At 44.9% G+C, this 66,338-nt stretch overlaps 3 protein-coding genes across 6 annotated transcripts; 1 reads left to right on the top strand and 2 right to left on the bottom strand.

Annotated features, from left to right (window-relative positions):
* Positions 1–6,449: 6,449 nt before the first annotated feature.
* CHD1L (chromodomain helicase DNA binding protein 1 like) lies at positions 6,450–29,265 on the bottom strand. 2 transcript variants are annotated; one of them, XM_059493827.1, is made up of 23 exons: positions 29,125–29,265; positions 27,419–27,531; positions 26,578–26,684; positions 25,193–25,307; positions 24,809–24,840; positions 22,678–22,759; positions 21,265–21,427; positions 20,701–20,856; positions 19,535–19,627; positions 18,998–19,093; positions 17,608–17,682; positions 16,401–16,511; positions 14,710–14,824; positions 14,140–14,293; positions 12,879–13,044; positions 11,409–11,554; positions 10,877–11,040; positions 10,059–10,267; positions 8,946–9,044; positions 8,192–8,262; positions 7,825–7,939; positions 7,495–7,603; positions 6,450–6,788 (listed from the first exon to the last, which is right to left on the bottom strand). In XM_059493827.1, the coding sequence occupies exons 1-23, from the start codon at positions 29,219–29,221 to the stop codon at positions 6,713–6,715; spliced, it is 2,664 nt and encodes an 887-aa protein (XP_059349810.1). In that variant the 5' UTR covers positions 29,222–29,265; the 3' UTR covers positions 6,450–6,712. The 2 variants fall into 2 exon arrangements, with proteins under 2 accessions (XP_059349810.1, XP_059349811.1); XM_059493828.1 differs by lacking the exons at positions 24,809–24,840; positions 26,578–26,684; positions 27,419–27,531; positions 29,125–29,265 and having other exon boundaries at positions 25,193–25,256.
* Positions 29,266–29,334: 69 nt separating this feature from the next.
* LOC132087379 (uncharacterized) lies at positions 29,335–46,037 on the top strand. The gene is made up of 20 exons (XM_059493522.1): positions 29,335–29,492; positions 29,575–29,631; positions 31,182–31,219; positions 32,462–32,602; positions 33,986–34,048; positions 35,205–35,325; positions 35,722–35,814; positions 36,818–36,978; positions 38,026–38,111; positions 38,325–38,408; positions 39,238–39,300; positions 39,448–39,525; positions 39,619–39,707; positions 40,403–40,439; positions 41,653–41,801; positions 42,020–42,082; positions 42,397–42,472; positions 42,850–42,934; positions 43,097–43,184; positions 43,695–46,037. The coding sequence occupies exons 1-20, from the start codon at positions 29,340–29,342 to the stop codon at positions 43,803–43,805; spliced, it is 1,836 nt and encodes a 611-aa protein (XP_059349505.1). The 5' UTR covers positions 29,335–29,339; the 3' UTR covers positions 43,806–46,037.
* A 288-nt stretch (positions 46,038–46,325) lies between these two features.
* On the bottom strand, positions 46,326–64,804 carry TMEM39A (transmembrane protein 39A). Of its 3 annotated transcripts, none has more exons than XM_059493525.1 (10): positions 64,587–64,794; positions 62,457–62,546; positions 54,362–54,555; positions 52,618–52,840; positions 51,177–51,260; positions 49,650–49,792; positions 48,854–49,196; positions 47,855–48,042; positions 47,240–47,360; positions 46,326–46,683 (listed from the first exon to the last, which is right to left on the bottom strand). In XM_059493525.1, exons 3-10 carry the CDS (start codon positions 54,472–54,474, stop codon positions 46,450–46,452), a joined length of 1,449 nt encoding a protein of 482 aa, XP_059349508.1. In that variant the 5' UTR covers positions 54,475–54,555; positions 62,457–62,546; positions 64,587–64,794; the 3' UTR covers positions 46,326–46,449. The 3 variants fall into 3 exon arrangements, with proteins under 3 accessions (XP_059349508.1, XP_059349507.1, XP_059349506.1); XM_059493524.1 differs by lacking the exon at positions 64,587–64,794 and adding an exon at positions 63,826–63,928; XM_059493523.1 differs by lacking the exon at positions 62,457–62,546 and having other exon boundaries at positions 64,587–64,804.
* Positions 64,805–66,338: the final 1,534 nt, after the last annotated feature.

Genomic DNA, 66,338 nt, shown 5'->3' with positions numbered 1-66,338 from the left:
CCTATGCTGTCACCTTCTCCTCCAAGAAAAAGATCGGTCCCTTGGAGCTATCCCATCCCAGACTACCGTGTCCCTGGGTTTCCTCTAAGGCTGAGTGTATTCCCAGGCACTCTAATGCCTCTCTTTGGGGATGGCTCGGTCTGTTCCTCCACCCAAAGCCTGCAGCCGCAGCGCCCTTTGCCCCTGGTCACCAGAGGACTGCCATGAGGAAGGGCCTCCTGCCGCCCAGGGAGAAGGGCCTGCTTTGCCTGAAGCCTGCCTAGGGCACCAAATTCCTGGCACCACTTGCTCCGGGCAGGTGGGAAGGAAACAGGAGAGTCCTGTGTTAGCACAAGTAATTTTTTTCTACATGTAAATGTTGCTCCTATTTCATTTTACTTTTGGGTTTTTTACCCTTTAAAAATATTTAAGTTTCCAGGACACAGAACAAGCTAAGAACTGGAAATGTATGAAGAAAATCTAGACCTCCTAGATTCCAGTCCTGCATTTTGAACTGCTCAGGTATGACCCAGGCAACAAATGGAACAAATGCAGTAGAAACTGAAGTTATTCTTACTAGAGAATGTATGTTTTGCCTTATTGTGGCTTCTGTAGATGGCATCTATTATTTTTTCCCTCCACTTTGCCTTCCCTCCCTTTTCCCAAAATAATGCCACAGTTTTATTTGTTATGCTTGCCCCCTACTCAAACACCCATAGCCCACAGAATGACTTCACAATGAAATAGTCAACCAGGAATGACAAGAAACCTTTCCATACCACTCTGATTTGGTAGTTACATTACCTCCTATTTTGCATGGCATACCTGCCTACCCAACCCTGTGACTGACTGGAAGAGTCTGATATCCACTGATAGGCTCCATCTTGTATTATGCATCAACATGTGTCTGAACTTGCCCAAGGCCTGAGTACTCTGCTGCATTCCAGGGACTGTCTCTGCCCTGAAAAGCATCTGACACCCTGCTGAAAGCCTGCCACAGTCTCACTGCCTGCTGAGGGCTCTCCACGGCTCATGGGCTTGCTCATTTTGTCACATTTCACTCTGCTCAGAGGTGGGTGAAACATGACAAAAGACAACAGGCTTGAGCTTAAGCAGGACACCCATCTGGGCAGGGGGGAAACTCAATCCAAGGAGCAAGCTTTTACCTGTGCCATGTGGGGGAGATACTGCCCTGCCTGAAAGGCTACGGAAACTCAGGGGAAAACATCAACAAGGGAAAGAGACCTTTACCAAAGGTCTTTAACTAGACATCTTTAAAAGCAACAAAGAAACTGTGCTAAATCTATTTCTTTTCCTACCATGTTGCCCCAGCAGCTGCTCAAGAAGGTTTAGAGGATTTCTCAATGCTTGTTTCATGGTTTAGAGCAGCAGGACTTGTTGGAGTACCCCACAGAAAGGAGACTGCTAAGAGAAATAAGCTAGGGGTATACACAAACCTCAGTGAGAACCAGCACCCATGCCCTGCCCAGACCTGGTGCAGATACCTCTTGGACCCAGCAGTGAAGCCCCTCACTCCTAACAAGGTCAAGGTGTTACACAGAAGACTGGCAAAGGAGGAATACACTGAAGATGGGCTCAGGGGCAGATTCTGAGATATTGTTACATGTTTATCTCTCATCATCTGTTTAAACCTCTGAGACACGAGGAAATGTTTCGTCTGAGTCAAGCTACCTGTGTAGAAGGGTCATAGTTCAGAAATGTGTGAAGTGCTCTGCTCCTGTACACTACTGAATAGGTAAATTTAGAGTTGATTAGGATTTTCTTTAAGGTACCTGAATGAGTCTTATAGATTCACAGGAGAATTGTTTCAGTTGCAGTGGACCTCTGGAGGTCCAGTCTTTCCAGTCAGAACAGGGTCAGCTAGAGCAGGTTGCTCAGGGCTGTGCCAGGCAGGGTTTTGAACATCTCCAAAGACAAAGAGTCCACAAGCTCCCTGGGCAACCTGTTCCAGTGTTTAACACATGAATAGTAAAAATTGGGTTTTTCTCACATTTAAATGTAATTTCATGCATCTCAGTTGGCACCTGTTCCCTCCTTTCCTTTCACTAGGTCCCACTGAGAAGAGTCTGGCTCCACTTTTTTATTCCCTTCCAACTGATATTTATACATATTGATACACATTTACACACATCAACTACATTCTGAAGCCTCTTCTCAAAACTAAGAAATCCCAGCTCCTGGTGTGTCAGATGTGCCAATCCCTGAATCACGTTAGTGGACTCCAGAATGTCCATGTCAAACAAAGTTGGTCTCTGGTCCAGAGCGTGCTTGTAATGCAAAACACTTACAGTGTTCCGTTCTCCTCTGATTGGATCTTTTCCTGTTGCTGCTGGAACAGTGGCCAGGAGATATTTTAGGAAGGATTTGTAAGTGGTCAAGTATATGGTTTGGCCCTGCTTTATGGCATGATCCTCAGATGCACACACAGATAGGTGAGGAGCTAGGGCACACATATGAAGCCAGGCCTAAATTGTTTCATGAAGTGGCACACAAGAAAGGGAGATGATTTCAGATTCTTCATCTGTTTCCACAGCAGACTTGAGATCATTTTATGAGATCATAAATACCTTTGATTTGCTCCAAATTTGTCTCTCTTCTATGGAAAAAAAAAGCAATCCTTATAATGTGAATGTCAACGCTGCAACCTCAAATTCACTGGAAGCAGCAAAGAAATGATGCCCTGTACTTATTTCAGCAAGTTAAATAATTATTTTCTGCTTAAGCCACCAAAACCAAAGCCTTTTTCAGATTTTACAAAAAGCAACTTCTCTCTTTCCTAAACTCTCTGTTGATTTGCTTTTTTCAACAGCAACATGATTAGCATTCTCATTTCATACAGCTCCTTGAGGGGGTTGTTTCTATCCTTAGCTTTGAAGAAACACACAGAAAAATGTTACAAGTGCAAGCAGGAACATTCTCTTCCTGTCTGAAACGTGAGGATCCAGACAGTTCCTGTCTTCATCACATTTTCTGAAGGTTCTACGTGCCTTCCCACCAATGCAGTACCATCTGACCAGGGCCAAGATGGGTTAATGGTGTGGTACAACATGAAATACACATACTTGCAGGACATTCAAAATGATATAGACATCTGCATTCTAGAGAAGACACTCATATGTAATTCTATTAATCCATCTACTGCATTCCTCAGGCTTGGACTTTTCACTGTGAAAAGAATGAGTTGGACAAAAAAACAGAGAGATGAGGCACTTTCTAAAATGGGGATATTATCCATTCTTATGGCAAATCCTTTAGGGTTTTGAATCATTCTGTCTTACACTTTGATTTGCTGATCACAGTGCATCAGCAACCTGCTATTCACTGAAATCATCTGGATAAAGGTCTACATTCTCTCTTCCAGGATCATATACTGTAAAGCAATGGGAGTTTTCACACAACTTGACATGTATGTTACATTTTTAAGTCATCTCTCAGCTCAAAAGTTTGCTTTTCTTTTTCCTCCAGGACCTTGGTTTCACTTAATTTTAAATTAATCACTCTCCTTATTCTTATATTTTTCTATTTTTGTGGGTCAGATTCTGCTCTGTTTGGTGATACACACAAACACCATTTTTGTTAAGATACTGAGGTTGGATTCAGTGTAGATTTCTTCCATCACCTTGGAAACCAGTCGTCTTCTTTCCTCAAAATCCAGGCTCCACCTTCCCCAACACACAATGACATATCCAGATAATTTTTGTCTCTGACAAAATTCAGTGACAAAATCACGTGTCTACATTTGTCCATAAAACCTGATTGGTTTCTGTGCTTGGTATTGCTTTTACTACTTCCTGAATAGAAGGGAAAGATCATTCTCAAGTTACAGGCCACTAAAGAGAAAATTTGTGTGCATAATGCCCTGAGAATCAGAGGCAATGCTTTGTCAAGAAACACAAGCGTGAGCTGAGCCAGCACAAGTATAAACGTCATTCTGAATTCAGCCTGCTTTTATATAGCATCAGCTGGAGCCTCCAACACGGGGTCCAAAGTTTTTTCCTGAGAGTGGATGTCACTTCAGAGGTCCTGTCTGATGAAACTGCTTGTACAGCCAATCTGAGCTGTGCAAGATCGTGCTCTCAGCTGCTGACCTCACTCCAGCAGCTCACATCCAAAGTTTAACTAAACGTGCAATGGCAGAAATGCACAAGATCCCACTTTTCAGCTCTTCTGCTGCAAAAAATCTTGTTTGGAAGAACAGAGAGAGAGAGGCCAGAGGGACATGACTACAAAAGAACTCCCTCCTTCCCTTTTGGAGTGGTTGCTCTTTAGAAAGGGAAAATGCATAGTACTGCACAGCTGAAGAAGCAGCATGACACATTTATTTTGTATAGCAATTTGTATAAAAGCTGCTAAGCCCTTTATGGAATTATCTGAAATACATTATTTCTGCCCAAATAAAGAGAAATGGTGGTGGGTAGCAACACTAGAAAAACTTCCCTTTACTGAGATTCTGCAAAACCCAATTCAGGATTCAATTGAAATCTCACTTCCATTTCAAAGCAGACAGGTAGATCTTTTCTTTGGGTTCAGTAGATTTAAAGAATACTTAAGAACATTGTTAAAAAAAAAAAGAAAGCAAAAAACCCACAACAAAGTCCCCACACTCCAGAAGCATTTCCTAAGTATATTTAAAGGGAACAAAATGAGGTAATTTCATCTGTACAGTTGAAAAGGACAAGAGAGGACAAGAACCTGATTTATTTACTTGCCCCTGAGTTAGAGGGCTAGAATCTGTTACATACCATGCCTTTTCCTGTGTGTTACAGGTACCCCTCAGCTCCCTGTGGGCCTTAAGGGCTAAGGGACATTAACAGCCAGCCCTCCTCTCCCCTGTAACTCCAGTCAGTCATAGCAGGGTGAGGGGCAGCATGAGGCCTCAAAAAGGAATGGCTGGCCATAGTGGGGGCAGATGCACTCATTCAGTCTGCTCTGGGGGACACAGCCACAGGACAAATCCTCTCTTCATGTGCAACTGCTGGCCAGAGAACCCATAAGTGTGCGTGAAGCTGAGGAACAAGACTGCACACACTGGACTACTTGGAACTAAAGCTTTTAACAAAGGGCAGTAAATATGCAGGAAAAAGAAGAGGTGGAGGAACAGAGCCTTGAGTCTGCAGACTGAAGTGATGTGTTCAGTCAAGCTGCCAAAGAAAAAAGCGTAATTGGTGTTTTAATTCTGGGAAAGAGGGAGTGTTTTTTCCAGGCTGGAGAAGCACTGTGAGCTGCTGCAGCTGATTAACAGTGCCACCAGCCGGCCTGCTGGAAGAGGGCCAGTTTGAGAGACTGGGGAAAACAAGGTACATCCACCCACCACCTCTCACCCCTCCAAACCCTCACAGTCGGACTCTGATCCTGCAGGCACTCTGCCAAATGCAGAGGGGGCTGTTCCTGGGAACAGCTGCAAGAAAGGTCTTACCCAGAGAGGTGCTGTGCAGCATTGGCTGCCCTCAGCTCCAGCAGGGTCAGAGGAGGTAATGAATCCCATGGGCTTGTTTGGTACAGCCAAGAGTGAAGGACAGAGTATCCAGCTCAGGAGGGCTTCTCCTCGTGTGAAGCACACCAGGCAGCATGATGAACCATGGCACGCCTGGAATTATTAAACAAGCAGATAGTGCCACAGGGGCAGTGTAAACACAGCCAGTGAGATGTATGTTGGGCCATGAGATATTTAGGGACAACCTTTCCACTGTTTGTGGGGTGATTTCCTATTGGAAGATGAGCTTCAAATTCAATTAAGTTTGGCACCTCAAAGTCTCCCTGGTCACAGCACTTATTAGGAGAGCTACTAATTGCCTCGTTGTACAAAAACACCCTAAAAATATGTTGGCTAATAATAGTGTCAACAGTGTGAAAAACAGGAAAGTTCTCCTGCAGTAGAGCAAAGCCAACATCAAAAACTTTGCCCCAAAAGTGCAAAGCCAACATCAAAAACTTTACCCTAAAAAGTGAATCAAAGGGTCATGGAACCTTTCACACAGTTTTTTAGAAAGCAGTAAGGAACCGGTTTTGCCCTACAGCTGCCACAAAAAGCTGTGTAATGAAATAAGAGTTGTGGGAGAAGGAAAGGTATCATTTATAGCCAGTCTCAAATTTTGGCAGCCTTGCACACCTTTGCCAAGGATACTGGTCAGCATTTTGTTAGACTATAACCACATGATTAGGTAGCTCAATTTTATATTTGAACATATACAAGTGAAATGGATTTCTGAGAAATGAGAAAAGTATAAACAATTTATCCTGTGTGGTTATCATACAGTTGATAGGTTCCTTTCTGCTGAGCTCTGTGTGGATGTGAGACTGAATGCCAGGTAACCACTAAAAAGCTGATTGAAAAGAGGTAGAGTGAGATAAGGTATGAAATATGAGAGGGAGTGAGGGGGCAGGGAAATACAGCTAAACAATACTGTATTCCAAGCCCTAACAATAACTTAATGTAAGGGATAACAATGGACCATCAGTTAAAAGTTTAATTTTCCATCTCTGAAAGAGGTCTGGGATTGAGCCAAGATCCTTCCTCTTTGGACTCTGAAGCCAGGGAGAATCTCATTCCACTCCAGAGCCACTGACAACATGCAAATGTTGGGGCCAGTCACAGCAGAGAGGTACAGGTGTGAATAATGGCTGTGCAACCCATGTTTCTGACATGAATGCACATGGACTGCCTGAGTGATGGTCACTTTTTGTGCATGTTCTTGGTGAAATTAGTCCATCTTCATGGCTTTGAGACTGTTGTTGAAGATGAATATGGCTGTGAAGCAGAAGAACCTTTATTCCTAGAGAAGTAGTATCTAATAGAATGTCAAGGAAATGCTGTCAAGTGTCAACAAGTACCAGACAACGTGTCCACTAACAGATTTACCAAGGAAAAGAGCCAGAATACTCTGAATACTTTTGTCTTTGTTTCAGGTTTTTGGTTTCATGGAATTGCTGACAGTGTTTGTATAGCAAATGCACATCTTCCAAAAGAAGTGACAAAACAGAGCCTCCTTGTAAACCTGCTTCCTTTCCTGGAAGGTGAAAGCCTTCCTAAGCCTGTCCTAACACACCAATTTTCATCACATTCAGCCAAGGAAGCAGGCTATCACCTGTTTGGTGATATAAAAAACATTGTAATGTTTTTTTATATTCTCACTTTTTCTGCTTTCTGAGTCACTTCTATTAATCTGAAATTCCAGTCATGTCCCCCCACAGATGTGGCATATACAGGTAAGTCCATGCTGTCAACAGAAGACTAGCACCTGGTTCTAACAAATCCTGACAGGCACGCTGAATCACACTCATCTGTCATTATCACCCAAAATGCTAAGGCTTTGAGTACCTGGATGCTGTCAGAAATACTGGATACTGACAGCAAAGTGAGAGAAACCAGTTTTTTTAGCTGGACTGTGGCATCTGTGCCTCGCCTCACTTCCTTGCCTTGCATTTACCAAGATATTTACAGGATCCTTTCAGTACTAGCTGGTGAACAGAACGAGACACGCTCCAAAAGGATACACAAGAGTGGGCACACCCCGAGCTGCCAGGTGCTTTCGGATGAGCCGCTCGGTGCCGTACCAGTTGAAGCCTTTGGTTGCATACCCAATCCGTGGGAGATGCACTGTTGCTGAGGAGGGAACAGAGACAATAAAGAGAAGAAATACTTCTGAGCAGCCTATCTGCAATGGAGATCTCACTTCACTTCAGAAAAAAACAGCAGAGAGGAGGAAATTGGTCATCATCTTTAGGTGCAACCACACGTACAGATTTGAGAGGTGGAAACTGGTCATCATCTTTAGGTGCAACTACACATGTACAGATTTGCTGTTCTATTGCACAGACACTTACCATTCCTTTTCTTGGCTGCTAAATAAATCTTCTTCAGGCCCTTTTCCAAAGCTGACAGCTTAATGCCAGACAAGTTGTTGGACCGATCTCGGTGCTGAGCTACAATCAAGGCCAGCTAAGGAGAAAACACAATTAACTTGAAATACAATCTATATACAGTACTAAGAGACACAGTGACAGTGCTGGAAAACTGCATTACTAACTTTTACCTTTCATAAATGAAGAACTCATTATGTCTAATATTTAACTGCAACTTAGCCATATTCAGTAATCAGTGCCATTATTGTGAAAAAGACATAAGGTTCATTTCACACAGCTTCAAAAACATATGGATAGAGCAAAACAGGAAAGAGCTTCTCCTTCTCACCAAATCTTGTCCTTTTTTCCTGGATTTTTTATCATCAATAGGGAATAGCAGGGTTCCTCCTAACTCCAGGTCTGTCCAGAGAAAAGAACAGGACAATAAAAAATCAGTCCTGAAGAGTAAACAAGCAGTCAATGAAGCAGTGATTTCACTGTCACATTCTGTATTATTCTCTGCAGACAAACATTTTCCCCCAAGCCACACAATCACACACACATCCCAATTAAAGACAACAAATGGAAAGAGAGACACTGAAATGAGAAGAAAGCATCTTGCAGGAAATTAGAAAGATCAACAGCTCCATCTTATAGCAAGATGTTAATTCCTAACCAGCTGCAGGTATCTCAAAACTGCTAATATATGCTCAGAAAAAGATTAGTGCTTGGAGGGAAGCAAAGGCTCAGGTGAATGGTGCCTGAGGTGGCTTTCATCCTTCTTGAAAGCACTTTGACAGAAGATGCAGTGCTCTGTCTTATTTAGTGAAAAACACTCTGTGAATAATGTACAAGTTTTCCCCATTTTTTATGACTTGCAGGATGGATTGGAATGATCAGCCCCTACACAGAGTTCTCACACTCCAAACAAGCCACGTCATAGCACCTGCTGAAGTACTGCTTTGAGAGCTAGCGATGCACATGTCCAGAGAAAGAGTAAAACACATGAATATTGAAGTATCCAGGCACTTCACTCCTGCAGTGTCACTGGGGTTTTACCTCGTTCAAGTGTCTTGGCCTCAGGTCATATTTTAATCTCTTACCTTTCATCTTTCCTGCCATCTCATATATTTTCCTGGGCTGATCAGAACGAGCCTCTAGAGCAGTGAATAAACCACCCCTTCCCCAGCGGCCGGAGTCATCTAGAATGGAATAACAAGTTAGACTCCTTTCAGAAATGAGGTTGAGACCACCCCTGCAGGAAAGGCACCTGCTCTGTACACAAGCAATGAATGATTATCAAAACCAGATATGGGAACTACATACAAACTTAAGTCAACCACTATTCAAGGGACTATCCTAAAGGATAAACCTCAGCCCTGGAGAAAAACAAACTTATCATAGTTTCCTGAAAAATTCCTTACTCTTGCTGAAATGAGCACTAGCCATAGCACTGAGCATATAAACCTGACAGTATCCTCACATACATACATATAGGTACACAGAGCATGCATGTGGTATGTCCCCACATTGGTGCTTAGGGCTTCCCACACCAGGTACTTGATATTAGCAGTTTTTTCACTAATACTTGGCATTTGCACTTCAAAAATGACCTTTCATGCATAGTGTAACATAAGCCAAAGCAGATGTTGATGTTTTGCTGTGGCCCTGGAGAGAGAGCAGCTCCAACACTGCTTCAGGAGGAACTCCTTTTAATGTCTTTAATGCCTTAAAAGAGGGCCTTAACTTAGGAGACTAGCCTAGAGCCTCTGTACTGTCAGTGTTGAGAGACAACCACCAAGAAACTCTGACCTCAGCATCTGGAAGTGTCTGTCTCTCTCTGCTGACTGGAAAAAGAAGATGAATTTCAGCATCTCAGTTTGATTCCTACAGCTTCCACAGGATAAACAAAAGGCCCTGCTATCAACTGTCACTATTTAGCCACAGATATAAAATTTCAAGCCTTACAGGGGTTGAAATTTTGAAGAGGTTTACCCATAAATCCAGAGCAAGCATGCGAAAACCCTTGCACATCTTGCTAGGACTTATGTGGGTTATACATGCTGGAATAAAAGCTGTATTGCCTCTGCACCAGTTGAGATTAAGTCAGACTCAAATTCAAATTATTTCATAATTAGAAACTGTGGAACAATTAGGGACAATTCAGCTCCTTGTTCACCCCACCCAACAATACTCCTGTTGTTCATAAGTCCCACCTAGGCAATGGACAATGATGGCATCTTCCTCTCCTGCTTGGGGGTGGGTTACATCTCCCATGACATATTTAATACGGTTCTGGTCTCCATCTTTGTAATCTAAATCCACATTCTGCCCCAACTCATCCTCCACAAACTCCTCCTCTGAGCCACTTTCCTCTGAAGGAAGGCAGGTAGATGTGTAATGATTGGCCTCCCACCAGGCCATCCTGAAACCAAGAGAAGAAAGAAGATGTTCAATGAAAATCAAAGATGGGGGCACACAGCTTGGTTTAAATCATTGCAGTGAAACACAGGAGACCTAGACCTGCATTCCCTCTGCTCCCTTCCCATTTTAGGCCAGAACAATGGTTACCAAAGTTCTTCTTTATAATATTAGGAGCCACATGCCAATGTGATAAGCCAATTGCAGGCATGGAAAAAGTGAGCACATAGCAAAGGGCAAGGAGCTGTTTGGAGTGGTGAAAAGGAAGAACACCTGGGAAACAAGAAGGAGAAAGTTAAGATGTGCCAGAGAGTCACAGATGTCAGAGCAATCTGTAGGGGCCAACTGTGACATTCAGAAAGCTTCTCCCAAACACTCCTTGATTGTACAATCAGACATGGGGCTCTTGTTCAGGACATCCTCTATGAATTAAAGTAATGTCAGGCAGGGTATTCAAGAGGAAAGAACCCTGCTAGGGACTCAAGCCATTTTTCCACCTTCACATCCCCATGTTATGCAGTTTAAGCATATTATTTCCATCAATCAGACACATTCCAAGAGTACAGTACAACAGACATCAATTTACAAGTGGCAGATGCAATACAAACCATACTTTTTCTTGTGCTCTGCCTCTGCTTTTGCTGCCTTCTTTTCCTCCATGAGCCTTGCTCTCTTTGCTGCTGCTTCTTGGCGCTTCTTCCTCCGAGCCTCCAGCTCCTCTTCACTCAGCAAGTGCTTCCTCCTGGCTGACTGCTCCCGAAGGCCTGTGAGAAGGGCCTGGAGAAAGAAAGAGGTATCACAGAAACAAACTGCTCATCTGAAAGCCATGCCTGATGCCCTCCTTAACCTACATTCCTTTCCCATTTGTTTACTTGCCCACAAGTCTTAATCATCAGAATTCAATTATCACATAATATGTGGTTTTGTGACCCGAGTTTATAGAAGTGCCCTCAACAGCATATCTCAGATCTGTTAGCAGAACTGCTGAATTGTCAAGCCCTGATTCCAGAGCCAACTTTAGTACACTGACATCCAAATCTTTTAACATGCCTTCTGCAAGCTGTAGGTAAAGAGAGAAAACTGCCAAGTTTCATTTTCCACAAGTAAATGAAAGAGCATCATGTTCCTTGTCACATCTGCCTTACGTTTGCTTTGTTCCGGAGAGCTCTCCCTTCCTTACTGGTCTCTTCAATCAATGCTTTCTGAAGATCCAAAAGCTGATCAAATGCTTTTTTGTCTTCTTTGCTGGGCTCTTTTGAATAATCTTTGCCTTCATACACGTACATGTGATCTTTAAAAAATAATTAAAAAGTGTGAAAAGGAACTGAAACCTACTAACACCCAAAATGAACTGTGAGATCAAAAACAAATCTGGCTCTTCTGTGACATTTTTCTACCCTTAGCAGAGAAAGATCTTCACTCTCACAACTTTTTGGTATGACCAGAGTCAGTATCATGTATAAACAGGAGAATCAAGATTTGCTTCCTCTGACAAAAGCTTTTAATTTAAGATAATTTAACATGTTTAGACTGGCAAGGAAGCTTTCTTCCTATTTCATTTAATTAATTATTTTAAATTGTGGTTCCATCGCTGTTCTCTTTGGTCATTCCATCTCTGCCAGTAGAGAATTCATTCAGCTCTGCTATGTAGTTACAGGCAGCTCTTGAAAAGGGAAAGCAAATTTTTTGCTTTTGACTTCCCAAATGAAATGAAAGCACAGAACTCTGGCAGCCCAGGGTTGCTGCTCACCACCTGAGTTATTTTCCCTATACTTATTACACAGTGTGGTACCACTGCCCCTCTTTTAAGTCACCACCAGAAAATACCACTCTTTGCTAACTCTCAGCAAATAATTACTCATTGCCAGGAATTGCTCCTGGGTGGACAATAACTGTCCTGCAGAGCCACATTTCAGCTTCAGTCACAAATTTATATTTAAGTGCTGCTCTGTACCCAGACAAAAATTCAGTCTTTCTTGGGGAAAGAAGGCACTGGAAGAGGGAAATATCCTTAGAATTTATTTTCAGGTAGTACAGGGCTGCTTAATGAAAAATTAACCACAACTGGGTGACATTTGGGCTGGAAAGTAGAGTTTTGAAGACAGAGTAGGTTTGTTTCAGTTCTATAGACACCATGACTCTGTGTTTCTTATCTCACCTTTTAGATTTTCATAGCCAATAATCCTTTATTTGGAGATAAAAAACTAAACACCTGCTACACAGCCTTTCCTTAACTTACTATAACATCTCCAAAACTATAGATCTATATTAATGGTTCTCTGTGGGAAAAGCAGTAGCTACAATATTAATATTTCCCCATTTCTCAGGAATTTCTATCTGAGGTATTAAAATATCAGAAGGAATTCAACTCTCAGCCACCAAAACTGGGCAAGTATTGTTAACATTATCTTACAAACAGGCAAATAAGAACAGAAAAAAAGAACAAAAATACCCATAAAGACTCGGAAGTAAAGTTTGTGGATAGGCCACAAACAAAATCCAAGTAACTTCGTTACAACTCTGCTTTTCTACTTATTGCCTGAAAAATGCATCCCTGCGTGGGAAGCCTTCTTTACTAGCACTCAAGTGACACAGCTATTAGATTCTTAACTTACTCTCTGTATTTTCCTCTTCATTCTGTTCCTTTTGTGGCAGCACAGTGTCCATTATCCACTGCCCTCCTTTTGTCTCTCCAAGGATGCTTTCTAGCTCCACATCCTGTACAGTACTTCCCTCAGAGGAGAGCAATTTATCCAGGCCAAATTTCAAGATTTCACTCAGCTTTAACAAAGAGAAGGGGAAGTTCAGCATTATTATCCTCTAATTCCATGTCAATCCCATGTCTCAAGCTTCTCAGGCTTAAAAGCAAAGGATGTATGAGTGGTGGAACCTAAGCTTTAAGGCTGCCTGTCAAAATACTTATTTTTTAATATGCCCCATTCTCCCAGCACCTGCCAGGACAAGCCCCAACAACATATCTCCAATAATCATAACTCATCCAGACTTGAGCAGTCGTTTTTCTTCAGGGCTAAATGACAAAATAGCACTGTACTGACTGCATTCAAGCAGCTTTCTTCATAGCCAGAAAGGCCAGGCTTACTTTTGCCCTCAACTCGTTTAAAACAAAAGCCTAAATACCATAAAAATCCAAGGGGAGAAAAATAACAGCATGGAATTTCCTATGGGCTCAGTTCCACTTCTCCCACAGAAACTTTAATTGCTGGATACACACAAATGGGGCAGGAAGGGCAGGCAGAGGGGGAAAGGATACACTAAATCCAAACCTCTCCTAGGTTTAGCTGCATGCAGGGGATATGCTCCCTTAAATGTCACTTCGCTTGATGTTTTGAAGCCAAGTTCTCAACACAAACCTCAGCTTTCAGGTCAGAATTATAAATCATGCCCTGACTCCTGAGACACTGTATTTGCCAAGAGGCCAAAAGAAGGTTGACTGAGTTTCAGACTAACAACCAAAAGCTGACTAGGTTGTCACCTGACCTCTTATCAGCTCTGTTTGTGAGAGAAAGGCAGTAGAGACAGATCAGTTCAAGAAACAATGAGCCCAGCTTCCACTTTTGTAATTTCCACTAATTATAATTAAAAAGCAAGTAAGACAAAGAAAGGTTCTGTCTTCCCCTCTTCTCCAAGAGAACACACCCTTTTTCCACAATGAATGCACTTCAAAATTGCAAAAACTGTCTTCAAACATCAGATGCTGTCTGGACCTGGGATGTCATTTTGGTTCCTACATACAAAAGCTGTCATGTCAATGCACAACTCTTTGTAGAAATTCAAATCCAGCGTAAACACAGAAACATTCTTGCACATTTCTAAGGTGGTTACTGGAGTCAAATTGAGGATACAATTCTGGTTTACCTGCAACTCTGCTGTTGCCTGAGACTTGGGTGCTCCTAGAGCAAACTGTCCCCCTTCAACAATGGCATTGGTCAGCCGGAGCTTCGAGGCAGCTCTTCGGTAGATGATTTCTTCAACTGTATCTCGCCCAATCAAACGAATAATTTTTACAGGCCTTGAAAAGTTTAGGAAAATTCTTATTACTTACTTTGTTTCAGGGTGCACTAAGGTATTTACTACCCCCTCACCCACTCCTTTGGTAGATAAAGAAGGCAAGAACAAAATGAGTAAAACTAATCAGCAGAAAAGTGATGCTGATTCAATTCTGCTTGACACAGGAGAAAGGCGCACTGCGAAAGTGCAGACAAACCTCCACCCTCCATCTCCTACTCCAAATTTACAAAGTTCCCACCCTGCATACATGACAAGGACAAGACTGTATGAGGCTGCAGTTGGAAAATGAAGACACAAAATCCTCTCTGCTCCCCTTTGATCTTCAATCTATCCTCATACTTTAACCTATGGAAAGGGAAAGTAATACTGAGAGGCCAAGAGAGTTAGCAACCAACCACAAGTAGTGACATTTCTCACCTGTGCTGCCCAATCCGGTGAGCTCTTGCTATTGCTTGCAAGTCATTTTGTGGGTTAAAATCACTATCAGTAAAAATAACTGTATCTGCTGCTGTCAGATTCATGCCAACTCCACCTACAAACAAAAGAAGAAGGTCACCAACAGAAAATAAAGGAGGAGCTGGAGAATTTATGCTGTGCAAAGTTCTGTCAGATCTGATCAACTGTATCTAATCCAATCCATCTCTCAAACTCAAATCTAAGTCTCATAAGGATCTAGACAGATGGGTAAGCCTTCCATTTCCAGCTTCCAGGTTTCTGCACCAGTCCAAAAAAGAAGCTGTACAATGCAACGTAATCAAAAAACATAGGGTGTGAGTGAACCAATGCAAAAGGGACTGATTGTCAAGACTGATGAACATGGACATAATTCTTCTGCTGGCAGGCAGGTTATCCCTGCAAGGATGGGCTTCCCTGAAACCCCTAAGGAACTGTCCGAGTCATGACTTGGCTGCAGCACAGAACCAGCTGTAAATACAGCACTGAAACAGTGGAAAAGACCAAGCCAAACTATACAATAATCAGAGACCAGGCGTTTATGAGACCTAAAGGTTTTGAGGTTAGAACTTGGGCTCTCATGAAATAAAAAAAAAATTTAAAACCCAGTTAATTTTACATTTTACAATAACTCTACTGTGACCACATTGTGTAGTTAACAGGGGACAGTCTGCTGCCTTACATTTCCCCCAGCTCATGACAAGACACGTTCCCTGTAATCAGAATATCCCTGCAAGTGGAGACAGTCATGCACCTGAAAATCCGTGTCCATAATGTAACAACAATGGCAATACTGTTAGCACACCTGCTCCCAGATGAATTCAAGATGCTTTGGCCAGACATAGCAGTGTGCAGTAAAAAACAACCCTAAGTGTGGCTGGCATGGGAGGGAGAGCTCAGGCACTGTGTTGACAGACACACAGACTCCTGACACACATCCAGCATTAGGGTCTTCCCTTCACTGCGTGCTCTCCTCTGTGCCCTGTGGTGTAGGCTCATCAATGCAAGTTTAACCAGAAGCCCAAAGGCAGAGCTGGTTCCAGTTTGATGTTTGAGACCAAGCAGTGTGGATTCTTCCTCTGGAGACAAGCAGAAGCCTGGCTCTGTGCTTGTTTGAACAGAAAGACAGGGAGGTTTGAAACTGTAGAAGACACAGACCTGCCCAGGGAGCAAAGAGGGGAAGCAGCACAGATGGCAGTCCCATGGAGTTCTCTGCAGCCTTGGGACACTAAAAGACTCTCGTTTCAGTCTGTCTGCCAGCTAAAGAGCACGTCCATGTTCAGCAAACTTGAGAAGCAATTCCACCAGCTTACTTAAAGGAAGTCTGTTCCTGCCTAAAGATGATGCTTGCAGAAATAAAATGGTAGTGAGATTCCTTAAGCTCAAACTGGCACAGAGACAGGCATTATGGAACTTGGAATAAAATAAACTCAAGAGGCTGCAATATGAAAAGGATCTTGGCATCAACTGCCAAAAGGAAAGCACAGAAAACAGATGTCCTAGATGAAAGACCCAAGTTCAGGATGTGTCCTGTCTCCTTCAAAAATCCCCCACACAAGCAGGCTCTGGGGGATTCAGAATTTCCTGAAACCTTACCAGAGGGAATAAAGTAAGAGTGCAGAAGCAAGATGGTTTGTTTGTCTCTCCTTACTTACCTGCTCTGGTGCTCAGCAGGAAGATAAAGATGGGCTGTTGACCAAAGTTCTTGATGGCAAGGTGTCTCTCCTCACCCCTAACAGAGCCATCCAGCCGCTCATAGCTGTAGCCTTTCCAAACAAACAGCATGAATGTTTCTGAAACTTTGCCTTTGCTCTTACCCTCTTATCTCATTCTTTATTGTCTCATTGCTGTCCTGAATATTTTTGTGTCATATCCTCCTGGCTTGGTTCTCATTTAATTGCCTTCAATTCCTTCATTTTTTCCCAGTTAAACCTCGTATAAACTGAGGTAATGACCCTGATTTCCAGATTGACTGTTGGTAAAGAGTAATTTAGCTGACTCCGAAGCAGAGACTCCTAACATTTAATTTACTGCTTGGAAACACAACAGGAAAATTCAGAGCCCAAGTAAAAGAACATTAGCACACAGTCCCATTTCAGACTATGCTGTGCTGGCTGTTGGCCCTACAAAGCAGGCCAAGAACCATCAGATCTTCCTTATCCAAACTCCCACGGCCTTCAGTGTGCTTTGCTGTGAGCATGCAGTATGGGATATGGCACAACATTTGGCTTTATCCTACATTATTAGTCGTCCAAAACCATAAACACCAAACAAAAGCCTCTTTCATGGGAAATCCTAAGTAGGCATGGAGCCACGTGGATTGAAACAAAAGGAAACGTCCCAAGAACACATTGCTAACCTTGCCAAAAATGGTCTGATCTAACCTGCCCTCAGACATGTTGGGGCCCCACTGTCAACAACTGTTTTAATCAAAAATTAATTTCCTGGTATAACTGTGGCTCAGTTTGTGTTTTGTGCTGGACAAAGTGAATCCAGAGCAAGCCTATTGCCTTTACTGCAATTACTTCAGGACACAGGTACACAACTGAACACAGGCATATAATGAAACATAGCTACCCTGCCATTTGTCAGCTCCACTTCATCAAGGCACAAAAGCGACTTCGAGGAACACATAACTGCCAGCTCATTTCAGGAAGCTGGTAACAGCAAAGAGCTGAACTCAAGACCCTCCAACTCACAGAGCTGCTGCAGGAATATGGTCCCTATCTTATAAGAACCTATCTTATAAAGCTTCATCACATTTCTTTCCCCATCCCAGGCGGATCAACCAAAATCACAGGAACAATATCTGGCAGAGATCATTAGGATAAGCCCTCTCCTATCAGAGTGTGCAGAACATACCTCTATAGTCCATGTAGTCCTGCAGGATATCAAGGAGTTGAGTCATCTGAGAAAAGAGCAACACACGGTGGCCTCTGCAAGAAGAACATGAAACCCTGTGATCCTCAAGCACACTGTGACAGCATTTCACAGCCTGCTGGGGGTCACAATGGCTTAACCAGTCATTATTAGTCCCCGTTACAAAGCAAGGCCTCCCAGAATCATAGCCTGTTCCCTTATCACACATTTTCAGCTGCACATCTAAATGCAATCAGTTAAGCTCCATCTGCCATCATCATTTGCCCTGTCCAGAGTGTGGAGTCAGAGAAGTAACAGGGCTCTGGCATAGCTCTGCTGCTGGCTGGATACAGGCTGGTGAGGAGCCTGTCTAAAAGGACCCCAGCTTCAGCCTATGATGAGGTTTTCTTCACCACATGACTGCTCTCAAATCACACACTGCAATGCATATCTGAAATTCTGAGAAAATGTAATATCAGCATCTCTGTAACAGCAGAACATCTCCTTCTCCAGCAAATAACCTTCAAAGATCAAGCTCTACCTACAAAGGTGTGTTAAGAAATCAACTCCCCTCCCTCCCAGCCCTAGGCCTCAGACAGTGCTGTATTTAAATCAGACTTCACCCTAGAGCAGAACACAGACATTTTCAAGTGCAGAATTTGCACAGGGCTGGTCCTGCAGCAAACACATTCAGTGGAGAGGTTGCCACTCACAACGTGCTCCACAGCAGGAAAAAGATAACGAAGCCACATCAGAACTTCACAAGGGCTGTTGAAGCTCTGTACTTTGGTCTTTGAATTCCAGGTTCTGAACTCACCAGAGCACAACACAAGGGATTGTGAACATCAATGCCAAAACTTCTGAAGTTTCAGTTTATCCTTGGGTTTTTCTTTTTCCCATTTGCCATGGATTGTGCCTCCCAGGCTAACACAGATACGCTAGCACAAAGGAACTCAACTGAGGCATAGGAAACTCACAATCAAAGCAGATATGCTGAATACCAAGTCACATGGTTATTGTCCCAGGTTCTCAAATATGGCAAATATGAGAGCATGTGAGAGAATTAGTCAAGTGCTTTGAGAAATGCTGGTGAAAATGCACCTGAAAATCTGTGTCCATAATATAACAACAATAGCAATGCTGTTAGTACACCTGCTCCCAGCTGAATACAAGATGGTTTAGCCAGACATAGCAGTGTGCAGTAATCCTCAAGGTTCCTCTACCATCTCCAATACAGCTTGTTTTACTTCTTTCAGGTAGTGAGTAACGTGGAATAAATAAGTCAGTGCTTGTGTGGTGAAAAACAACTGCTCAGTCTATGGCTAAATAATGTAGCTTGCTTTCCCAGTTAATTTTTTCTCCCTATGTCAACCCCATCCCCACAACACATATCCAGCATACAAGAATGAAAGGAGTTTATCCAACAAACACATCTTGCCACTGGCTTCAACAATATGGTCTCCAATCTCAAAGGGTTCTGGCTCAACACCTGGAACAGAAAGGAGTTTCAAAAGCACAGTTAATACCACAGAAATAACAAGTCTGTGGTAAGCCTCAGTGTGTCTGCACTGTCGCTTTTGCTGAGCGGAGCCACACAATGCTTGCTTGAGAAGTGATGGTCTTTCTCTATCTCCAAATGACACCCTCAGTAGTTCACTAAGCATTGTGATTTCTTTGTTTAGATGACAGAAGACATAGAAATAGAAAGCTGCAGTCAGAAACTCAGACTTCACACAGTCTCTTACTTTATTTGTCATTATTGATGAACTGTCATGTGTTGGAACTGGTCACAAACTCACAGCTGCTACTGATTCAAGTACAAGAGTGTTTATTACTTGCTTCTTCTAAGCATTACACTAATAATAGAAAACCACTGTATAAATCAAGAAAGTGATTTTTTCTGTTCCAAAAGAGAACAGTGCTTTCCTACCATTGAAGAGGTATGGGTGGGCAACACACTTCCGAAGCTGAACTAAGACATTCTGGAGTGTAACCTTCCTTCCCGTTTCATTTTCAAACGCATCTGGAACACAGAGCAGAGAAAAAAACAGAGCAGGGAAGCCCATGCTCCATTAATGGCTGTGGCTGGGAATGTCTTGCTACTAAGCACTGCTCTGAAGTGCTTCAGCACTGAAGTATTTCTCTCTGTGAATCACATCTGGATTTGTATTTCCCATCTCAAGACTAATACATCTGTTTTCATGGGTCAAAAAAAATTTCCGTGACTTTTTGGACAAGCTTTTAGAAATAAGACCCTGGTAAGCACTACTTTGCCTTGTCAGACTCACTGAACTTTCTGGACTCCCTGGAAAAGGTCACTGTAATTTTTCTGAGTGAAATCATCGAAATAAGCAAAGAAATTTGGTGCAGTTCATTTGCATTTTCGGAAAAAAAAATATACAGCACAGTCAAGATCTCCTGGGCAATGAGATCTCCTTGTTGCATTTTTGCGAGGAACAAAAAAAATGTATGCACATATGCTGACTAGAATAGAAGATGGAAGTTTCAGATTTCCAGGTGATGTTCATGCAAAGTGCTAGAATGCCTTAGAAGAACAAAGCATCTGCAACTCCCCAGTTTTAATTTCCCTAGAACAAATAAGCACTCACAAGCCACATGATGGTAGTAGTTGCATTGTCTACATAACCCTGCAGTTTCCTATAAAATTCCTATCTGCATCCAGTAGGTTGAAATTTGCTTTATGGCATCTGTGCTACTATTAGAAAATTTGTAGAGAACCACAGATCCAAAATTTCTTGTACCACCCTTTTGTTTGAATACAAAAACATGAAATAGGAGCAGGCTTACCTTGTGATAAGTATCTTTAATTACTTTAATTACTTTGAGACTGCCCAAAGCAGAGCCTCAAGCTGACCCTTCCTAGCTCACAATACCTGAGCAACAGATCAACACATATGTCTCTTATTTTGCCACAAGCTAAAATCAAAAATTAAGCAACCCAAATTTGGCATATTTATTCTGTACACACTCTGCAGACCAAAGTAACTTCTACTTGTTTACAACAGAGCATGCATGTACAATAGGAATTAGTTTTGCTTTTAAAAATAATTAATAGACTTCAAAATGCCCAGTTACCTAGATCTTTTGTCAAAATGGCCTTGTAGTACTTCTTCTGCAGAACTGACATTCCATGGTACAGAACCACTTCCACCTTCTTTGGCAGCTCTGCAGCCACCTCAGATTTGACTCTCCGAAGTAGAAATGGCTGCAGAAGACTGTGCAATTCTTTGGCTATGCAGAGGCAGGGAAAAATAAAACAAACAAAAAACTATTAAAAAAAAAAAAAAAACCAACAAAACCAGAGGAGAATACTGTGTTAAAGGTGAGGACTTTATACAATACCTTTCGAAGTACACTTTCAAAATAAATGTAAAAGGAATCTCACATCTCTCACATCTATTGGTGAAACCATTCAAGCCACATTTTACAAACAGAGAAACCAAACATAGCTGCATGCCTGCAACACTTGGGAGCTACATTAAGAAAGCTCTTGCCTTAAAAGTAGCCATTAGTTTTTGTGGCCTTGTTTTAAAGCTTGTCACCATTAAAAGAAAGCAAATAAAGAGGACACAACGTGGTTGTTTCCTAGTCAAGATAAAAGCTGGTTCTGACTGAAACACAATGTTGCTTATTACTGACCTGGCTCATTCTCCTTTTCAATAACTTGGTAATACTCAACAAACTCTTTCACTTTTTCCTGGGGAAAGATGTCAGGTTCAATAAGGCTGAGTAAGGAGTACAGTTCCTGGAGGCTGTTCTGGACTGGAGTGCCTGTGAGTAGCAGGCTGAAGCCTACTGAGAACTGAAAAAAACCAGCAATAATACAAAGTTACTAGGAAAAACTATCTGTAATGAAAAGTTAGTTAATATACAAGTCCACCTACACCACTCTTAGGCTTAACTTAGAAGATGAGTGGCAGCACAGAACTGCTCACAGAATGCTGCAGATTTGCCAAAACCATCCAAACATGAGGTATGGTGTGACAGTCAAACAGCTCCAAACTGACTGGGCTGGCACCAGTGCAAGGAATTCAGTGTAAGCAAAATAAGAATAAAGTACAAAACCAACTCCATTAAAATGCTCAGGTCCATACAGTCTGCAGTCTAATACCACACACTAGATGTTAGATAAGGAGGGATAACTGGAAAATGCAGTTGGAATAGGACAGTGAAATGAAACTGCGTCAGACTAAGTTCCATTTCTGTTTGCTTAGTAACTCTGACAAACACAGGAACATTATCAGGTCCATGCTGCTCACAGTAATCCCCACAAAGAGACTTGAGAAATGTGTTTACCTTTGGAAAGATACAAATTTCTCTCAAGTTTGGTAACAGAAAATAGGTTAGGAGGAGAGATGAGGTGAATCATGTCTATTTTTTTGTGATTATAACCAAAGCTCCTGAATTATAGAGACATCATGGACAATGTGTTCAGAATATGTAAGACTTTCAGGAATTCAATAAAACCCCCTATTTTCCAAGGTGTATTGTAGTACACTGTTGCTGATGCCAGCACACACCAAACGCTGATGTTTCACTGCCATGACAGGAAGTGCAGCCTTCACTCAGGCATTTGGGCTGCTCTGGCCAGTGCTTTGGAAGCTGGAGCAATTCTCCTAATTCCTGTAAACAAGGGTGGCTCCATTAAATGGGACAGTGGAAGTCAGTAGTTCAAGACTTGAGGTTTCATGAGCTAGGTAAGGGCTCCTTCACCCTCCCAGAGCTGGAGATGGCCTCTTGTTGCTTAGGTCAGCCAGACATCTACTCCTGCAGCAGCACAGCTGTGGCTCAGCACCATGTCTGGCTGCTTTACTTTTCCAAGTCTTTCCAACTGCTCCAACATGGCAAGCCCAAACATGAAGCAGAATGAGAGGGCAGCTCCAAATACTGCCCACTGCCATGCAAAGCCAACAAGGCCTTCATCTCTCTGCCACTAAAAATGGGAATCCTTTCACCAGCTCTGATGGAAACAAGGGATGATTCACATTGATTCACAGAGAATCTGAAAAGGGAAAAGTCTTAAGACACTAGAAGAAAGATGAGTTACTTTACCTCAGAAAGTGTCTTGTAAAGCAGAGAATTTTGATTTTTCAGTCTGTGAGCTTCATCTACAACCAAGGCAGCCCAGTTAAAGCTGAACAAGCAAAAAAGAGCATCTTCAGTTAGGGGCTGACAATTCATTCTTGTAAGTACAAAAAGACTGAAGTAAGTGGTGGCTCTGCTTGGCTCAACTTGAGGTGGGTCTCACCCCATGAACAACAAGCAAACACCAAAAGTGGGGTGCAATTCACAGGTACTGTTTTTGAAGAGCCAACAGAGGTTTTTAACTACAGTCTGGGTGAGTTTTTTTCAGAAATCAAGACTAACAAAATTCACTCGAATTTCTTGATTCTCTCTCCACCCCTGTTACTATCAGGAAAATGACATGAATACAGGTTTGTTGAACATTCAAAGAGGTCTCTGATTCAGAAAAAGAGACATGAAACTAGGCCCTAGCACCTGTGCAAAAACACAGCAACGATCATGAGGCAGTGATGTAAGAGTGATCCCAAGGCTTTTGCAAATCACCCAAGAGAGGAGCTTCAACTTATTCTGTGTTCATATAGCTGCATGCAGAGTGTCCTCTAGCAGGCTGCAGAATCACTGGTGATCCAGTAGATCCACTAGGCTTACTTGAAACTCCACATCTTCTCAACCCTCAGTGTTTGTGCCTCCCTATCACTAGGGTTACAACTTCCACGTCAGAGTCATTTCCAGGGGAGGGAAAGCATGAACCTCCATCTTTTCTCACCCACACACTTCTCTTCCCCGTGGAATACAACATTTGAAATCACAGTGACCTACATTCTTCCTAAATAGCCTTTTTATTTGTCTTGATTTCCCTCTCTGCTGTATCAGAGAGGTTCTCCATTGCCAGAACAATCAAGTGTCATTACTCTTATTCAATGAGCTCAGGAGCTGAATTGCCAAAGGACTCTGCACTGTGCAGCACTGCAGAAGCTCATGTGCAGAGCAGTCTGATCCCTCATTTATTCCATTACTGCATGGCTCTTGCTCAACTCATTTGTGCTGTTACACTGCTTGGAAGGAGTAGTGGTGGGGACACATCTGATAACTCTGACCCTCCCTTACAAAGTGCTCCAAATGCTCCCACACAGAGCAAGGTACAAATGATTAGCAACCACTTTTTTTTCAGAAGGAAGACTAAAGGGCAAAACCTTAAATTTGAGTGACATGGCTTTGAGGTTGTTAGCTTTAGAAGTAGGAAATTACTCTGGAGCTGACATTTCTGTGATACTAGGGCTGGCTACTTGCTCTCCCTGCATGCTACACTTTAAAACAAATAGAATAATATGCAGCAATGCAGAGCATGATATGAAACTGTAATGACAATACAGTCATGGCTACCTTTCATTAGACCTGGTTTCTACCATAATGTGCAGCAGTCTGCTACTTGCAGCAGTGGCCAAGGACAGGTGCTTTGCTGAAAGACAGGAGAGTGCCCATTGTGGGCCTGGCTGACACAAAACTGTGCCAGCAGGGGCCACTGGATTTGTGCTTCTATAAAGATACTGAGCCATTCATTATGTATAGCTGCCCCCAGCATTTGTCATGAAACCACTGCAAGGCACTGGCACTACTGCTAAGAAAAAAGGAAAATTCCTCCTCATTTCAAGTGTAGATGCCTGTGGAATTCTGCATGACTGTGACAGTACCTCCTACAGGCTGAATTTCAGCAGAATAATCAGTCTTTGTAGAAGGCATAACATTTCATAAGCCCTCCACAGTTGTGACTGGAGGTAATAAACTTCAGGATATGATAGCACATTATCACTGTTATTTAATGCAGGTCAGTTTCAGTGAATTTTGCAACTAATACCTTTATAACCTGAAGCTCTTGAGGATGTCCTCTGCTGGACTGATATTTAATGTACTGCTCTAAGTCACTATGTGTCATATTGCTTTGAGTTAACTGGCTTGAAAACTGTCCTTGGGGAAAGTTCACATATATTTTAGCTGACATTAAAGACTGAAAGTTGGAAAAGGCAAAGTTCTAATCACAAGCCAAGAACATCCCTGTCTCTTGTGAAACAACACAGAATCTTGCACATAAAAATATCCACTTAAGAAATCGTTGACAGATATCCAGACTTAAATTTGAAGAAATTAAAACCACACTCACAACTTGAGAAATGCTGCATCTTTCAGGCAAATCTGCAATGAAATAAAATGAACTGTGATTTACAATTTAAGTAAATACATCAGTTAAGAAAGAGAGCACTTTTCTGTCTGCTTGCAAACTATGGTGAAATGGAGCAGAGTGGAATGAAGGCACTTACTACCTGAGGAAAAAAAATGACAGCTACATGACACCTTCAGCATGTCATGGTTTAACACCACACACCCTCTCACTCACAGTCCACCAGGGAGAGGGGGGAAGAGAACTAGAAGGGTAAAAGTGAGAGCACTTGTGGGCTGACAAGGCATGAACTGGGAGGTACAGAGGAATCAAAAAGGCAAGGAAAACTTGTGCCCCCCCCTTTGAAGTGACAAAGACATCATGTACCTCGTATGTAGTCAGGAGTGCATGGAAGTGAGAGCCTCCTTTCACATTCTCCTGCAGTTTGGGTCGCTCTTCCTTGCTGCCTACATATGTTATGAAAGAAAGACCTGGAGCAAACCTGTTGTTAAGAGAAAGAGCAGAAACAGTGAGCCAAGCTAAGTCTTTTCATGTGCTTATGACCCTGGACCTCATTACCAAATACAGCCACTGCACAGATGATGAGAATTCCTATCCAAACATCCTACACTCCTGTGAGATGTGTCTGGCTCTCAGCTTTTGAATCTCACTCCTTCATAATTTTCACATCAGGCTGGCACCTCAGCTGTTGGCTCTGGTTTGGACAAGTCCTAAATAAACCAGCATTCCTTTAGATGGAAGAGTCCAAGGCAGATGACTGAAAACCAGTCTCATGACCTAGCTGCTCTTCTGAACTGAAAAAAGTTCATAAGAAGCAGGTGAATGAATACAGTTAGCCCAGATGAGGCCAAAAAATTGGCCTGAATCATACTAAAATAAAGACAAAAATGTCTGCAGCAAAGAGGTCAAAGTCAGGGTCTCAAAAATATATTCTCTCAGTCAAAGAGCAGATAAAACCAGTTCCAATTGTTGGGACCATAAAATTCCTCCTCATGTTTTTCCACCACTATTATTTACCTTATATTCCTTCTGGAAAGCTGCACTGCTGATCTATGAAGGAATGCACTTTCCCCCAACTATTCCAACCCAAAATCTATCCAAATCAGGCCAGCTCACTTCAGAATGTAACCTGGATGACTTCAGATGCTGAGAGACAGCATCAGCCAACGGCCACACAGACAGACTTCTGTTGTAACCTTTAACTTCTAGCCTTTCCTCTTCAAAGGAGTCTGTGGGCTAGAGACCACAGATGTACATATTTCAGGCACAGCAGCCTGTCACCCTGATACACATCAGCACTGTCACCCCAGTGAGGATGGGCTGCATGCACAGGTGGGATGTATTTTATGTGCACATGTGAGCATGCCCTCCAGCCTGGGTCTTACCTTTTACTATGAAGATTCCTGGCTGTCTTCAGCAGATTTTGCCTAAGAGAGGCTGAGCAGGGAGGGTTACAAATCAATAAAAAGGAGCTAGTGGAGGCATTTCGACTGAAAGTCAGTCAATAATATAGGATGGATGGATTAATGTATACCACAGCATGTAAAGACTATGCATTAACTGCATAGGCTGCATTGATTTGTTGGTTTAGTAGCAGCTTCCCTTTTTACTTTCTATCCCTTTGAAAGGATAAAAAGAAAGTGTTGGAGTGAGCACATTTGAAAACAATCTTTGCAATCTTGCAACTTGCAAACTTTGCAATTTCAAGTCTGAGCAATAATGTAGTAAGCCAGACAACTGTTGAAACTTACCTCTCCAGCTCTTCCTTCCAGTTGCTCAGAACTGACAGAGGACAAAGTATCAGAAATCTCTCTTTGTTGGATAACTTTTTTGTCAAATAAAGAAGTAGAGAAATGGTCTAAAAGGCAAGAAAAATATTTGTTTATAACAAGGGAAGGGTTCAACCCAATAGCCTGATCCTACATAAGCTGTCTCCTTGTTGAGCTTTGCAGCTAGCTTCCATAGGTTATCACAAATCAGAGTTAACAGAAGATCAAGTGGGATATAGACAAAAAGGCTTAGATCTTAAAACATGACCTCAATATATGAAGCCCCTTTCTTGCACAGTCACAAACTAGGTCTACCATGCATCACTTTCTAAAACTATTTGTAATTTAAGACCTATTGAATAAAATCAGCTGATCCAAAGCACAAACAGTCATTTTCCAACAAAACTTAAACCCACTGAAATACTTGAAAAAACATCCAACAAACCTCTGAAAAAATTAGATGTATAAATTTTAATTCATGCGTGGATAAACACAAAAATCCCTGGGTGCAAGGGCATCAAAAGGACATTATTTTCCCTGTACTGGCTGTATATTGTGCCTTCAACTCTGCACACTATGAATTATGCATTAAGGTGTTTGGATAAAATGGCCACTCATCTTTTTACAAAACCCTGAAACCTATTTAGAGTTACAGAGGACTTAACTCAGGACTTGAGTGACAAAAAAGACAATGAGCTCTCACTTGACTAAGGAATTCTGAAGGGGTGGGGGAGAATAATTAGGGTACTTTTTCGTTCTGCAGAAACACTAGGCTGAAAACCCAAAAATTTAAGCAAAGATTATTTTCCAGAAGAAGACACACCTGACAAGTCTTCCCAAGGCCCATCTCATCACCCAGAATACAGCCATGCTGGACTTCATAGCATTGCACGAGCCAGTTTACACCTTCCAGTTGATAGGGACGAAGTTTAATGCCTGGGAATAAAAATGATTTGTTACACTTACAGTCACCCAATGCACTCCATACACACACTAGAAACAGGTCCTGCCCAGAACAGGCCTTCCCAAACATCTGCCTTACAGGAAAAGCACAGCAGCCTTTAGCAGAAGCTGGTTTACCCTCCCAGACAGCAAAGACCCCAGTGTTATAGCAATTAAATTAAAGCATATTCAGAAACTTACACAAAAATGCCCCGAGTCATTGCAACAGACTGTACAAGGAACCTGATCTAATAATTAGGCTGGTACTTTGAATTCCTAAAAGATAGCTTGATTTTCAGCCTGAATCACTTTTTAAAATATGTAAGTACTAGAGCCAGGGACATGCTTTAGGCTACCAGAAATGTTTGTCACAATCTATTATTGTATAATAATAATTTCTCAACAAGATGTTTTCTAGATTTTCTGTACTTAAAGCTAAGGCAGACCTCCACTATAAGCCACTGTGACTACTACCACCATTGCACTCCTTATTATGGGGCACAATATGTCAAAATGAATACAAAACAAGTCACACAGGAGTTGGCAAGACCTTTCCTTGTGCTTGGACTCAAGTGCTCTGTATTGTGGCATTGCTGCTCTCTTCTCTCAGGGAAAATGTGCACACTGAGTGCATGAAGTAACTCACCAGCCCACAGAATACAAACCCAAACCAGCCCACAGACTGAGGTGAGGATTTCCAGCAGGCTAAGGAAAACGTGCGGGCAGGATGGATTGCCCTGGCACTCCCCTTTAACATCACCCTCCAGGCAGTGGAAAGCACTTTAACTCGGGCCCATTTCGAGGCCACTGAACAGGCCAACCCTTGTTCGTGTTGTCCCGAAGCACAGAGCTGCCTGAGGCTGTGCGGAGGCACCGCGGGGGTTAAAGCCGAGCTCAGCCCTGGCCCAAACACCCACCTACCCACAGAGCCAAGGCCAGGGACTGCGGCATCCGGGGAAGGCTCACACAGAACGGAGAGCATGACAGCAATGCCATCTCTGCAGCAGCTGCAGCTCACTTTGACCACTTTATTTGCACTTTTATTTATTTCCGGCCTGAGGGCTGTTGGTACAGAGCTCAGACAACTACAGCTGAGAGAACTGGGGTTGTCCAGGCGGGAAAAGTGTGACCGGGTGACCTAACTGAGGCCTTTCAGTACCCGAAGGGAACTTACAGGAAAGACGAGGCAAGACTATTTAAAGGAGCCTGCAGCGACAGGACAAGAGGGAATGTGTTCAAGTTAAAAGAGAGTATATTTAGATTAGATATTAGGGAAAAAATCTTTACTGTGAGGATGGTGAGCCACTGGAACAGGTCGCCCAGGGAAGTTGTGTATGTCCCATCCCTCGAGGTGTTCAAGGCCAAGTCGGATGGGGCTTTGGGCAAACTGGTCTAGAGGGAGGCGTGCCTGCCCATGGCAGGGGGGTTGGAACTGGATAATCTTCAAAGTCCCCTTCCAACGCAAGCCATTCTATGAGGTGGGCAGCGCCAGGCAGCGCGGGGCCCCTCCGCCGCCTCCCGCCATCTCGGACAGCACCCACAGCCCTGAGGCTCCCTGCCGACCCTTTCCCCGGGCTCCCCGCTGACCTGTCAGCCCCCACTGCTGCACGTCCGCCTCCTGCACGCCCGGACCCCCGTCTCGGGCGCCGCCGGCGCGGCGGAGCGCTTGGAAGAAGCGGGACATGGCGGGAGGCCAATCACCCCCGCCGCCGCTCCGTTCCCGCTGCCTGAGGCCGCTGCGGGCGGGGCCAGCCCCAGCACCGCCCCGGCAGCGGGAGGGCTCGCCGGGAGGGAGTACCGCGATGGCGCCGCTGCTGCTGCTGCTCCTGCCGCTGCTGTCCGCGGCCGCCGCCGCCTACCTGTGCTGCGGGCGGCGGCACACGGGCAGCGCGGCCGCCGTGATGCACCGCCGGGGGCCGCGCCCGGCCGGGCCAGCAGGCCCGCCCCGGGACATCGTGAGCGCCGAGCCGGGCGGGGGGCGGCGGGCGCGGGGCGGCGGGGCCGGCGCTCACCTCACTTCTCGCCTTCTCTCCGCAGTGGGCTCCGAGGCTGTGCGGCGCCGGGCTGCGCCTCTTCGTCCATGTGGCTAACACGGTGAGTGCGGGCCGGCAGACGGGGCAGTGAAACCCGGGGCTGCGCGGGGAAAACCGGGCGGGGGGTCCGGAGGGAGCGGGGCTCGGCGGGGAGGTTGTGGCTCTCTGCGAGCTCTGGGGTTCTCCCGGCCCCACAGGTGTGATGCCGCGGGCACTGAGAGCGCCGGCCTCTGGCTGAGGGGGTCCTGTCTGTCTTCGGGTGTGGGAGCCCAAAGCTGACGTCAAACTCGAAATAGAACTGCCAGCAGCTTTCCTTGGGCGTTAAAGGGCTCGGGTCCCTCAGCAGCCCTGTGAGGGGGGTTCCAGCAGGGTGCTGAGGCAGCTGTGCCGCCGGGGCTCCCCTCGGCTGGGCTCTGGCGTGTTGGAGCCTGCGGGCCGATCCCGTTGTGGCACTGGGACCGCTCGGTGTCGGGGTACAGAGGGACAAAAGCCTCCATCCCCTGCACTGCCACCTCGCACCTGCTTCTGCTGGAGCAGCTGGGCCTGATTGCTGCTGCTGCTGTTGCCTGGCCTTTCCTTTTGAGCGAAGTAGGCACAAAAGTTTCTTTTCAGCCGTGTCGCCTGTTACAAAGCTTGGTGTCCGGCTGGGCCTGGAGTGAAACAGCTTGATGGGCTGTGTTTATTTGTGAGAATTCCTTAGGAGTGGCTTTCTGTCAAGATGTAACAACCAGAGTACTTTGTTATCTTTTGCTTTGTGGCTACTTCTGGTGCGTGGCGAAGGGCTTCTTTCCTTTCCGATACCTCCCTTGGAAGGGCGATGTGAGATTCTCAATCTCCTACGGGATTGTGCTGTGTTAGATTTGATGTAGATTAGAAGCCGTGTGTTTTGAAAACGGTGCTGTAATTCTTATGCAATGTGTGAGGTAACATGCTGCTTTGTGGGGCTGGCGGTGTGAGCCTTGCCTCAGACTTGTACTGTATTTGTACATCTCACAACGTATTTCTGAAGTCCATTGTTAAGGTATTAAGACAGGCCAGAACAAGGCTGGTCTCATTGGGACTGTTGATGCTGCTTCTCTGGGAGCCAGGGTATTGAAAGACTATTTTCTGCTGTCTGCTACCACACAGTCTCTAAATTTCTCACACTTTTCCAAGTTGACTGATGTTACTGTGGGAGCTGGTTGAGAGATGGGCAAGGTCCTAGTAGTGTATAAAATAATAAGCTCGTGCCTTATCCAGTGTTTGCATAATCTGTGGAACATGAAGGAAATAACAGATGGGAGCTATATAGATGCTTCTTAACAGTGTTGCAGCTGCAGATAGATGCAGGCTTTCTATGTGAGTCGGGGAAAGACAAAGGCAGAAGAATCAGAAGAATACTCTTTTTATAATTATATAAATATGAAATGTGGGGGGAAAGCATTTCAGGCCATTTTTGTGGTGTAAAGTACAAGTGTTTGTGCTGTTTCTTTACTGCATAGCATTGTATGCTCTCTAGGGTGCTCTGAGCCTGCAGCAATCGTGAGCATATTCAGCATTCCTTGTCTAGTGAAAGAAGGTGTTCAGGTCAAAGTTGCTGCAAACCAACATTTTTGCTTGCTTTTTTCCTAGGCTTTTGGGCAGATCTGCTTACTGCCGTTCTTAATGAGGTAAGCATGGGGACTTTTCTCCTGCTCTGGGTTTCTTTCTATTTCTTGTTTTAGGTTTAAGGTACTTGCATTGCACACTGCTTGTATTTATAAAAAGAAAGCTGCATAATTTGATTGGAGAATAAGATTACTTCATAGATGTTTGCTAGATTATTTTCTTTAACTACTGTCATTTAAGTGGCTCTCTACAAGAAGAAATTAACCTTTTTCACACTCATTCAGGTGCATAGAAACTGTATTCGCCAGCTTTTCTTTCTGCTTTTTGTTTGCCTTTATGTCTCTTTGTCTTTGCTCTTTTGTTAAAGGACAATCTTTTTTTCAAAGCTGGTGGCTGTGCAAATATGCTGTTCTTATCACTGATAGGGTTTAAAGAATAGTAGCAGTGGGGAAGTGAGGCCAGACATAAAGTTCAGAGGTTTTGGTAAGTTCTTTTTAATGACGTTCTCTATTTTAGGTCAGCCTTTCTTCTTTCTCTCACACGTGTTTTTGTTCAGAAACTGATTTCAGGTATACATTGCACGAGGAGTAAGAGGGCACTTGGGTAAGAGGTTCAGGAACCTCTTCGTGCTTTTTTCATATAGTTTGCCCATCATTTAAAGGGCCATCTGTGCAGATCCCAGGACACTGAGAACTGTGTCACCCCTGAATTTGACTTGGGATGTGGGCTTTTTGAGCAAATCAAACCCAGGCAAGTGTCACTGCTGTTAAACTGCAGATCATTCCTGGATATCTGTGACAGGGTTTTGATCTCCTTGCTTTGTGTGGTCCAAGCTATGGATTTATGCTGCAATCCCCATTGTATTTGATTGCAAACAAACTATGTTCAAGCAGGTCATGGAAAAGTCTGAAGAGGTGCTTGTTTTAACAGGATTAGTGGTTGACTGTATGGCTTACACTACATTCTCCTTTTATTTTCCTCTCCACTCCTGTCTTGTTTGGTCTGTGAATGAGAGGTCTAATTAAAGTGAATCAAGAACTTCCACCATTTCTTTCCCAGCTCGAGTTTACAGAGGCTGGCCTTATTTCAAGGGGTAGGAGGCTTTGTTAGGCAGAATAGATTTGATGCTGCCTTTAGGAAATATGTGAATATGTAAGAGAGATTAGCTTGTAACTGTTGCAACTCCCTGCTGTGAAAGCAGACTGCTAAGACAAAATGTTCTTGGGTAAAGGTTCCTTCTAACAGTCTGAAAAATTAGTCATAGTTGAGGTTGAAAACTCCAGCAGTGACTCTCTCTTGTTCAGAATGAACAACTTCTCGCTTATGCGTTCCCTTGACATTCACGAAGATCCCACGTTTATCCCGGAGGTTGCTGCGGGGGTTACAGAAGACAAGTCTGAGGCTGAAAGCCCTTCAGATGTTATCAAGCAGCTGACAGATGCAAGGTCAGTATGTGATGTGTAAGAGAGAAGTGGAAGAATACACGTGCTGGCACTGTTATGTTAGTGGGAAGCTGTCCATTGTCAGCAATTTAGATTGAATTCTTGTTTCCATGCCCAGCCACTTGACAAAACAAATAGTGCTGTCAGTCATCTTGCCTTTTGTAATTTACAAATCACCAGTAATTACAAGCAATGTGAAAGGGAAAAGTCTGCCTATTGGGGAGAGACCAAATTCTGCCCTTACCAAGGCTCTGGTTGCACTATTAGAGCAGGTACACTTAGTGTTTGGCTAGTCAGTAAATAGATTCCTCTAATGACTTTACAGGAGTGCTGTTTCTAGCCTGCATGGAATCTCAAAGAGAACACCAGGTTTGCTTGGAGGAGAGGAGGAACACAGGTTCTAAAGAAAATGGTGCACAAGAAATTTGCTTTGTTAGTGATGAGAAATGGTCTACTGCTTATGTGCTAGAGCCATTGATTTGGTGTTGAAGCAGTTTGCTTGTGTGTATCCTTGTGTGAGCTGCATGGTGCCTTTTCCCACTCCTACACAAACACCCAGATGTGCTGCTGGCTGTCTCTGGATTGAACTTTTGACAGAGGTCCTGGGAGTAGATTCACAAGTATATTCTATCTAGGCTATAATGTTGCAGTGGTGAGTAGCAAATGTAAATCTGGAATACATTTTGAACGGTTTAATAACTGCTGTATTCAGTGGGAATATGAAGAAACCAGAACATACTTAATAGTATGTGCAAGCGACCCCAACATCTGGGAAATGATTGGCATCTGACTCCAAGGCTTCAGAATGCTGAAAACTTGCTTTATTAAAACTATTACATTACATGACATCTATATTAAAGATATACTATATCATACTTCTAACTGCTACTGAAAAACTTGTAACTGTCTCCAGACAGACAGTCCACACAGCTTGGACCTGATAGGCTAATTAACATAAACAATTCCACCAGAATCCAATTACCAAATTCCTTCAGGTAAACAGCCTTCCCAACACATTCCACATGTGCAAAATACCAGGAGCAGCAAGCAGAGATAAGAATTGTTTTTTCTTCCTCTGAGGCTCCTCGCTGCAATTCCCAGGAAATATCCTTGGGAAGTTGTGCCTGCTTGCTCTCTATAAGAGAGCTGCAGCTACACCTGCACCAGGCAGAGCTGGTCCCTGTGGCATCTGTAGTGTGCCTGTTGTCTGGCTTGTGTGCAAGGAGTCTGACAGAGTGTGAGCTACAATCCAGGGGCTGGCAATCCACATGGTTTGCTGTGAGTGATGCCCAAATCTGCATCGGACAGTGATGCTGAAATGTACAGGTCTGAACAAACCTGGCTGTGGTAACTCACAGTTGCACCTTTTAACCCTTTCTTTTGCAGGTCTGATTCTGCTAGGAGCGGGTTTAGCTTCAAAGGGATCAAAGACTATCTGGAATGCTACCGGTAGGTGAAGTTATGGTCTGGAAACAACCTGTCCCACATGTTCCTCTGCTGTGGGCTGCCACTGTTCCACAGGCTCTCAGGCATCTCTTTGTTAGCATTGTCCTTGAAGTGCCATTGTCTATCACCACCTCCTGATGTTCTTTCCCTGTAGTAGAATAACAAAGGAAAGTCAGCTGGGAGAGCTGGCACAACTTTACAAGCCCCGCAAGGATATTTAAATGCCATTTGCTTTGGCTTATTGTCAGTCTTGTCCGAGAGAGATTTCTACATATCTTGTTTTCTCAAACATGAGTGAGAAGTAGATGAAGGTTGATCTGGATTATGCAAGTTGTGCATACTGTGGGTCTCTGATGAATCCCTTGGTTCCCCAGCTCTTTGTGCTTCTCTGAGCATGACACCTGCTTTCACCCAGTAGACATGTCCAGCTTGGAAAGAGCTGAAAACACCCTCCTGACTCTGGGGCTCCATGAGCTGTTGGCTGCCTGGTAATCCTCGTTGCCTCTGGGTCATATGCCAGAAGTGGAGCCCTTGAAAAAATATTCTTGCACCCTAGAACTTATTTCTCAAGGGCCACCTCTGCCTGCAGGCTGTGGCATTGGAGCAAAGGGCTGATACTGCAGTCTGGTGTTACAGGTGCATCTTGGCCACAAGGCTTTTGTGTCAGCCAGAGATGGTGTGGTTGTGGTGTCACATAGCCTTTGCCAGGAGGGAGGGAAGGTCTGTTAAAGGTGGTTTATGACAGTACTGCTGGCAGCCCCTTCTCTTTAATGAGAGGCCTGCATAAAGGGGTGTGACCTGTTGGTCTTAGCTCAACATACTGGGAGTTTCATAGCTTCCAAGCTTTCAGGAGCTTGAGGACTCTTAAGTATACCTGTCAGCTGTTTCTCTCTGTTTATCTGTCTGGTGGTTCAGGAGCATTTGGGTAACTCTCCTAGCTTTTGCCTCTCTTCTAAAGAGCATTCAGTGTAGGCAAATTCTCCCCTTATGGAAAAGAATTTCCTGTCTTGATGGTGTCAACAGTGTTCAGATCATCACCACACAGAGATTCTTACCTGATTCTTGCTTAAAGCTGTGACAGCTGCCATCTTGCTGCATGGGAGACGAATCCTGTGAGGGAAAGTCTTGTAACAAAGTTCCAACTTCTCCTGCCCTGTAGGAGTGGGAAGCTGACACCAACCCAGGTGGCCAAGAACATCATTGCCATGTTGGAGGACTGTGACAAATCCACGCCACCGCTCAGAGCCATAGTGCAATGGGACCAGGAGCAAATAATGCTGGTAATGTCTCCTTCTGGTAGGAAAGGGGCCTCTGCCACCCCAAACATCCATTAGAAGGGTCAATATGCACAGAAAAATAGGTACATTTTTCCTTACTCTCTGTGTAGAGGACTACAAACAGGTTTGCTTTCCTTCCTGTCAAGAGAGGTAGCATTAAAGCAATCTGTTTCCTGCTTGATGACTGTTTCTAATAGGACTTCTGTGCTTATGTGGCATCCATTAGTGTAGATGGTTCCAAGTTGTAGTTTCCCACCAGCATATGGTGGAAGTAGGAAACTTTGATAGACTGGCCAAGAAAGCCATTTTTTATATCCATTCCAATACTGATGATGACCTTCAGCTCAGCTAAATATATATATAGCATATGCTTTCTGTTTTTTCTTTTTCTCTGTGCAGATGGCTGAGGCCTCCACTACTCGTTACAGGAATAAGTGTACCCTGTCTTGTCTGGATGGCATCCCAGTGTGCCTGAAAGAAGAGTTCAAAGTGGTGAGTTTCCTTGTCTAGCTGCCAGCTCATCCTGCAGGTGGTTAACCTGGACAGCTCACTGTGACAAGGTTCTGAGACCAGCTTCTCAGCAGAAGCCTGAGAATATGTTTGTAATGAGGAGTTGTATGTGGGTTTGTAGTGAGTAGGAATAACAAGTTTTGCAAGGTGAAAAGAGATCTTGCATACAGCAGACATGCTCCATATCTTGTACTGATCTTTTTAATCCACAGGGAGTAGAGGGTGGGTGTGGGAAACAGTCTTATGATGAAATGAGAATGTATAAAAGCATCTGTACAGTGGGTGTAACTGTCTGTATTTCTCAGGCACTCATTCTGCTCTACTGGCAAAACATCTCTCTCACCTTAAAATACGTGTGCCAGAAATACACAAGTTCCTTTGAAAATTCCTACTGACAAAGATTTTTACCTGTGGCCTAACAAGAGCTAACAGTAAATACTTGTGGCAATGCCATCAGGCTGTTGTAGGCTCTGTAGAGACCTACCCCTGTGGTGGGAGTCCTGTTTATGTACAGATTCTTCTGTTGCTGCCTCAAACTAGAGTACTTAGCATATCCTGAAAATAGCCCATCTGTTATTTTGGCATTCAGCTAATCTTGATGCCAGACTTCAGAGCATGCAGATCTGAAATGTTGTAGCTCTGTCCATTGACAGATGGAACACAGAGCTGTGTGCCATGGGGCCAAGGGGATCTTCAGCCTCTGGGCATAGCAGCTGCATTGCTGCAAGGAGGCAGCTTTTGATCATCTACATGTTTCTGCTCTTCTGTATCATGGTGTGAAAAGGACATCTCTGCATGGGAGAAGGACCAAATATTGAAGGGTTAAGTCCTGACATACACCAACACAGGACAAGTTGAAGAGTGGTGCTCCCTATCTCTTGCTTACCTCCTTGTCCTAATGTCTGGGATCTGTTGTGATGTTGAAGCGTGCATGTGCTCCTTTGCCAGGGCTTTGGAATGAATAATTGAGTGTCTTCTTGCTAAGGTACCTTACCATCACCGAGTGGGAACAGTGTATCTTGGGACACAGCCAGAAACAGAAGATGCTACAGTGGCCAGGAAGCTGCGAGAGGCTGGGGCTATCATTATTGGGGTCTCAAACATGCATGAACTAGGGACTGGAACAACTGGATGCAACCCTAATAGGTAAAAATCCCTGTCTTCTCTCTTCTCCCATTGTAGAAATACCTATGACTGTCCAGAACTCACAGGGAAGGCTACAAAAATAAGCATGACCGAACCCTGAGGGTATGAAAACCCAGTACTGTACATTTGAGGCTTAGAGTAGCTGTGGAAGCCTGAAGGCTCCTAAAACCAAAGGAAGGAGAGGCTCTAAGTGTTGTCTGCTGAGTAAGGAACTTGTCAGGCCTTACAGGCCTGGAGGTGTGAATGTTTATAGTATGAGTGGTACACAAAAGCTGTGACAGAAAACAAATACTCATGTAATGCTGAGCCTCAGTGGTGGCTGAAGGCTTAGAACATTGAGAGAAAGGTACAGTCATCTCAGGAGAACATAGGCTTTACTTCCTAGCTTAAACAGGTTCACTGAATTTGCTTTTCTGTGGTAAATTCTCCAGCTATAGCCAAGCTGAGAGCTCAGCTCCAGAGCAGTAGTGCTCACAGCCTCGATGAGCCTTGTGTAGAGGCACACTTGGTGCATGTGCAGCTGGGTGGAACAAGGGCTCCCCCTTGGCTGCAGCAGCATGCCAGCATTTCCAGCATTTCCTCACCGTGGGAGGGCAGCTGGATACCCAGTGGCTTGGCAGGGCTCTGCTGGCTGGGGCTGTGGTCAGGCTGGAGACGTGGGGAGCTGCTGCTCAGGGATAAAGGGCAGAGCTGACTTGCTTGTCTGTAAGGGTTGCTGACCACCAACTGCTCCACCTTTTGGAATTGCATCATGCACTGTGGCAGGCAGTCATGGCATGGTGCCATTGCCAAGAGAAGAGCTGAAGTAGCATCTTTTCTCTTGCTTTGGGCCTCTTTTGAGTGGGCTGCTTATGCTCACAGGAGACTGGACTCTGAGGTAGAAGTCTTTTATGCATCCTGTTTTCTAGGGACAGGCACTTTCTGAGATTAAATGACGTCTCTTTACCAAGAGATCAGAATCCCTGAGCTGTGTTTCTGGATCTTTTCCTGTCCTGTAGTGCACACAGTCCTCCTAAGAAAAGGTTAAACAATCTTTGTCTGCTTCAGGTACCACAAGATCCCTAGGAATCCCTACAATCCTAACCACTTCACAGGTGGGAGCTCCAGTGGGTCAGCAGCAGCTGTAGCAGCAGGTAGGTGGTCCTAAGTGGAGTTGGTGGGAGGAAGGTCCTGAGCCAGAGTACTTCAGGCATTTAGTTTTTATGGGGGGTTTGGGTTTAGCAGCTGGAGGGAACTTGTAGCTGAACAGAGAGCTCTGTGTGCTGTCTTGGATACAGCTGCTGGTAGAATGGACAGGGCAACATGTTGTGTCTCTGATCACAGGCCAACGTGTGGGTTTTTTGTAGGTCTCTGCCCCGTGGCTATTGGCACAGATGGAGGAGGCTCTGTGAGGATTCCTGCTTCGTTCTGTGGTGTGGTGGGGCTGAAAGGTAGAGCCCTTTAATCATGGAGGGGTGTGTGTTTGTCTTGTTTTCTGTTCCAGATAGAATGCCACAAACAAGTCAGACACTTATTAATTCCTGTGGAGTAAAATTTGACCAGAGAAACTCTGAAATATAGCACCCTGAGAGTCATGAGGGTTAGCATGGCAGCATGGAAGTGTTCTCTACTCTCTGTTGAACACACGTTCAAAAAACCTAACTTACTTACGTCAAGTACTAAACAAAATATGCATGCTGCTCTTCCTTTCTACCCTTTTCTTTCTGTCTTTCATCCAAGACCAGATACTCAGCCATTACTCTCTTTCCATCCTTCACATGTGGTCAACTTGACAAGTCTTGATTCATCTGAGGAAGATGATGATGATAACAAAATGCAAGTGGTCAGAAAGGTGATAGGAGTTTCTGCAGAATACAGCTGGTGTTAGGCATGAAGTCTCACCAGTGAAGTGGGTGAGACCTCCCATGGGGTGCTGTCTCCTGCTGTTGATAATCCTGCTCCAGCCTCCCCATCCTCCACACCACAAATGCTGCTTCTGCATATTTAAATACAACTATTCCAAAATGTCCCTGCACATATTTCCCCTCAACTAAATGATTTTTTGGGGGGAAAACCAGTTTCACTACTCACATGTTTCACTGATGAGACAGATTGGGGTCAGCAGAACAGAGTGGAAGGATGAGAGACTGGGCTCTGAAACAGCAGACATAAAAGTGACTGGCAGGGGTTTGCTGTTTACCCTGGGTGCACCAGAGCCATGTAGGTGGCTCTTCCCAGTGGCTGCTGATACCCAGCTAAGTCCCATTTCTTGTTCTCCAGGTACATTTGGGCGCATCAGTGGTCATGGCAGCTTGCCACTTTCCTACTCCACAGTCAGCGTAGGTAAGAGGACTTGTGCTCCACTTCAGGGACCTTGCTGTGTGCTGCTCTCTCTCACAGGGGAGGCAATCTCTGCCTAGAAAAGACGTGGGGAGGAAGGTACTATTTACCTCTTGTCACTTTTTTATTTATAACTGGTCTCTTTTACAGGCCCTATCTGTACATCAGTGGCAGATGCAGCCATTGTTTACAGTATCCTTGCTGAGCCAGATCTGCTCTATCCATATGGTAGGTGAGCCCTCTCCCTCCCTGAGCCCAGATGCTCTCCCTTCCTAGAGGCATCTTAGAATAAAAGGAGGAACTCTTCTTTGTTCCCTGCAGGACTAAAACAGCCCAAAGCAACCCTATCTGATATGTGTGCTCCTGACCTGAAAGGCTTAAAACTGGGAGTGGACTGGACATTTTTTAAGGTGCCTGGTTTATCTCTTATCTTTCTGCTGCTTTGCAAAATAAGATTTTAAAGGAGCCCAGTGCATTCATTGTTCTCTTTCCTGTCATAATTAAAGCTTCTCATATTTAGTCCTGTAACTGGAAGATAATACAGCCTGTGTGAAAACATCAACATGGATATATTTTTTTCTAAGGCAGAGTTTTTGAGTAAGAGTCTGTTGGAGGCATGAGGAAAGGTCATGACTGCTGCTTATTCTATTGGAAGCAATGCTTCTGAACTGATAACAAAAGGCAGTTAGTTTAAAATCAAATGAGGAAAAGGAGTGTATCCACTCGGTGACAGTGCTGTAGCTGCTGAATGTTATTTCATTATTCCAATGTAGAAATGGGGCTTGCAAGCTAGTGTTGCTTGAAAATTGTAATACAGCCCCACAAATGTACTCAGGATTTCTTCCTGAAGGTAAAAAAAGACTCTTACTGGCTCTGGCACAGTGCAGATGAGGAATATTCTCTGCTCTGGAAAAAGTGACCTTTCCTTTTTATTAGGGGTGTGACCTGCAAGCTGTTCTCTTGCAGCATGTGACCTAAGTCCTGTAGGACTGTGTTTCACTGCTGTTAGAGACAGGAACAAGGAAGGCACCATGAGGACTGAAGTCCTGGTGAGTGTGCTCACCAAGATGAGTAGTTACTAAAGTTCTTTCCTCTTATTCTTTAGGCATGTGATGCTGAAATCCTGTCTGCCTGTGAGAAAGGTAAAGAGGGAAAGTCTGTAAGTCTCTTATTGTGCCAGATAGTATGGTGTCACTTCGTGCTCCTCTTGTGTATGCATTAAATAGCTCTTGCCTGAGGTCCTTAAAGGCAGTTGCTTAAAGGAGTCTGCTGGATGAACAGCAGTAACTTTGTATTGGGGAAGCCCCCCTGACTGCTGAGGGTTAAAAAGCTCAGCAGTTGTAGGCCTGTCAGATTACAATAGAAGAATGCAGTCCAGTGTGCTCAGCCTCTGTGTGTATAAAGACAGATCTGTGCTTGGTAATACTTACTCTGCAAGCTTTAATGGTAAAAGACTTTTAAGGGAAGGCCTTGTTTCAAAACATAATGCTCAGTAGTAATAGAGTACTGGGTCTTTGTGATATATCCAGTCCTCTGGTATTTCCTTGAAATCTGCCAAGTGGTGCCTCTAGGGTGCCTTTGTCAGAGTTTGGACTAAGCAAAATTGACCCTGGTGAGTACTTGGGGGTGGAGGAGAAAGCCTCTGCAATGCCTGGTATAGTAGTTGCATTGAAGCTGAGTATTCAGGCTTTGCCTGGATTTTCTTCACCCTCCTTATTTCCACAAACACAGTCCTACATTTTGAGTTTTCTTAGGAGAGATGGATCCATAAGCAAGCTTGGGTATTTATGAAGAAGCTGGGGTCACAGAAAGGAGAGGATTCTTTTCAGACTGCAAAAGATTCACTTTTCCCAAAGTCTTGGTGTTCAGCCTTGTTAAAGTGCATCGAGATTTAGTGGCTCTGTATTGTTTACCTGGTCTCCTGAGTATTCCCTGATTCCTTTACCATTGTGGTTCAGAAGAGGCTTTGAATGGGATCTCTTGATGCTAAATAATCACTTCATGCTGATAGAACACTGGTCATGTGAAGTGCTCAGGGAAACATTGTCAGTCCTTCTACTCTTTGGCTTGACTGGGAGGCTGGAGGGGTGAGGAGAATTTGCCTGAAATAGAGCAGGTAAGTTAGGAACCTGTCTGCAGCCCCTGCCCTGTTGGAGTACTGAGATGTAGTTAGGTTGAAAGCATTTCCCTAGGGGAAGCAGCTGCAGCTGTGCATGCCACACAGTGCACTGAAAATGCTTGCCCTGCAATGGCATATGGGGTCTCTCACTCTGCAGGGGTTGGGGATTTGCAGCCTTTCTGTGAAGTCTGGAGAACTCAGGGATGCTGTCTGTGCTTTACCTGTCCTGTACACAGCGGTGAAGCACCTGCAGAGTTTGGGAGCCAGTGTGGTTGAAGTCTCTCTTCCAGAGATGGAGGAAGCCCGAGTGGCACATGTGATCTGCATTCTCAGTGAGATGAGGGACTTCCTGCAACCTGACTTCAATAAACATTTCCATGAAATGGTAAGTAGCAGCAGCTTGGAGCAGTGTCAGTAGCTGTTCTGACTGATACAGATTAAATATCATGTCAGTAAGAAACCTGAGGTGCTCCTGCTTCTTCTATGACAAACTATCTGTTGGAAAGCTACTGGTATAGAGGAGCAGACCTGGAAGAGAACTCCTGGGCTGTCACAGTTCAGTTTCCTGCAAGCAGAGCCTTGATCAATTTTTTTCTATTTCAGAATTTGGAAACTCGGGCTAGCCTGGCTTTGGCTTGCCAGTTCACAGCTCTGGATTATATTAAGGTAAGGAACATACTGAGGTGAAGATTGAAGGGAGGCACTTAGTGAAACTGTAAAGGTGGGGTAGGGGCTTCTCTTAGCCTCCCCACACGCATGGGAAGATGTCACCCAGCTTTATCTGTCCTCTGCTGTGAGAGCATGATGGATGGTAGGGCACCACAGAGGACATGCCACTTGTCCTGTGCCCTGATTCCAAATTGTGGGAATGGTGTCTTCTTTTGCAAAGGCAGAGATGCTGATGGGCAAAGTTTGCTAGCATCAAACATGAATTTTGTGAGCCAAGAGGGCCCATCAGACAGTACTCTCTCTGCTTGCAGGCAAATCGACAGAGAACTCGGAGCATGAGATTTTTGCAAGAGATCTTCAGCACTGTGAACTGTATCCTTACACCAGGTATTGGCACTCTTGGCTACAGAGACAGTCCTCAACAGCTGTGTGGTGCCTTTTAAGAGCAATCACTTCATTAACTTCCCCTCCTCAATTTTGAAAGTATGACTTTTGTGCACTTTGCTGTGACTTGCATCCTTAGAGGATAATGCAGCCAGATTAGAGAGACCACTGTGTATTTCTAGACTTAGTGGTTGTATCCATGGCACTGCATCAGGTTGCCCAGAGAGCATGCAGGATCTTCATCCCTGGGAATATTCAAAAGCTATTTGGACATGGTCATGGGCACCCTGCACTTGCTGACCATTCCTGAGCCAGAAGGTTAGACAAGATGACTTCCTGAAGTCCCTTTCAAGTTCAGTCATTTTGTGATTCCTCCACAGGTGTTCCTTGCACTGCTCCAAGAATTTATGAATCTGACCTCTTGACTGGGAGCAGCGATATGACCTGCACAGTCCGGTGCATGAGGTAAGGAAAATGCTACTTGCACTACAGAAACAAACGTTTGGGAACAGCTGGCAAAGAAACTCAGACTGGAAGGTGGGAGAGATTAATCATAGCTGCCTCTACCAAAAAAGGATGAATTTGCTGCTGTCCCCAGGAATATTGATGACAGCTTTTTTCCTCTAGGTTCATGCAGCTTGGTAACTTCACTGGGATTCCAGGCCTTGTGGTCCCCATTGGATATTCTACTGCTGGGCTCCCGATTAGCCTCCAGGTGAGTATTTGCTCTTTGTGAATGCTGGGGCACAAAAGCTGGCTTTGTCCTGAAGCATCACAGCCAGGTCTCTGCTGTTCCATACAGCTCACTTGAGGAGCTAGCAGTTACTGGAAGCTTTAATTTCAGGGTGATTTGCCTCACTTCTAAATGGCAGACATCTCTGGGTATCTTTGAGAAAGATTTCTCTGTCTCCCTGTCGACTTGCATCAATACCCAGTATTCATCGCTACCCTTTCCTCTCTTATGTCTCATTTCTGTAACTTCTTTTAAATCCTTTCCCCTTGAAACAAGTCTCATGTAAAGGAAAGATCTATGTCTTGCAATTGAAAGTCGCACAGCTGCCTTTATCCCAAATACAGTGACGCCATACTTACTGGGGTAAAAGGAGAAAACATCTTTTGAGGATGTTGAGGTGGGGTGAAATTGTTTCCCTGGCTTTCAAGAGCATCTGTATGATGCTACTTTTTTTCATTCATCCTTCTCCTTCTGCCTCTCTTCTTCTCCTAGGTCATGGCAAAATGGTGGGATGAAGCTGTTCTTCTGAGGATTGGCCTAAAACTAGAGCAGTTCCGTGACCAGACCAAAAAACCATCCATTTATTATGACATCCTGGCGTGATGGAGCAACCAAGATGGGGGGGAGCAAGTCTGTTTTTTTCCTAGTCTGACCTGACCAAGTATTAGAGTGAACTTGTTTTCAGTGATCATCAGAATAAGGCATAGTAGCAGGCCCATCTGAGGAATGGGGACAAACCACTGATCTAATCAGACACTGAGGCTGAGCAGACCTAATTTCTGCTCCCTGCTTGGTGGACGGTCCAGATTATACTAGGGAGACTAACTGTGCTAGCTAGTTGGGGTTTTGCCAGCGGGGAAGCTGCAACTATCTTCTACAATTTCTTCCCATGTAGCAGTCCTGTGTATGAGTAGAAGGCAGTTGTATCTGCAGGACTGCATGCAGGCAGCTCATACTACTGTACATGGCAAGGCAGAACCTTAACCTTCTCACGGTACTCCTCCTCTTCCAGTACAGAGCAAAGGTACTGTTTCTGAAGGGGAAAGGCAGCAAACACTGCCTAGCACCTTGGAATGAGGAGGATCTAAACCCACCTGCACTTAGGCAGTGTTTGTTTTGGCTCTGTACTCAGGCACTGGGTACAAAAACCCAGCAAACCATAAAGCCTGTAGCTAAGGAGGTGCTGCCAACAGTGCAAGGTCAGCCCAATGGCTGCACAGTGTCTGGGTGTGCTCACTGCCCCAGAGTCCTGCCTCTCTTAAAGCCTGGCATGCAAGGGAAGGAAAAGCCACACCATGAATCCTCCCTGACTCCACCCCAAAGCCCTGGTGCAGTGTTTTGGCTTTCTCTTCACATCTCCATTTCCCAAGCTAAGCCTTGAAGAGCCTCTTTTCTCCTGCTGGTTGCTTATATATAAGCCTACTATCAAATGGAAGAAACCCCTGGATAATGCTATGAAATACTGTTCAAGGGGTGCTGAGCCAGCTATTAGGAACAGGTGGAATTTCTAGGAAATGCTACTGACCTACTGCAGAATTGAAGCTGGATGCAAGAACGGTGTTGCATAAAGAGCAAAAGAGCATATGCAGCAAAGAGCCTGCTCTAGATAAGAAGCCAACCTTCTCTTATCTTTAAATTACTTCCTAAAGTAATCAAGGTAGACATGGATAACTACATACAGTATGACATGGCTGTAAGCCACCATGTTGTTTTATAGAAAGGCTCCAAACTGTAAATTCCCTAGTACCTTTGTCCTGCCAGCAACATTAGGGCCATGTGAAAGAAGAGGCTTAGGAGTAACTAAACCTAAGCATTTGTGTTCATTTTGGGGTGAATGCTCAGAGGCATCTCCTGTTGTCTACCTTATCAGGCATCCTGGGATTGTGATCAGGCTGCTGGAGCAGCTGTCCTACAAACAGCAGAGATCACTGTATTGTTATGTAGCTTGGAAGGAAAGAAGAAACAAAGTAGTTGCAGTTTCTCCCAAACTCAGTACTGTTTTGGGATTTCTTTTTCCCATACCTACATACTTCTTAACCAGAGCTAGCACTTTACTAATGGCTGAAGTTGTCAGATGGCATCTGAATCTAAGAACATTGCATTGCTGTCCCCTGCTTAATTACCTGAGTTAAAACATCAACTCCCACCATCAGCTATCACCAGCATGCACAGTTAATTGTATGGCTAATAATGCTTTTTATCTTGAATGGGATACTGCCACAACTGTTTTTTTCACTGGAGTCTAGTATAGCTCAGCTTTAGGAAGAACAGTCTCAAAGCAAGGTATTTCCTATATTATTAATGATAAGTTATTAACACTACCAACATAAATTAAATTGAAACTGATGAAATGTACTGCTTAGCAATAAGGGAGTTGGTAAGTTTCACAAGAATAAATTTCAGAATTTCAGCTAGGAACATTTCTGCTTGAAGGAAATAACTGAATATTTCCTAATACAATGGTATTACTCAAGGAATTAAGAGATGAGTGTCTAAAATATTCAGTTATGATCCTGCTAGATAAACCTATTTATTTCAAATCTCTTCCTAAATGCCACACTACCATAAAATTCTAATTACAATATTTAGTTCATTCTGTGGGCATGGTGAGGGAGCTCAGGTTGCTAGGAGGAGAGAGGCTAAAGTAAACAGTTTCGTTTTTAAAAATACCTGCATCCTCCTAACAGTGGGAAGAAGAAAGAACTGAGTTTTTACTGGCTGACAGTAACACTGTTTCCTCCCTTTGCCTAAACATGTTTCATCAATGCACATTTCCAGTGCAAGAATTTCCTAGGTCTGAGGTCACTAAAATAAACTTTACTCATCCTGGCGAAAGGCCCCTGTTTCTTTTTTTCCCCTGCCTGTTTATCCAAATTCTACAGCAGACCAGTTCCTAGTTACCAGCAGTTGTGTGAGCAAAGCAGACACAGTGACCACACACACAATCCTGTTGCTTCACATAGATATATGTATGGGTATAGATATACTGTATATACACATGGATTTTTTTCTTTAATATATATATATATATATATATATATAAAATAACACCTTGTTTATAAAGCGACATTTAATTGCCACTGGTTCCCTTCCTGCCCCACAAAAACAATAGTATACAAAATATAAAATATTTTAAATATTTATAAACGTTGCAAGAAAAAAATAGAACTGTACGAAAATATTTTTTTTCTGAGGTTCCCTCCTGCCCTGTGGGATGAGGAAGAGAAGGGGGACACGTCTGGCCGGCCTAGTGTGCCTTGAGTCCATAGTTGTTAAGTGGGTACGAGTATGCCCTGCCTAATACTATCCGGTCCCGGAGGAGCTTAAATAAGACATAATAATTGCAGAAAAGGATGAGGGCCATGGAGAGCGTGTGGTTCCACTTCTCTGAGCGCAGCAGGGAGTAGAGCTGGTAGCAGACCACACTGCCTTCGATGAGAATCAGCAGGTTGAGCAGCCGTAAGGGACGGTGAAAGAGGAACTGCAGGGGAAGAGTAAAGAAGGAGAGATTTCTGTCATTTGCTGCTGGGTTGAAGTGAAGAGGACTATGGACATAATGCTGTCAGGGACCACTGCAGAGCAGAAGCAGTGCTTGTGCTCCAGCCACCACTAGCTGCCACTTAGGGAAAACAGTAAGGAACAACACATGTAGAATGGCATTTTGCTCGAGAAGGGGAAGTGGGTGAAATAAACCTATTGGCCTGCTGACACACTTTCCCATTTCCCTGAAGGGTGTTAACTAGAACCCTCTCAGGGGAATGCCACTGCCTGACAGAGCTGTGTCACCTCAATGAGAAAGAGAACTGTGGAGAGCTGTGTCACCTCAATGAGAAAGCACTGACAAGGCAGCCATGGCTCCCATCTTGCCCAGAGGTCACTGTTAGACAGAATGGGTAAGCCCCACTGCTGCCAACATGTATCTTGATCAACAGCCCCAGGCTGTCACGGAACACTGAACTCTCTTGTGCTGCAGCTGGGCTTGAGCCTCTCCTCCCTCCCACAGTGGTAAGGCACCAAGCAAGAGAAGAGATACTTGCATAAAAGCGGGCATGGGACACATCTGAAGGCACTGCTACGTTGTAAGGCCCAACTGCTTTATACAGGCACCGGCTCCGTCGCACCAGAACTCCCTGTGGCCATATTGTGTTTTCTGACCAGCTGTGGGGAAACAATGCCAGAGTGTGAACATCTGTGCTCCCAACCCCCTGAACGAGGGTTCACAGGAATGGACTGCATCTTGAAAAATACCAAAGCCTCTGCCACAAGGACACGTCTTAGCTCCCACTGGAAAAGCACAGAGGGTTGATCACAAGCCCATTCAATGGACTCTTATGTAGTATGAACAAATGGCTCCCAGTGCTAGAACCTTGTCCACTGCAGTGCAGGGAGCCACCCCCTGCCTCTGCTCAAGATGCTCTCAAGTGGCCAAGAAGAATCTCAGCATTCCTTTCTGTGAGGGAACCAGCGGTGACTAGAGGAGCTCAGACAGCTCTCTAGAGCAGCCATATCTGTTTTCAGCGAACAAGGCCAGTAGAGTTGCATGGGGAGTGCAGACACATCCTCAGTAGATAAACACTGCTGGTATTTGCTCATCCACCAGAACATCTCAGCCCCTTGCTAGGCATGCCAAGCCCTGCCATCCCCACACTCACATGTGCTGTGGAGCATTGCTGTAGGAGCCGTGTTCTAGTTTCTGCCACTTGCCAAGGTGGGCGGCAGACCTGTGGAGCAGGTCACAGTACTTGGGGGGCAGCAGCTGCGTGGTGAGCATGACAAAGGCATTGATCCACACCATGATGAGGTGCTCGCAGGACCAGCGCATGTCATAGTACTGGGTGCTCTGCAAAGAGACCAGACAAGAACTTGGCACCACTGTCACAAAGCACAAGGAGGATGACAAGGGACATACTGCATGTGCATCCAGCAGACCCACACCACACGTTACAGGCATGCGCTTTTGGACCGGTGATTTCGGAGGGTTACGGCTTAGGAGGCGCTCAAGGCTCCCTTCTCCTTGAGCTGCAGGAGAAAGGGCAGGGGATGATGCTGCAGCTGGTGCATCTCCTCCTCCAGCAGCAGGTAACAAGGCAGCTTGCTTGCCACAGAACTGCCCCAGGAGCACCAATTCCACCAAGACTGCTACATGGATTGTGGAGCCCTGCCCATTTCTCTGCACAAACTGGAGCTTATTCAAGTAAGAGAAATGACAGATGAAAAAATATAACCCCCACACTGACCAGAGGTTCTTGGATTTAGTTTGCCAAGCATCCTAGTTGGCTCTAACAGGCTGGCCACCAAAGCCTCTGATCCAAGCGCTCAAAAGCCACAATGTTGGATCTGAGACGGGTAACAACAGGTTCTCTTTTCTAGGAAGAACACTGCTATCCATCTGCCTAGGACAGGGGGTGGGAGAAGGGGAGTTAGTAAGTGGGGTGATGGGACTAGAGGTGCATCACATTTATGGCAATACCTATCTGCCAACCAGGAGCAGTACTAGTGCACTCCGGATGCAGCCATGCTCCGCTATCCGGGCTGCCAAAGGGGAGACAGAGAAAAGGGGAATTAACCAGGAATCTGGCCTGGCAGTAGTTCACACAACATTCAGAAGGAGACAGTGGGCAGGGGCACAGAGAGAGCCAGACAACAGCTACCTTCACAAAGCACAGTGGCAGGAATGCCACGTAGTAGGCACTGAAGAGAGAGTTGAAGAGAACTTCCTTGATCCTGCGGTTGAAGTCTGCTTTTAGACACTCCACCTCATTGCGGATGAGATCTGGCGAAAGGGGGCAGCTGTGGGTGGGGATAGATGTAGGATTATTGAACTGTTCTCTCAGGGATTCCCACAGGAGCGAGAAGAAGTCTTTGACCAGGCTGCTGACAGCTGAAGCCCCATCATCCGCCACCTGGTCCTGTACCAAGTAACCACAGTCTGCAGGTAGAGGCTGTGCTCTGCTGTCCTGGTGGAAGCAGCACAGAGGGACGTAGACACCAAACCTGCCGTGAAGGAAAGAAAAAAATGGCTGAAGTAACAGCCATCCCAATAGGGGGCACCTCCCCAACAGGTACTGGCCCTGACAAGAGTGACAGCACACAGGGACCCCCCACTCCAGAAGCTAGCAGCCAACTCTTCTCCCCACTAAAAGGCCAGAGGCAGCAGCTTCAACACCTGTGCAGAGAAGTTTTTCTAAATCCCATTTGCAGAACCAACAGTCCCAAAGGCTCAGTTTTCAAGTGGCAGTAAACGCCCCTCACACGAACAGCAGCTGAGGCAATTCACTTCATCAACTCTGTGCCACCTCCTCACACCTTCCCCCAGCCATTCCTGCTTCCTTTTTAATCCTAAATCGAGGAGACATTACAGCCAACACTCTGCTTCCCACTCTGGCTCATGGCACCCCCAGGCAGCTGTGCCCCCCTGCCCAGAAGGTTCAAAGTGGTGTCACTCACGGGTAGCCCAGGAAGAGAAGGTTGAGAACAGAATGGCTGCGGAAGAGGTTGACCAGAGTCCAGCAAAGCACCCATCCACAGAGGGTGAGCAGCACCAGGCGCACCATGTAGCACATCAGTGATGTTGCACCCACCTGAGAGGCCTGCAAATGGAGAGGAAACACTCAGCAGTCCTATAACAACCAGGGCTAGAAGATGAGCACAAGGGGTGCCTGCGGAGGAGGAGCAGGGAGAGGGTGCCAGCAGGTACTAGAAGAGGGATAGGTGCCCTCTTCCTCTCAGAATCAGGAAACTGATTCTCTTACTAACATAAATGCCTTTAATTTTATTAATGATTGACAGGATCCAAAAGATTCAAATAATCACAAGTTGTGGGGCATGACTAAAGTAGGGCCTTTGAAGAAAAATTCAGAGCTGCAAAGCAGAAAAATATTTTGCTCAAATCCCTTATTGCTCCGATGATAGCCCAGGATAGCCTGAAACCCATTCTCTCTCTGTTCTTTAGAAGGATCAGGTCTCAGCATTGTGAAAATTTGCAGCTAAGGGAAAAGAAGATGTGCACCTTCTCGATTCCAAACCCAGATTTCCATAATTTAGCTCTATTGGATGTGCAGGCTGCAGTGTAGTGAGGAGGCATCACAACAAGAAAGCCTGATCCAATCTCCAGAGGAGAGAAGGAAACTGAGCTATGAAAAGATTCTTAAGGGTTAGAGCCAATACATGGGATGCACAAGAACCTGCATGGAAGATTTCAATGCAGAAATTTCAGTCTATGGCAATTCTTACGGAGGATGTGAACTTAAATGAAAATGGAAGGAATCAGTTGAAAAGAGCCCTTCAGAGTTCCCACCTTCTCCACTTATCTATTCAACAGGACATAACTATTCTTTTATTTAATTTACTTATTTTTAAACACTGCTTAGTTGCTTAGCCTAGAGCTGTATTAGCTATTTCAGTGGACAAAACTTCTGAAAATGACCTTTTACGGAGACTCAATTTGGCCTGGTTCTGCTCCCACAAACACAGAGAAGTGTGTGGTGACATGACCAGAGTCCGAGTTACTGAGTAACCAGGACTGGAAAAGCAGTTCTACCAGTATTCCAATGTCACTTCAGTGTAGTCAGACATTCTCCACCTGACTCTTCCCCCTCTGAGCTCCTGTTCATTCTTCTTGTCTTGGCCAGCCTCCTTATTTGCCTTATTGCTACTTGACTTGCAATTCTCTCAGGCACTTCTCTAGCATGAGATAGTGGGGTACAGTACTGTACCTGCAGAGATAAATAAGGAAGTGGGACCATTTAATCTCCTCCTAGATGCAGAGCCAACAGAGCTACCCAATACTACAGGGCATGACTGGTCTTAAGGAGAAAACTCCAAGGCAGAAAAGCACCCTCAAAATCTTAGTCCTTCACACCCAGACTTTTCTGAGGGAAGAAACCTTCCAACCTGCAGGATTTTCCTAGGCCATGGATGACCATGTTCTGCAGCAAGTCCTACAGGCAGTAGAGGGAACAGTGGGAATGTTACCTCAGAGATAATGGCCCACACCAGCCTCCGTGCCAGCATCACTGTGATGAACGCCGCCAGATGGTAGTCAATGAGGTGAAAATTCTGAAGGAGGAAAGAAAAAAGATCTTCACCAGGAAAAGGGACTCTGAAACCACCCAAATGGGGTGGGACTAGAAAGCTGGCTGCTAGAGAGTACATTAGCACCTCACATAGGCATTCCCCAAATCTCTCTATTAGGGATGAAGGGAAATCCATAAACATTAGTGACACAGGAACATCTCCAGAAGCAAGATCTCCTCCACAGGGAGATTCCTTCCCATGGAGAGGTTTCCACAGAAAACAAAACAAACCCACCCTTCAGGCAGGTATTCTTGGGGTCAAAGGGACATCTAGAACCAGAATCCTACCATGGAGAACAGGTTGCAGGTTCTCCACAGAAAAGGCCCTGAACAATCAGACAAAGGGCAGCCAAACTGGAGTCCAGAGTGAGCACACCAGCTCACTTTCCCTCTTGGTCTCAAAATGGTCTGTAGCAACCAGTGCTTCTGATGAAACCAAGCTGACCTGAGAAACCTCATCTTCATTGGCCATGAAGAAGTTCTCTAGCTGCATCAAGTTAGACACAGCTCTTACAGCTTTTCAGTGAAGCCATCCAATATATTCTGGCCAGAAGAGTCAGTAGACTCTGAATACTGCTGCTTTTGGTACTTCAGGGACATTTTGGGTAAAAAAGAATGCTTGAGTTGTGATGGGAATAAACAAACGACCGTTAAATCCTGGTGGGTAGGGAGCCCCAGAGAGAATGCTTTTACTTCTAAGCCCACTGTGTCCAGCACGGCAGAGCTGAGCAGGAGGCTGGTGACTGGAACACCAGCACCACCTGTCGGTACAGGTAACTGAGGGACCACCTCGTGCTTCCAAGCAGCCTTTAGGACAGGGTTCCAGCTGCACAGGCCGACTTTGCTCCCTTGAGGCCTGGTGGCTCACAGGCATCTTATTGGGACAGCAAGAACACTGAAACCGAGGAGGTCGAGAGCTTTACATAAGCTGAGGGTCTGACCCCCTCCCCAACTGTGCTGCTCACCTGCTCTGAGATCCTAACAAAAATCTGCACATCTTCCTTCTCTCAGGCTCTGTTGTTTCAACCGGCAAGGGGCACTCACAGCAGGAGACAGCTCCTGGAGTCTCAACTCTGTGTCAAACCCTAGGGACTAGCTAGACCATGCAAACATGTGCAAGAAGTATCTCCTGAAGGAGTCCTGCTGACTTCTCTCTCTCTCCTGCCATGATTTTCTCCCCTGTAAAATGGGGGATGACATGGCCCCTGACTGATGGGGGTGCATGTGAACTCTCATTCACTCCCTTAATGTCAAATGCTTGGTGATTCCTGGATTGAAGAAGCATGAAAGGAGCTGTGTAATGAAAAAGCCCGAGTGATGGCACTTGCTGGGGAACTCACCAGTGAGGTGCAGGAAGCAGGGTGATTGTATGGGTACCACCAGACAGTCTTGTAGATGTTGATGTACTGAATGAAGAGGGCTACCAGAAGGTAGATGAAGAACAGGAATTCAAAGAGGAGGCTCCCATCCAATGGCAGGTCAGGGATCCGGCAGTGACGCACAGGCTCTGGAGTAATCAGTGCTGTGATCGGAGGTGCCGACAGGCTGATGGCACTACCATTCCTGAAGCAGATGGACATCACTTACTTGGTAAACATTCTCCATCATCTCTGACATTTTCCAGGATAGAGTGCTTGAGGTTGTAAATATGAGACTGGGTATTACCAGGGGAGAGGCGACAGCAGTTTTTGCATTCCTATTTCTGACATGAGATAAGAGGCTGGTGGTGACCTCCATCATCTTAGCTCAGACAAAACCCTTATCCAGAATTTTCCCTGGACGACAGCTTGATCTGTCAGAAGTGCTGTGACATGCCCAGCATGCTCGGAGGAGCAGACATACAGAGCTAAAATCATTAAGGATTCTGTGCTACACCTAACAGTTAATACTGGCTTTCAACCCATCACCAGGGCACTACAGTAGCACCCAGCCTCCTTCTCCAGCACAGCAAAGTGCCCACTGTCTTTCTGTTCATAGTTCCTCTTTTAAAAAGATGAGTAACTAAAAATGGAATGGAGTAGTTCAGCCACTTCCTAAAGGCTAACCTCTCAAGTGTTCCCACACTTCCTTCTTTTCTAGCTTTCAGAGGAGGACATGACAACTAACAGCTCTGGCATACTGAACTGGTAGAGGAACTATGCTATGTCTGACTGAAACCAGATAAGCAACGCTCTCCCAGGACCCTGGGGCCCTGACTCCACAGTCTCGACATCACTTGCTTCCAAAGAACCTCAAACTGTGCTATCTGTCCCTCTGTCCCTGACAGAGAAGTCTGTAAAGGCCAAAGCTAAATGGCTGGGATTGCTCTACTCTGTAAGAATGAACCTATACCAGGGCCCCAGCATGCAGCAAATAGTTTCTCTGGTCTGCCAACTTTTTATGGAAAGAAGTAATGCTGGGCCCTTTCAGTTTTTATACCAAATGTGGTAATCTCAATGTCACTGCATGTCTGTTCCTGTTTCAGCCCCCAACTTCCCCAGAAAACGCAGGTCATCTTTACCAACTATGAGAATTAGTTTCATCAACCTGCAGGTCTAAAACAGAATACGGGCATCCTCCTGCCTTGTGTTTCTATTATGTAGGAGGAGGAGTCACAGCTGTCTGTCGTGCCACATTAATTCCCCAGGACAGTGAAGGTAGGTGAGCAAGACAAGGACTCATCATTTGCTAGGACTCACTGCTCTGGAAACTGCTGCAGGAAAGACAAATGAAGCAGTGTGTGATTTCCACCCCTGTGTGATTTCTACTGTGGCTGTTGTGACCACAACAGAGTGGTGAAGGGGGGCTGAGACCACTGCCACAATCCCCTCCACGGGGCTGGTTTTAATGCATGAAGTCAAAAGAGGGGCTGCAGAGGGAAGCATGTACCACAGCAGAGCTGAGAAGAGAAGCTGGAAGAGGTTTGTCACGCAGGACTTGTTCCCTCTTGGATGAGCTGTCTCATAATACCACAGTGGAGGGCTCAAGGTTCCCCTCTCCCAACCCATCACTTTCACCACAAAGCCATGCTCCCACACAGGGTTCAGGGAGGATCAAGGCTCCTTGCTTTCAGTGCTGTCCCAACAGCCCTGCCTCTGTCCTCACCTGTTTCTCAGACCAGTCCCGTTCCCACAGCTGCCGCCAACCAGAGTCTGGAGAGAAGGCAAAGCAGAACGGCTTAGCTGCTGCCGGCTGGGTCCCCTCCTTCCACCGGGCATGACCAGGAACCAGTCCACTTCCAGTGCCTCCAGCAGGCTGTGCCCTCACACCCACACCACGATCCAAAAGCCTTCCCAAATCTGCAAAGGAGGCAGAAACATCACTTAAGCTTTAACTCTGGTCACACTCACCCAGTTCCAGCCAGGCAAATTCATGCAGAAGGAAGTCACTCTCACACACTCAGAGCCCTGTGGGACAGCCATCAGCACTGTGCCACTTCAATGGCAGCAGATCACCGTCTGCTTGCACACCCAGAAGGAACACCACTGTGTCTCTAAAAAGGGGCTGCTTGCATTAGCCATCAACAACTGACAGCACTTATTGCTGGCTGGAAAGCACCACTGAGCATCTCCAGAGCTGGAGATGACAAAAATGGGTGCTTTATTTCAAAAGCAAACCTGGTAAGAGCCTTCTCCGTGTTGTGGTTGAGCTACTAGAGCTTCACAGCTCTTTATAGGCACTCAGCATGTTACTGGCCAGGCTCTGATGCTGGTAGGTTAACTCAGACACCCTCTGGCAGAGCTCTGAACAGACACACTGGTGTCCTTGAAGGAAACTGCATGGTCCAGCTCCCTCCTGTGCTAATGCCCAAATGACACCAAGGTAATACATCCATTTAAAAGTGGGTTTAGCTAGCAGAAAAGTGCAGCAAAACACACATGTATGCATGTACTTCAAAGGCACATATAGGCAATCCCATAACCCAGCCCTGAAAAGAAAAATAATTCAGAAGTAAACTTGTACATATTTATTTACCTATTTATTTTTAAAGACACACTTAAATCTATCAATTCCTTAAAATAAACTACTATGAGAGAGGCTGGGCATCTCAGAATATCAGAAACAATAGTGTCATTTCTAGCATAGAGTTTATCACTTCCCATACAATTTTTCTTCTATTTCACTGGTCTCCAACAAGACACTGCAAGGATTTTGGCAGTCAGGAAAGTTTCTAATGCAAACACAGCAGACATAAGGGAGTGAAGGACTGGAGTGCTCCTGTGCTGTACAGGAACAAGACACCAAGTGAGCATCTCACTACAAGGACTTTGGTGTGTCTGTGTGCCTGGAGTCTGAATCAGCTGCCCTTTTGGAAAAATATCATAGCCAGAACCAACCCAGGGACCAAAAAAGCACATCCACCTTCTGGGAAACTCTAGATGTAGCTCTGAAATGTACAGATGGAACCTATGGACTATTTATAATTCAGTCATCACCTCCTTTAAAATCCAGAGAAATCACAGCTGGCAGAAATGCCAGAAGTTTTGTGAGTCACAGGACTGTCACCATGAACACAGTGTGCAGGAGTACTTCTCTAAAAAATTCCCTCAAAGAATTGCCCTTTGTATTAAAATTTCCCATCCTTCATCTCTACTTTCATTAATGAAACCAGGATAGTAATTCTCAAACTTTCAACAAAAATCAAGATGTTTCAAATGAGGAATGCTTTCTGCATACTCACACAAAAGTCAGTTGGAAAAATCAAACCAAACCAAACCCAAAAAAACCACACAAAAAACCAGAGATCCAGGAGGGAGAGAGAAAAAAAAAGGAGATACGAAAATGCATGAAAGGCAAGCAAACATTGGAGAATTTTGGTTTTGAGGTAAATAGTGTGTTTTGGCAGACTTTAATACTCTTATATCTCCAATAGCAACACAACAGAGATTGAAGCCTTCCTTACCCTTCTTGTCAAACAAGAATTTTCAGAGATTTTCCCTAGGATGTTCTGGAGTTTTATTTGGAAATATTTCTATTTCAGGAATTAAATATAAACAAGAAAATTCTCCTGAATGTGTAAGATGAGCAGGGGCAGCAACAAACAATGCAGAATTCACTTAGGGCATTCAGACACTTTTGATAAACAGCTAAAGTGAAGGAAAAAAAATGAGGAAAAACCCCCAAAAAGAACAAACTTGAAAGCCATTTTAAGCCAAATTTAGCTACCACAGGGCCTGTGGTAGCTGAAACAATTGGTCTGATTCGACCTACAGGATATTTATGATAATGGATGCAATATGTTGGTGGTCTAATTAGTGCTATTAACAGTGGAAGGTATTTTATAGCACATTCAATAATTCATGTAAATAATTTAACAGGTCTCATTAGTATCACCCCATTAGTATGCCTCACATGCTCGCCAATACAGACACTTGGACACAGAGCAATCGCAATTGCAGCCCCTGGCTTTACAAACCAGTAAAATGCAGGTTTCTACCAGTAAAAACAACTGCCTGTGGAAAGAAGCCATCCTTAACGTCAGTGCACATATTTTAAATGCACTTGAATGAGCCCTTTCACAGTGATTCATGAACATATAGACTGGGCAGTTCCTCAAGCCAAGCTTTAAATAACTTTAAATACTGGAGTCAGATCAAATTAGGTAGGTATTTGTTGGAGCAAAATCTGCCTAAGAACCATCCCTTTTTTTGTTTGCTTTTATTTTGTAAAACTAGCCACACAAAACTGAAGCTCCAGAGATAAAGCTAAACAAAGCAGTGAGATTACACATCAGATTGTCTCTAAGTCTGCTTTGTTTTGGCCTTGAAGCAATCAACAGCCCTCCTTTTTGAGGAGAAAGACATGGGGAAAAGCTTTTATAGCTTTCAATTAATAAACAAAGGCATGATTCTACTTTGAAAACGAGAAAAAAAGGTATCCATAAACCCTTACTCCAACAGATAATATTCCAAGTCATATAAAGTATTAATGAAGAGTCCACCCTGCTCCCTTCTCTGTTTGCATTCTCCACCCCATCAGTGATCATATTTTATAGAGTCATGCAGAAAAACTGAGTAATGAAAGATAAAAGCTTTTCCTGACAAGACTCTTCAGTCCATTAATGTGATTCCATGCTGTTCTTTCCAGTTCACTTACAATTTCCCTCAAAAAATAAGCAACATGCTTGTGGTCCCTTCATCCTCAAATCCTCAGAACCAGTATTACCTAGCCTCCAAGATACCCTCTCTGAGGCAGATGTGGGCATCATAAAAACACACAGACAGAATCTGGAGAGCAGCTACAGAAGAGCAGACAGTGGTCCCTGCACAGGGAATGGATGTGGGTAGGGACAGCTCTTGGGTTCAAGGGCAGACCATGCTTCAGGACAGAGACAAAACTTTCATTTGTGACACAGTTACAAGAAAATCCAGAAACAGAAGGTATCAGATGCTCTGATTTCCAGTTCCTGCTTTTAGGACCACAGAAAGCACTTGGTAATTTTTTATTTCTGTGCCACAATACCCTTCCTGCCCATCAGCTCCCCAGCTATCCGGACAAGGCAGGATCGTGGCAGGATCAAGGCAGGCAAGAACCACAGCTCTCTGCACAACTTTACTGATAAAAAGCTAGGCAGATTAATTACTCACCAATTCAGAGCTGAAACAGTGTGCAGCCCTGTCCTGCTCACCAAGGCCCATCACTCAGAATCATGTTTCTGCATCAGCAGCTGCCCAAACAGCTCTTTCAAGAGGCAATCAGGAGAGAGTCAGTGACTCATCAGAATGGCAAGTGTGCCTGTTTCCCATCTCTTTGCTGGAAACGCTACAAAGCTCAGTCAGTTATTTTGACAGTGTTAACATTTTTTAATTGGAGAAAACTCCAAGCCTCTCCAGTCTTGTTAGGAAGCTTGCTGCACCGAGACATAAGAACTCCCAGAGTGTGGAAGACATTCAGGTGGCTTTCCTTGGCTCCACAAGTCCTAGCACCAGTTACTCACAAGAGCAGAAAGTGAAACATGGCCATCCTCACTTGGTGCAATGCGGCTCAAGAAGACCACAGGTCTCTTCACTGCAACTCACCATCTCAATTAAAGCAACCTTCTTCCTGCTGAGGAAGCATGTGACAGCTGGGGGTGAAGCAACACATGGCCTTTGTGGTGAGGGACTCTCTCTGCCTCCACAGCAACACAAACACTCCTGGCAAGACTTTCCATTCAGGGTGCCCGTGCTCTATGGAAACACACCTGCCACGTGCGCAGAGCTCCCTGGCAGGGAGGCGCAGCCAGCCACCCCCGAGACACGGCTGCAGACCACTGACACAAAGCACAATTAGCTTCTGAAACTGAAAATGCTCTCTTGGTTGCTAATGTCCTCAACTCAACTCACTGCAGCTGGTCAGCCTAATCCTAAACTTGCAGTTGTCCAGCAATCCTAGTATCTTTGCAAATTATCACACAAGTTTTCCTTTGAACTTTTGAGAGTCCTAGTTACTATACTATATTTTAACTTCCTTTTAGTGTGAACTTCTTATTTATTTATTTAAATTAAAATAAAAAACAACCAAAACAAATCCAAACCCCTATTCTGACAGCTGGAAAAACAGACACAAAGCTAATAATTGACTCACCCAATATAACACCAAAAAGAAAAAAAAAAATCACCAGAGAGCCAAGGAACAGAGATGGCTGCACCCAAGCCTTGGTCACAAGGCCATCTTGTCAGCACCCTCACATCTGCCACAACAGAAGCCACAAAGACACAAAATTTCTGTGAAAGCCCCAACTGGTCTGGGAATAAAATTAGCATTTAGTTGTTGCAAGGAAGGAAACAACCGACAGGTTATCAGATGGAAAGCTAAATATTTGGCTTGCACAGAGCTGCCCCGGTGCTAAGTCAACACAACCTTTCAACTCTGGCTGGATCCAAAGGCACACACCCGCCACCTGGCCCAGAGCTGGGAGGCAAAACCGGTTAGGAGGGAGGTCTCCAAGTCAGCACATTTTCCAAGCCCTCATGCCATACAGAGAGATGGATTAATATGGGGATTTGGCACAGAGACAGATAGAAACCCCCTGAAGTGCAGCCCAAGCAGGAGAGCTGGGTGAGGAATCACCACTGTCAGGTGATGCACCAGCAAGACTAATTTTTGCTCAGTGACTAATAACCTCCTCTGTAAAAACAAAACCAACCCATCAAGACCACGTCAGTGTAGGCTTTTCTGATACAGCACAACTCTGGCTGAAGAGGTTCCATCTACCAGTCCTCTACACAGGTGCCAAAACCAAAGGGTCAAAGTAGCAAGATTATGGCAAGCATTAACAAACAGGATATGTACTGTATGACTTATTTCTAGTGTTTTCAGCAAGGAAGTGCAGAGCTAAGCAGAAGGGTAAGTGGGAAAAATAGAAGTTTTAGCTTAAGACAAGGGGAAGGCAGTGCCTGCCATTTGCAGCTGCCACAGTATTTCAAATACCCACATACAAAAATGGGAATGGGAAAGAAAAGTTTTTTCAGGAAAAGCCTCTCAAAGTTGAAGTGCAGTAAGCTCAGTCAGCTCATTCTGCAGACATGTTAAAGTGTAAGACGTAGATTTAAGTTCTTAATACTCCAGATAAACAAAATTATCTAAGATACTAAAAAAGCCATTTTAAAACAGAGAAATCCTATAAATTCCCTAAAAATCCCCTCAAAGACCTTACTTTAGGGGGTGCAAGAAGAAGTCTCCAGAGGTATGCAGGCAATAGTGTCCCCTTCAGAAGATAGGCGAGTTCAGGTTTTGTGAATCAGAGGAAAGTTGAGACACAGACTAAGCACTCTAAACAAACCCCTGGAGAGTACAAGAACAAAGCCACAATTCCTGGTGTAATAAAACAGTATTACCTTATATTGCCATACAATTACCTTGTGCAACTAACTGCTGCAGCAGGTCAAAACAAACAGCTTAGGAAAACTTCAATGAATGACTGTAGTAATTTTATGAATGAAGACAAGAGAATTTTTATTCTAAAAGGAAGTAAAAAAAAAAAAAAAAAAAAAAACCAAAGCCACAATGCAAGACCCTCAAGGCTCAGCAGCTCCAAGTGGCCAATAACACTCCGCACCAAGCCAACCAGTATTACACAGCTAGCAGCAAGACATTAAGACAGAACTGCAAAGCTGAGCTTTTCCAGCAGCAGAGGGAAATGCAGGCCTGACCAGTTGGCTCACAGTCTATTTTGGTCCTCGAGTTCCCATGCTTCTGAATTGTCTGGGGAAAGGGACATCCAGCCCAGCCTCATCCAGAGTGAGAGACCCAAACTAAAGAGCTGCAGGGAATTATTGAGCCAGACAGTTCTCTGAGTGTGTAACAACACAGAAGTTTTAACTCCAACTCCACATTAGTGATAGAAACTGAAGTTCTATTTAGAAGGGGACACTGGTTGGGAAGTGAAACACAAGGGCAGTGTTTCAGCAGCCACAACACAGGCAAAGCTATTAAAGCTGGCTGCTAATACAATTTATCAACACGCACTCACTCCTAAGCACATCTTGCACCAGAGCTCTTCAGTAAACATTACGCACAACCACAGCTCTGCTAAAACACAGCTACAGATCACCCTCCATTATACCATGCCATGTGCAGTAACTGGCAAAGTCAGGGAATTCTAGGTATGGCCACTGAAATTTTTTTTTCCAAGATATCAAGGCAAATGCACAACAAAACAGATCACTGCTGACAGGGAAAAAAGAAGGAAAAAAAATAGAAGATGCTCATGCTTTAAGAGCCCATCTTTTAAAATTTTCCATCAAGCAAGCCACCAAAATAGGCATTCTCCTCCCAACCTTGAACACAAACCCAATCTAATGGCCTGAGCACAGGCCAGGATATCTTCTGCTTTTTAATCTTTCCTCTTCAACTGACTTCCAGGGAACTTGTTTTACCAATACAGGCCTCAGTTTCCTTATCCAAAACATGATAAACTGTTCAAAAGTACTTCTCCTCCCAAGGGTCTCTGTATGTAGTAGTGGATATTTTTTAAAGTATTATTTTAGCGCTTTAGACAAGCTTTTTTTAAAACAAACAGAAGCAGCTTTCCTGCTGGTTTTGTTCCTCTGCCAATCCCTATGTTTAATTTAATGGAGATCAGCCATGATGACAAATCATGGGGAGTCACTAGGATTTTTCTATTTTGCCCTCAAATAGCTAAAAATAAGGCAGGCATCTGCCATCTGTAGCAATGAGCTTGAGTGCATGAAGAAGCACACAAGTTAAAAACCACTTCCTTGAGCCTTTCACCAAGTCATCACACTGGGAGTCACAGCAGAAAGTATCAGTGAGACAATGCTTTGCACATCCCTGATGCTGCAGAAAAGCAACAATATTGCAGGGAATTTTAAACACATTGTAATTTGTATAAATCATAAATTTGCATTAAAATATAAACCACATATGAGAATGCACCGATTCTCCTCTATTTGCCTCTTAAGCAACAGGTTCAGGTGACATAAATATTCCCCACAAAACAGTAAGTCTTCAATTCAACCTCCACGACTTTGGTAGGCAGGACTCAGAACTTTTTATGACTGTTTACAGAGCAACTAATCCTGCAGATTGAGAAAATGCAATAGGATACATTAATCCCTTGTATAATTAATTATACTGACACTAATCCAGCTGTCTGAATCTGCATCCATGCTCCCTTATATGTATTTCTGGGCTGCAGATGTCTACTGATAATTTTGCTTTAAACCAACAATTCCAAACCTCCAAAGGATGCCACTGCACCCTGTCTCTCAGGACAGCTCTCCTGACCAGGTTGGATTATACCCACTTCTCACCAGAAGTCTCATTTTTGCTTGCAATACCCAAAAAAAAAAATCAAGAAAAGGTTGGGAATAACTCACCAATGACAACAGCCCCCAAAGAACAGGATGGAATCTTCCAAGACAGTTTGTGAAAGCTTATGAGCTATTTTCCCAAATCACACAGCTACTACAGATTTACCTCTGATATTAAAAATCCACCTGCTAACAGCTATTCCTACCTAACTGCAACTTACCTAACTGTGATAGGGTTAGAAACAAATGGACTAAAGTTCCAATTTTAACAGCCAGAAGAAAACTTCTTGCAGGATTTCATGACTCTGTGGCACAGGGAAAACACTGAGACTAAGGAGCAGGATGGTCTCTGAATTGCTACTATTTTGTTGCTTTCCAACACATCCATCTTCAGCAACTGCACCTCTACTGAGGAGTACTGAGTGGCCCAACTGGTTTCTGACCTGAATGCTCATGGAAACTGGAAGCCACCTTGCCAAACATTTCTAGCACATTTGCTCTTGGCTGTATTCTCAAACATCCAGATTGTGTGCCTATAGAAAGAAAGAAAGTGTTGAGTTTTATGAAAACCAGGTTGGAGTCAATCTGCATTACATATTCTTTCAGTGCTACTTAGTTTCAAAACCAGCAGAAAGGTCTGGGACTTCCCCTTAAAACACTGCATACAGAAGTAATTTTTTTAATCCAAAATATCAGAACTAAGAGGAATGTCTGAAGAACAGACAAAAAAGTAATTATGCCTGTCTGCTTTTGAGTACTAATAACAGGACATCTACATTGGCAATGTTACATCAGCAGGCAGGCCAGTAAGATGAGAATTGCTCTATTTCCTTAGCTTCCACTGAACCTACTGTGGTAAATGCCATTAGTGTCTCTGAAAAACAAGTAATTTCAGCAAGGTGTTCATCTGTATAATGCAAAAATTTTTATAAGAATTCATCATCTTACAAGCAGAATAGAAACATGCACTGCAAAGTAGGAAGCAAAATGTTTCATCCCCATTTTACAATCAGAAAGACTAAATATAAGAATAAGAAATAAAAGCCCTGCATTTTCAAAATTATTAATGATTTTGAATGCTCTGGTTGAGGCAGTATAGACACCTCTATTAGTAGGAACATGGACACCCAGAGCTTCTGAAAGTCAGGTCTCAAATGCTGCAAAGAGACAGCCAGGAATGAGCTGTACAGGAGGCACGCAGGTGTTCTATGGTCCTGAGATCAGGAGTACACACTGAGCACGGGTCACTGTGTCACTGATATCACTTGAGCTTCATGTTGTTCCAAATAAATCAAACCTGGAAAACATTACCACCTGCTGTGCTGGTTTGTACAGCAAAACCTCAGGCAAAGAAGCTCAAGAAAAGGAACAGGGAGTAGCTGCATCTACACCTGAAGAACTTCCAGTCAGATAAGGGACAACAAGGAGCACATGAAGTTTCAGCCCAAACCGCAGAGGGGTCAGCATTGCCTGGCTGCACACCAGTGAGCCCAGACTTTACCAGCAGAGTATCACCCAAGCACCTTGGCTGAAGGAGTCTGCACTCCAAGAGCTGCAGCTGGAAGGAGGAATGAGCATCAGAAATAGTCAATAGCAGGAGTGCCAGGAGGTGAGCCATGGAGCAGACTGTGGGTTAAAAAGGGTTGATGTTCTCTGCCTTCGGCATCCTGTAAAATTGGAGCTGAGCCATTCCAATCCCACCCTGTACTAGTGTATCCCTCTCCCAGAAATCTCTTCTGGTCACAGTGAGTTAACAGATAGAAGCGATGGATACAGAAGGGATGCCTTGTCTCCAAAAATTTTGTAACTCACCCCTTTGTAACACAGACATCTCACTTCTCCACTTACAGTCGTAACAGATGACAGGGACACGAGGGGCCCCTTACAATGAAAAGCATGCATGACAGCAATCAGAGATTGCAAACAAAGCTGCCTCTGTTTCTGCTGTACGTTCACATGTTAAAACGATGCTGGAGTAGGGAAGGAGCTGCCTCATGTAATAGGGAAAATCATGCGCCCAACTGCTAGCCTATATAAGAGAGAATGATTGATACACTGTTTTCACTGCGATACAAAAAAGAACAGCGAGAGAAATGTGCACCCACATCCATTCTGGAAACGGTACCTTATGGCGGGTTGGATTTACCTGGACTTACAGAAGATTGCCTCAGCTCCTCATCTTCCACAGGACAGTGCCCTTGCAGGACTGGTTACGTAGGGACAGCGCTTTAGAAGCCCAAAGCGCACTCTGCCGTGACCCCAGCCCGACTTCCCCGTGTTTAATCCTCAACCTTCCTCCCCCAGAGCACCCGGCTCCCAGCAGCGTGCGCGCACCTCCTGCTTTAACCCAAACACAGCAGGAAACGTCTCGAAGGAGAAGCCCGGGACCAAATGCCGTAACTTACCAGCAGGACGGAGCAGACCCGGCGGAACCCTCCCCACCACTCACTCCCACACAGCCAGAAACACACACCCAGGTTTCCGAGGGGGCTCCGGCGGTCGCAGCCCGCCGCCCGCCTGGGTCGCCGTGGCTCTCCCGGCGCTGCCCACGGGAGCGGCGGGGCCGTACTCACACATCCAAGCGCGGGCGGCGGCGCGGCTCGGACATCGGCCGGCAGCGGGGTCCCCTCCGGCGGCAGCGGCCCGGCGGCGAGACCCGGCCCCGGCAACCCCCGGCCCGCCCGGGGGGAACGAGGCTGCGGCGGCGGCGGTGGGAGCCCCGCGGAGCGTCCCTCCTCCCGCCGGGCAGACCCACCTCGCCGCTGCCCCGCGGCGGGGCAGGAGCAGGGGAAGGGATAGGAGGAGAAGAGGAGGCAGGCGGGCGGGTCCGGCCTCGGCGCCCCGGCGCGGCCCTGCACAGCGCCGGCTACCCGGGAGACGTGGCAGTGAGGGCTGATGCTCTCATCACGCGGCGACAGCGGCGGCGGCCCGCGGCGGCAGCGGCCGGCCCAGGGAGGGCAGGAGCCGCGGGGAGGGCGGGGCCGCGGCCGCGCCGCGCCGCCATCTTGGGGGTGGCAGGCAGGGTTCAGGTGCTGCCGCCGGCCGGGCCTCGCTGCTGGGACTCCTCAGATCCACACCGAAACACGTAATCAATCAGGTCGGAAAAGACCTCTGAGATCGTGGAGACCAACCTATGGCTAATCACCACCCTGACAACTAGACCATGGCACTGAGAGCCACGTCCAATCTTTTCCTTAAACACCTCTGGGATCCGTGACTCCACCACCTCCTTCGACAGCCCATTCCAATGTCTAATCATCCTTTTAGTCGAAGAAATTCCTCCTAAAGTCCAATACAAACCTCCTCTGGCACAGTTTAAGACTGTGTCCTTTTATCCTGTCGCTTGTTGCCTGGGACGAGACCAAGAGAGTGATGCAAGGTCCCCCCAAGCTTTCTCTTCTCCAGGCTAAACCCCAGCTCCCTCAGCTGCTCCTCAGAGGACTTGTGCTCCAGACCCTACACCAGCTCCGTTGCTCTTCTCTGGACTCGCTCCAGCATCTCAATGCCTTTCTTGTAGTGGGGGGCCCAGAACTGGACACAGGACTCAAAGTCTTGCCATGTTTTGCATCATGAGATGCCATTTAAAACAAAATCATAACATCATAATTAACTGCTTCATTACAGCCAGCACATCATTTATCCCATGGCTGAACATCAGCAGCTGAAAAGCCCTTCTGCCATTGCCACCCTCAGCCAAGGTGGAGAAGGCTCATGTTCCCATTTGAAACCAGCACAGTATCCACCCCTTGTTCTACATCATTTACATCATGCCAGCTCCCATGCTTTCAAATATCCCATCACCCTTCCCATCCTTTGGTGTATGCACACAGATACCATTCCCTGTCTCTATAAAATGTGAATTGAGTTCATTTTGTCCATGACCTTGAGCTCCATTTGCCATTACCGACTTCCAGGGCAGAGAAGATGGTGTGTGTTGTTGGACTGTTGCATGGTGAAGCTAGTTCTGATTCCATCACCATTGCACTTATCCATATTTATCAAAGTTCATTCTCTAATTATGTGGTAATCAAAGGGGAGTTGGGTTCAGATCCCCAAATCCAGAGTTGGCGGAGTCAGGTGCTGTAAAGTGCCCAATGCACTGATGAGTGTATATGTGATAGCACACAGTCTTACATAGCAATTACATCAAACAGTTTAATAAATTGTAATTCCCACCGATAACCAAATACTCCTGAGGCACACACCGGACTTCCCCATCCTCCTGAATTACCCATCAAGTACCCAAGTCCTTGAACAAAAGCAATCCCATGGATTTCTTGGGCTTTGCCTGAGGCAGGAATAACCCAGACGTTTTCCCTCGGCAT

Source organism: Ammospiza nelsoni, chromosome 2 (genome assembly GCF_027579445.1).
Source record: "Ammospiza nelsoni isolate bAmmNel1 chromosome 2, bAmmNel1.pri, whole genome shotgun sequence".
NCBI classification, from domain to species: domain Eukaryota; kingdom Metazoa; phylum Chordata; class Aves; order Passeriformes; family Passerellidae; genus Ammospiza; species Ammospiza nelsoni.
The sequence above is the reverse complement of the archived record's forward strand: the minus strand, read 5'-3'. Positions and strand labels throughout refer to the sequence as shown.

Excerpts from the sequence above, each read along its gene's own strand:
- CHD1L (XM_059493827.1), bottom strand. The coding sequence starts at position 29,221 with ATGTCCCGCTTCTTCCAAGCGCTCCGCCGCGCCGGCGGCGCCCGAGAC. Across the intron at positions 25,308-26,577 it reads TGGAAGGAAGAGCTGGAGAG|GTTTGCTCCAGGTCTTTCTT; the intron begins GTAAGTTTCAAC and ends TCTTAACAACAG. Across the intron at positions 22,760-24,808 it reads GATGCAGCATTTCTCAAGTT|CTTTAACTGGGCTGCCTTGG; the intron begins GTGAGTGTGGTT and ends TTGCTTGTTCAG.
- LOC132087379 (XM_059493522.1), top strand. The coding sequence starts at position 29,340 with ATGGCGCCGCTGCTGCTGCTGCTCCTGCCGCTGCTGTCCGCGGCCGCC. Across the intron at positions 34,049-35,204 it reads GACTATCTGGAATGCTACCG|GAGTGGGAAGCTGACACCAA; the intron begins GTAGGTGAAGTT and ends CCTGCCCTGTAG. Across the intron at positions 42,083-42,396 it reads CAGCTCTGGATTATATTAAG|GCAAATCGACAGAGAACTCG; the intron begins GTAAGGAACATA and ends CTCTGCTTGCAG.
- TMEM39A (XM_059493523.1), bottom strand. The coding sequence starts at position 54,474 with ATGCCCGGTGGAAGGAGGGGACCCAGCCGGCAGCAGCTAAGCCGTTCT. Across the intron at positions 52,841-54,361 it reads GGGACTGGTCTGAGAAACAG|GAATGGTAGTGCCATCAGCC; the intron begins GTGAGGACAGAG and ends CATCTGCTTCAG. Across the intron at positions 48,043-48,853 it reads TGCCACTGTGCTTTGTGAAG|AGCACCCAGTACTATGACAT; the intron begins GTAGCTGTTGTC and ends GTCTCTTTGCAG.